The 64,380-nt window shown below is 39.8% G+C and overlaps 1 protein-coding gene and 1 non-coding gene across 2 annotated transcripts; one reads left to right on the top strand and one right to left on the bottom strand.

Moving 5' to 3' along the window:
* Positions 1 to 34,116: 34,116 nt before the first annotated feature.
* Positions 34,117 to 34,509, bottom strand: LOC130962915 (uncharacterized). The gene has a single exon (XM_057889070.1). It carries the CDS (start codon positions 34,507 to 34,509, stop codon positions 34,117 to 34,119), a length of 393 nt encoding a protein of 130 aa, XP_057745053.1.
* Positions 34,510 to 59,925: 25,416 nt separating this feature from the next.
* Positions 59,926 to 60,033, top strand: LOC130964856 (small nucleolar RNA R71). Its single transcript, XR_009080924.1, has one exon. It is a non-coding gene; the product is annotated as a small nucleolar RNA R71 (small nucleolar RNA).
* Positions 60,034 to 64,380: the final 4,347 nt, after the last annotated feature.

The raw sequence follows: 64,380 nt of genomic DNA, 5'->3' as shown, positions 1-64,380 counted from the left end.
ATTGGTCATGAGAAGAGGTGAAGTTCAATTTCTAATCCAAAGCCACACAACTTCCAGGATCTCAACCAAGGGAGGTTACATCTCACATACCAACCCAAAGTGTATTAATCAAGGAAATTATGAGAGGATAACTCTAAACTGAATTCTATAGATTCTTTCTCAAGTTCACCATACAATTCATGTAGATTCAATCCTTCTCTTGAATGTAATTGAATCTGTGAAGAACAAGAGTTTCCTCTTAGATGAACCACTTGAATTGAGAAGGAAAATATTTGTTGTCAGCCCATTCAAATAAACAGAGCTCCTCCCCCTAATGAAGGTGGGGTTTAGTGAATCATAGCTCTAAACTCAACAACAATGGCAAAGATAAACATTCAAATTAAATGGAGAAGAAATGAAGAATGAAGAAGAAGAAGTTCTTAAAACTGAAATTTGAAAGTTGCAAGAGAGACAAAATAGCTTTCGGGTATCCTCCCGAGAGTGAAGAATAATCACAATGTCAAAGTAAAAGTAAAAGTCTCTAAAAAGTAGAAGAAGCCTCCCCCAAGTACAAAATCCTACTCTATTTATACTACTCCTAAAGCTCATTTAGAAGTCCTCAATTGGGTTGGCAATGTGGGATTTTCCATTGTTAAGTTCCTAGTCCAATGAAGGAAGAAGTTGCCTTTGAAAAGGGTGTAGAAAACAAGAGCCATCTCTTCATAGATTCTGGCCCAAAATGGGCGTTGTTGCCAACAACGCCAGCTTTATGCACGTTGGCAACGTGCATGGAATTTCCTGGGCTTGGGCGTTCTCAGCCCAAATTGTTGCTAAGTGTTTTGGCCTTCTCTGAATTCAGTTTTGATGCCTAAAGTTGCCTCTTGTTTGAGCTTCAATTTCATGCTTCACTATAGACTATTATACATGGTTGGAAAGCTCTAAATGTCAGCTTTCCAATGCAACTCGAATCACCTCATTTAGATCTCTATAGCTCAAGTTATGCTCCTTTGAAGAGGGGAAGGTCAGGCTGCCTGGGCTGGGCGTTTTTGGTGAACACGCCCATGATAACGCCCAGTGTTTCTGAGGCTCTAAATGTAGCTGGCTCTTGAATCTTCAAAGGAACTCCAATCCCATGCTATGATATATGGATGGAAAGCTCTTGATGTCTATTTTCCAATGCAATTGGAAGCATCTCATTTGGAGTTCTCTAGCTCAAGATATAAGTCATTGAAGAGAGGAAGGTCAGGCTGCCTGGGCTGGGCGTTGTTGCCCAAGTTACTGGCAACAACGCCAGTGACAACGCCCACTGGAAGCTCCTGGGCGTTGGCAACATGCTCTGGGCGTTGGCAACGTGCTGGATGCTGCTCTTTTCTTCATTTTGGGCGTTGTTGCCCAAGTTATTGGCAACAACGCCAGTGACAACGCCCACTGGAAGCATTCTTGGCGTTGGCAACTTGCATGGGCGTTGGCAACGTGTTGAAGCTTCTTCTTCATTCCTCTTGGGCGTTGTTGCCCAAGTTATTGGCAACAACGCCAGTGACAACACTAACTGGAAGCATTCTAGGCGTTGGCAACTTGCATGGGCGTTGGCAACGTGTTGAGGCTTCTTCTTCATTCCTCTTGGGCGTTGTTGCCCAAGTTATTGGCAACAACGCCAGTGACAACGCCCACTGGAAGCATTCTTGGCGTTGGCAACGTGCTCTGGGCGTTGGCAACGTGCTGGATGTTGCCTCTTCATCAATCTTGGGCATTGTTACCCAAGTTATTTGCAACAACGCCAGTGACAACGCTCATTCATCTTCTCCACTTCATTTTCCTTGTTTTTGGGGCTTAGAGTTTTCTCTGATTTGAGCTTCAATTTCTTGCCACATTATGGACTATTGTATATCGTTGGAAAGCTCTGGATGTCAGCTTCTCAACACAATTGGAAGCATGTCAATTGGATCTCTGTGGTTTAAGTTATTCATCCTTGAAGAGGGGGAGGTCAAGCTGCCAACTCTGCTGAACATACACTAGCACGTTGCCAACTTGGTTTCCAAGTTGCCAACGTGCTGTTTGCTCCTTGTTCCAAGCTTTCCTTGCTCCATTGTCCTCTTGCTTCATCACCTAACATAAACCAAGAAATTCTCTTCAAAGTTTTGCCATCTAACACAAAAGTTTTCAAGGGAATCATTCATCTCAAATTGCATACAACTTCTTGAATCATTTGCATAGATTATGCCACATTTCACTTAGTTCTTGGTTCATGAATGCATGGAGAAAAACTCACAAAATTGCTTCTTTATTTCAAGGGAAATGAGTGAAATTAAGCTAAAACTTACTAAACTAACTAGTTAAAATAGTAAATATGCGAATGCATCACAACACCAAACTTAAAATGTTGCTTGTCCTCAAGCAAGAGAAAATGATTTGATAACAGAATTTAAGATGCACAAATATTTAAACAGAGAGGAAATCCTTTCAAGAAATCTATCATCCTTAGTCGTGTAGCCATTTATTCAATGCAAATGATCAAGGCTCATTTACTTCTTTATCAAAATGCTTGCTTTAATACCAGACTAGCTAGATTTATTAGACTCCTTTTTTCATACCTTAGCACCTAATCCTCAACTCGATTCTTTTCTTTCCAGTTTCCTTTGCTTCAATTGAGCTAAATATCTTGTCTTAAGGCAGCTTTTTAGCATAAGCTTTCAATCAACAATCCCAAACCAGTTGGTTTAAGTTGTTAAGTGTTGAAACACCCTTAAAGATTTACTAACTCAAGCCTCTCTCCTTAACACATTCAATCATAGGCATATAACTTTAAGATGTTACTTGGATAGTGGTGTCCAGCACCTCTTTGGGCTACTAAATATTCTGTTATGGAGCTACTCTTGAATGGGGGTTTCAATCGATAATCCCGAGTTAGTTAACTCAAGTTATCGGGTGATGAAGCACCCCTCAGATTTACTAACCCAAGTATATCTCCTAACATCAATCACCACAACACATATCCAAATTTGGTCATTGATGCCCAGCTTTTCATTTTGTGTTCTTTCTTCTTTTTTTTTTTTGTATTCTTGTTGTTAAGGATCTTTGTGCTTCAGAAATTCTTAGTTTAGACTCTTTAACCAACTAGTCTTGTATAACAAGCATCCTTTTGAACTCTTGAACCTTGATTCATTTACAAAGAAACCATGTATACTAACATTCTCTAAGAAACAACTTCATTCTTTCTAAGCCAAATTTCTCTCTGTTCTTGTTTAAATTCCATCTTTTATTCAATCATCAAACAAAAGAACTTAGGACAAACATACATTTCAAACATGATGTAGACATGAGAATGCATAACATAAACAAAAAAATGCATAAAAGAGGGATCTTAGAAGGTATATCATGTCTCAGATATACATCTTCTTTATTTATTGAAATACTAAAAGAAACTTCACCACCTTTAAGCTTTGGGTTCCTTTCCTTTGCTTGATTCTCCTTGCTTTCCTTTGCCTTTTGGATCTTGCTTTTTCTTGCTTCTTATTTCTCCTTGTTGTTTTGTTGTTGATCCTTCCTCTATCTTTCTCCACATCCCCGAGCTCACCATCATATCTTTTAGCCTTTCAATGTTGAACTTCACCCTTGCAATTTCCTGTTTTTCTAATATCTTATGTGCTTCATTGAATGTTTGGATTTTTGGGTTGAGCACTGGGAGTGTTCCACAAATGTAGTTGAGTTTTTCTTGAGTGCACATATCATAATCAATTCTATCTCTGTGTCTAGCTTCTTTAAACATTCTGTTTTCATTGAATTCTCTGTAAAGCTTATCTTCTCTATCATCCATCCTTTGAAGAAGCTCCCTTTGTTGAGCTTGCTCTTTCCTCAACTGAACCTGCTCTTGTATTACTTTATTCATGGATCTTTCATATTCAGCAGTTGAGTTGTTGATGGCTTCATACATCTTAGAATATTGCTCTTGTTGAAGTTCCATCATGTGCGTTTGATATTCCCTCTGCTGCTCCATCCATTGAGCTTGGGCTCCTCTTTGTTGATCCATCAATTGCCAAAGATCTCTTTGTTGTTGAGCTTGCTCATTTTGGCTTCTTTGAATTTGTGAATACTGCCCAGAGATTCCTTGTAAAGCGGTTTGGAGTTGGTTCATGCTCCATGCAGTTTGCTCTTCTCCATCTTCTTGATGTTCTTCTTCTCGTTGATCCTCTTCTTCTTCTTGCTTCTCCTCTTGTCTTGCTTCTTTCCCCCTCTTTCTTCTTGCTAAAGGCTGCCTCTCTAATTGGACTGTGGTGACATATTCCATTAATCTCTTGGTGATGGGTTTCCCAGTGGAAACTATGTCTGTGAGATCAAATTCTCTAAGTGGCACTCCAGCTTCTTCACATAGCCGTAAGATGGTGCTAGGATATCCTAGCCAGCTGTCTTTTTGAACACCTTCAGCTATGCTCACAATGTTTTTGGCTATGGTTTCTCCCACATCTATCTCCCCTCCTTTCATAATACAATGAATCATGATGGCTCTGTTTAGTGTTATTTATGAATTGTTTGAGGTGGAGATTAATGATCTTCTTACTATATCATGCCAACCTTTTGCTTGAGGTATGAGATCACCCCTTCTAAGTTTGAGTAGTTGATTGTGTGAATCCAATACCCAGTCCGTGCCCAATCTACATAGATCACTCAAGATGTCCACACTCCTTGGGTCATTTTTGACTCTCTCCTCAAAGCTAGGTTGCTTGAACCGTTTTCTCTTGATTTGTAGCACTCTATTAATGGTGTTTGGGCTAAAGGGCACTACAACCCCCCATACATAACTCAAGTAAGGCTCTTCCTCATCATCTTTTTTCATGACATTGGTATAGAACTCATGGATGAGGAGCATACTTACAACTTGGGGTTGGTTACAGAGAAGCTCCCATCCCCTTTTTCTGATCACTTCTTGTATGTCCGGATATTCCTCCTCTTTTAGCTTGAAAGGAACTTCCGGAACAACGTCTCTGCTCATCATCCACTTAAAAATGTGTTCATGATTTTCAGATTTGAATCTTCTTTCATCAAATTTGGGTTGCTCTTGCATGGGCTTTTGCATGAGTTGCTTATCTTTCTTCTTTTTCGTTCTTGATGATGAGGCCATGGCTGAATTCTCCAACACCAAACTTAAGGCAATGCTTGTCCTCAAGCATACAAGAAGTATATATGAGTGAGACTTAGAAAGGGTAAGCTTATAGGGTGAAAGATGAAGGCTTGAAAGTGATTGCAAAGGGGTTGTGGAGTGAAAGATGGTTCGGTCATCTATATATTGAGAATGAAGTGAAATGTGGTTATTGTTGGGTAGGATGCAACGTTGCTTTGCATGGTGGAGACATTGCCTTAATCGTTTGGTTGTGTCATGGGAAGCATGAACCTTCTTAGCTAATGCATGTTGAGTTGCTTTTCCCGAAGCACAAACTCCAAGACACATGTGACTTCCTCTTTCTTCTATGTGTATCCGTGAACCCATATTTCAAGATTCTCTATCACTTCTTTCTTTCACTTCTCTGCAAACAAAGATTCAAAAGCCTTAAGATTCTTGAAAACAAATTCTTGACTTGTGCTATCTAAATTTTTTTTTAAATCCTAATAAGGCATTAATTAAAATGACAAATTTAATTCTAAGGGTGTTTTCATATGCTGAATTAAACTAGAATATTTTTTTTTAGCATTTTATGCATGCATGGACACCAAACTTAGTTTGTGACTAAGTGTTGCAAAAAGAAATCTGCATTTCTTTAAGGTTTGTCACACCAAACTTAGTATCTTGCATACACTACATACTATACTTTTTTTTGTTTTCTTAGATATATGATGCACCCTTTCATTATTAACTACTTAAAGCATAAAAATAAAAGACTCCTGTGCATGGGTTGCCTCCCATGAAGCGCTTGTTTATTGTCCTTAGCTTGACAATGCAGCCTCCTTTTTCATGCTAGCCATAGTACAGTTTCTTCTTTGCTCCAGAGGCCACCAAGATAGAGTTTCACCCTATGCCCATTGACTGTAAAGGTTTCTTTTGAGCTCTCATCAAGTAGTTCTACATAGCCATGTGGGGATACTTTGGTGATGGTGTATGGACCAGTCCATTTAGACCTCAGCTTCCCAGGAAATATTCTCAGTCTTGAATTGAATAGCAAGACCTTCTGGCCTGGTTCGAGTGTTCTTGCAGAGATTCTCTTATCATGCCACCTTTTTGCCCTTTCCTTGTATATTCTGGCATTCTCATATGCCTCCAATCTGAATTCTTCTAATTCATTGAGTTGTAGTAGCCTCTTTTCTCCTGCCGCTTGAGCATCTAAATTCAAGAGTTGAGTGGCCCAAAAGGCCTTGTGTTCAAGCTCTACAGGTAGGTGGCATGCTTTCCCATACACTAGCTGAAATGGAGATTTCCCTATGGGTGTTTTAAATGCTGTCCTATATGCCCAGAGTGCATCATCCAGCTTCCTTACCCAATCTTTTCTTGTTGCTCCTACAGTTTTCTCCAAGATTCTTTTTAGCTCTCTATTGGCAAGTTCAGCTTGCCCATTTGTCTGGGGGTGATAGGGTGTTGCCACTTTATGAGTTACTCCATATTTATGGAGAAGAGAGTTCAATTGTTTGTTGCAAAAGTGGCTCCCCCCATCACTTACAAGTCCCTTTGGCACTCCAAATCTAGTGAAGATGTTTTTCTTTAGGAATTGCAATACCACGTTAGTGTCACATGTGGTTGTAGCTATTGCTTCAACCTATTTCGAAACATACTCCACTGCCACCAAAATGTATTTGAAAGTGTAGGAAGGAGGGAAAAGTCCCATGAAGTCTATTCCCCATAGATCAAAGAGCTCCACCTCTAGGATGAACTTTTGAGGCATCTCATTCTTCTTTGTTAGGCCACTTGCTCTTTGGCATTCATTGCAATGACTCACAAAATCTCTAGCATCCTTGAAGATGGATGGCCAGTAAAATCCACTTTGAAGCACTTTTGCTGCAGTTCTTTCAGCTCCAAAATGACCACCATAGCTAGAGTTATGACAATGCCACAATATGTCCTTCATCTCCACCTCTGGCACACATCTTCTAATCATTCCATCTGGGCATCTTTTAAACAAGAAGGGTTCATCCGAAAAGAACAACTTAGCTTCATGTTGCAGCTTCTTAACTTGTTGCTTTGTATATTCTTGTGGGATGCTCCTCCCTGCCTTGTAGTTGGCCATGTCTGCGAACCAAGGAATGTGTTGAATTTGCATGATGTGTTCATCTGGAAAGTCTTCATTTATTGATTGAAAAGTGTCTTGATTTGCTCCTTGTGGCAGCCTTGAGAGATGGTCAGCAACATGATTTTCACTACCCTTTCTGTCTTTTATCTCAATGTCAAACTCTTGTAGAAGTAATATCCATCTGATTAACCTTGGTTTGGCATCCTGTTTTGACATAAGATACTTAAGAGTAGCATGGTCAGTATAAACAAGAATTTTTGATCCAATCAAATATTGCCTAAACTTATCAAAAGCATATACCACAGCTAGTAACTCTTTCTCTGTTGTGGTGTAATTTCTTTGGGTCTCATTCAATACTTTACTTGCATAGTAGATAACATGAAGTTTCTTTTCCTTTCTCTGCCCCAACACAGCACCAATGGCAAGATCACTTGCATCACACATAAGTTTAAAAGGCATTCCCCAGCTTGGGGGTGTGATAATTGGTGCTGTGGTGAGCTTAGCTTTTAGGGTCTCAAAGGCATGTTTGCATTCATCATCAAAGAGAAAAGGGTTGCTCACCACTAGCAGATTGCTTAGTGGCTTTGCTATTTTGGAAAAATCTTTAATGAATCTTCGATAGAATCCAGCATGCCCTAAGAAGCTTCTAACAGCTTTCACATTGTTTGGTAAAGGAAGTTTTTCAATAATTTCTACTTTTGCCTATCCACCTCTATACCCTCTCTTGAAATTTTGTGACCAAGTACAATTCCTTCAGGTACCATGAAGTGGCATTTTTCCCAATTTAGAACCAAATTAGTTTCTTGGCACCTTTTCAAGACTAGGGTAAGATGATGTAAACAAGTATTGAAGGAATCACCAAAAATAGAAAAATCATCCATGAATACTTCTATGAATTTTTCTACCATATCCGAGAAGATTGATAACATGCATCTCTGAAAGGTAGCTGGAGCATTACACAGCCCAAATGGCATCCTTCGGTATGCGAAGACTCCAAAGGGACATGTGAATGATGTCTTCTCCTGGTCCATGGGGTCAACAACTATTTGGTTATATCCAGAATAACCATCAAGGAAGCAGTAATATGCATGACTGGCCAGCCTTTCAAGCATTTGGTCAATGAAAGGAAGGGGAAAGTGGTCTTTTCGTATGGCATCATTCAGCCTTCTATAATCAATACACATTCTCCAACCTGTCACAGTTCTTGTTGGGATAAGTTCATTCTTCTCATTGACAATAACAGTCGTGCCACCTTTCTTGGGTACCACTTGCACTGGGCTTACCCATGGGCTGTCAGAGATGGGGTAAATGATCCCAACTTTGTACAATTTCAGCACCTCCTTTTTAACAACCTCCTTCATGGTGGGATTTAACCTTCTCTGAGGTTGTACCACTGGTTTAGAGTTCTCTTCCAAGAGTATCTTGTGCATGCATATGGTAGGGCTTATGCCTTTCAAGTCATCAATGGTCCATCCCAATGCATCTTTGTGGGCTCTTAATACTCCAAGGAGTTCTTCTTCTTCATCTGCACTCAATGTAGAATTGATGATAACTGGGAAGCTGTCCTTTTCACCAAGGAACGTGTACTTGAGATGAGAGGGTAGTGGCTTTAGCTCTTGTTGTGGCACCTCTTCTTTCTTGGTTTCCATTGGTTCCTCTAGTGCTTGCAATTCGTTCTCCTATTGTTCTTGGGTATTCTGGACTTCATCTTGTTTCACTTGATGGTTTGCCTCAAATGCTTCTTCAACCAATGAGTCCACCATATCAATCCTCATGCAACCTTCTTTTTCAGCAGGATACTGCATTGCTTTGAAGACATTTATGGTCATTTGTTCATCATGTACTCTGAAGATCATCTCTCCCTTTTCCACATCGATGATTGTTCTTGCTGTGGCCAAAAAGGGTCTACCAAGAATGACTGAGTTGCTCCCTTCTTCATCCATATCTAGGACCACAAAATCAGCTGGGAATATGAAGTTTCCCACTTTCACCAAGAGGTTCTCAACTACTCCATTTGGTATTTTGATGGATCTGTCAGCAAGTTGGAGTGACATCCTTGTGGGTTTAAGCTCTTCAATCATCATTTTCTTCATCATGGTAAGGGGCATTAAGTTAATGCTTGCTCCCAGATCACAAAGTGATTTGTCAATGGCCATGTTCCCAATCGTGCAGGGTATGAGGAAGCTGCCAGGATCTTTGAGCTTTGGTGGTAGCCCTTTTTGAATGATGGCACTGCACTCTTGAGTGAGAATCACTGTTTCTTTTTCTTGCCAACTTCTCTTCTTGGTGATCAATTCCTTAAGAAACTTTGCATATAATGGCATTTGTTCCAGAGCTTCTGCCAATGGGATGTTGATTTCGAGTTTCTTAAAGATTTCTAAGAACCTTGGGAATTGTTGGTCCTTTGCTCCTTTATGTATCCTGGTTGGGTATGGAAGCTTGGGTACATAAGCTTTGACTCCTTCATTTTTGTTTTCTTGTTGTGGCTTCACATTCCCCTTGTTATCGTGGTGGTTTTCTTGACTGGGTGGTTTGCCTTGTGGCTTGACAGCCTCTTTGCTTCTTTGAGATGTTGAAGCTTTTTCTTCATCTTGCCCTTCCACTTGTTTCTCCACTGTGTCTTGCTCCTTGGATTTTATTGCTTCTTTATTCGGACTTTCTCCAACTACCTTGCCACTCCTCAACTGTAGAGCTTTACACTCTTCTCTCGGGTTGGGTATTGTGTCACTTGGGAGAACATTGGTTGGCTGTTCAGCTTGTCTGGCTAATTGTCCCAGTTGTCGCTCAATATTCTTTATGGTGGCCTCATGTTCCTTTTGTCCTTTGATTAAGGTTTGAGTGCTTTGAGCAAGTGCTTGCGTGGTTTGATTGAGTGCTTGCAAGGTGGCTTCAAGACTGGAGATTCTGGTCTCATGATGGTTGGTGCGCGAAATTGTGATCACTACACAACTTTGCACAACTAACCAGCAAGTGCACTGGGTCGTCCAAGTAATAAACCTTACGCGAGTAAGGGTCGATCCCACGGAGATTGTTGGTATGAAGCAAGCTATGGTCACCTTGTAAATCTCAGTCAGGCAGACTCAAATGGGTATAGTGATATACGAATAAAACATAAAGATAAGGATAGAGGTACTTATGTAATTCATTGGTAGGAACTTCAGATAAGCGTATGAAGATGCCTTCCCTTCCGTCTCTCTGCTTTCCTACTGTCTTCATCTAATCCTTCTTACTCCTTTCCATGGCAAGCTTATGTAGGGTTTCACCGTTGTCAGTGGCTACCTCCCATCCTCTCAGTGAAAATGTTCTTATGCTCTGTCACAACATATGGCTAATCAGCTGTCGGTTCTCGGTCAGGCCGGAATAGAATCCATTGATTCTTTTGCGTCTGTCACTAACGCCCCGCCTGCTAGGAGTTTGAAGCACGTCACAGTCATTCAATCATTGAATCCTACTCAGAATACCACAGACAAGGTTAGACCTTCCGGATTCTCTTGAATGCCGCCATCAGTTCTTGCCTATACCACGAAGACTCTGATCTCACGGAATGGCTGGCTCGTTTGTCAGGCGAGCACTCGGTTGTCAGGCGATCAACCATGCATCGTGTATCAGGAATCTAAGGGATATTCACTAGAGCCTTGGTTGCTTGTAGAACAAAGGTGGTTGTCAGTCACCTTGTTCATAAGTGAGAATGATGATGAGTGTCACGGATCATCACATTCATCAAGTTGAAGAACAAGTGATATCTTGGACAAAGAACAAGCGGAATTGAATAGAAGAACAATAGTAATTGCATTAATACTCGAGGTACAGCAGAGCTCCACACCTTAATCTATGGTGTGTAGAAACTCTACCATTGAAAATACATAAGAACGAGGTCTAGGCATGGCCGAATGGCCAGCCTCCCAATGATCTAAGAACTAAATGTCCAAAAGATGAAAAATACAATAGTAAATGGTTCTATATATAGAAAACTAGTAGCCTAGGGTGTACAGAGATGAGTAAATGACATAAAAATCCACTTTCGGTCCCACTTGGTGTGTGCTTGGGCTGAGCAATGAAGCAATTTCGTGTAGAGACTCTTCTTGGAGTTAAACGCCAGCTTTTATGCCAGTTTGGGCGTTTAACTCCCATTTAGGTGCCAGTTCCGGCGTTTAACGCTGGAATTTCTGAGGGTGACTTTGAACGCCGGTTTGGGCCATCAAATCTTGGGCAAAGTATGGACTATCATATATTGCTGGAAAGCCCAGGATGTCTACTTTCCAACGCCGTTGAGAGCGCGCCAATTGGGCTTCTGTAGCTCCAGAAAATCCACTTCGAGTGCAGGGAGGTCAGAATCCAACAGCATCTGCAGTCCTTTTCAGCCTCTGAATCAGATTTTTGCTCATGACCCTCAATTTCAGCCAGAAAATACCTGAAATCACAGAAAAACACACAAACTCATAGTAAAGTCCAGAAAAGTGAATTTTAACTAAAAACTAATAAAAATATAATAAAAACTAACTGAAATATACTAAAAACATACTAAAAACAATGCCAAAAAGCGTATAAATTATCCGCTCATCACAACACCAAACTTAAATTGTTGCTTGTCCCCAAGCAACTAAAAATCAAAATAGAATAAAAAGAAGAGAATATACTATAGACTCCAAAATATCAAAGAAACTTAGCTCCAATTAGATGAGCGGGACTAGTAGCTTTTTGCTTCTGAACAGTTTTGGCATCTCACTTTATCCTTTGAAGTTTAGAATGATTGCCATCCATGGGAACTCAGAACTCAAATAGTGTTATTGATTCTCCAAGTTAAGTATGATGATTCTTGAACATAGCTACTTTATGAGTCTTGGCTGTGGCCCAAAGCACTCTGTCTTCCAGTATTACCACCGGATACATACATGCCACAGACACATACTTGGGTGAACCTTTTCAGATTGTGACTCAGCTTTGCTAGAGTCCCTAATTAGAGGTGTCCAGGGTTCTTAGGCACACTCTTTTTGCTTTGGATCACAACTTTATTATTTTTTTTTGAATTTTTTATTCACTGTTTTTTCTTGCTTCAAGAATCAATTTGATGATTTTTCAGATCCTCAATAACAGTTCTCCTTTTCCATCATTCTTTCAAGAGCCAACAATTTTAACATTCTTAAAACAACAAATTCAAAAGACATATGCACTGTTCAATCATTCTTTCAGAAAACAAAAAGTATTGTCACCACATCAAACTAATTCAACTAGTTTCAAAGATGAATTCGAAATCCTGTACTTCTTGTTCTTTTGTGATTAAAGCATTTTTCATTTAAGAGAGGTGATGGATTCATAGGACATTCATAGCTTTTAAGACATGAACCTTAAATTTTATTAATCATGAATTAAGAACAAGACTCAAAAATAGATATAAGATAAGACTAATAGTAATAGAAAACAAAAATTTAAATAGGCTCCTAATGATAGAGGTTATCACAGAGTTAGGACTCAACAACCTTGATTTTGAGAAGTGGATGCTCCCTCAACTTGAGGGGAGAGCTTTTGGCGTTTCAACTCTTGAAGTTCACGCCCCTGCTTCTCTTGTTCCTTCAGCAATTTGTAGAGCATGCAGTTTTGATTCTGTTGTTCTTCCTTAAGTTGTTCCATAGTTTCTTGCAACTTGGTGATAGATGCTTCTAGGCTGGCCCAGTAGTCAATTTCAGGAAATTCAGGGAGGAACTCCTGCGCCCTCTTTTTGATAGAGTTGTCTTGCATTTGTCCTTCCATTGACTTCTTGGTGATTGGATGTTCAATTGGTATGAATTCATCTACTCCCATCTTCACCCCAGCCTCTTTACAGAGCAAGGAGATCAAGCTTGGGTAAGCCAGTTTGGCTTCAGTGGAATTCTTGTTTGCAATTGTGTAGATCTCATAAGCAATCAGATGATGAACCTCCACTTCTCTTCTAAGCATAATGCAATGAATCATCACTGCTCTCTTGATAGTGACCTCAGAACGGTTGCTAGTGTTCAATATGGCCCAATAAAGTCTAGCCAGCCTCTTGCAATTGGTTTGAGGTCTCCCCTCTTGAGTTGGTTTGGGACACCTTTTGAATTAGTTATCCACTTAGTTCCAGGGAGGCAAATGTCCTTTAGAACTTGATCCAACCCGTTATCTACTCTCACCATTCTCCTATTAAAGGATTCAGGATCATCTTGCAGTTGAGGCAATTTGAAGACCTCTCTTATTTTGTCCAGATGGAAGTAGATAACTTTCCCTCTGACCATGGTTCTGTAAGTATGGAAAGCAGTTCCAGTCATTCTCTGCTTATCTGTCAGCCACAGATTTGAGTAGAATTCCTGAACCATATTTCTTCCAACCTTTATCTCAGGATTGGTTAGAACTTCCCATCCTCTGTTTCGAATTTGCTCTTGGGTCCCCGGATATTCATCTTCTTTTAGATCGAATTTGACTTCCGGGATCACTGACCTCAGACCCATTATTTTGTGATAATGGTCTTCATGTTCTTTGGTTAAGAACTTCTCTTGATTCCAAAGACTCTTTGGATTATTCTCTTTCTTGCCTCTTAAATTGGTTTGTTTTCCCTTAGGAGCCATAATCTTGATGAATCTTGGCTTAGTGATCACGGAAAAGCACACCAAACTTAGAGGTTTGCTTGCCCTCAAGCAAAACAAAGGAAAGAGGGGAGAGAGGAGGAGAGCAAATTCGAATGGTGGGGAGAAAGGGGTGGCCGAACGTGTATTTATAAGGGAAGGGGAGAGATTTCGAAAATTTTGAAGGAGATTTGAGAAGATATGGAAAAAATTTGAGAAATATTTGAGTTTCTGAAGAAGATTTGGGAAGGATTTGAGAGAGATCTGAAGAATGATTTTAATTTTTGAAAATTTGAAGGTGAATGATGAAAGTTTGAAATGTGTTTATGTAGAAAATTATGGATCAAAACAGGAAAGTTTGAAAAAATTTTAATTAGAAAGCAAAATCTCTGTCCCCCACCTTTCTGGCGTTAAACGCCCAGAATGGTATTCATTCTGGCGTTTAACGCCCAAATGCTGGCCATTGTGGGCGTTTAACGCCCAGCCAGGTACCCTGGCTGGCGTTAAACGCCAGCATTCCCTTCATCATTGGGCGTTTTGCTAAACGCCCAGGATGCTGCACACCTGGTGTTAAACGCCCAGAATGGTGCCCATTCTGGCGTTTAACGCCCAAAATGGTACCTTTACTGGCGTTAAACGCCCAGAATGGTGCCCATTCTGGCGTTTAACGCCCAAAGTACCCTTTACTACATTTTTTCGCCAGCAAGCTCTTTTTCTCTGCTTTTTGCACTGAATCCTTCTGTAACTCTGTGAATTCCTTCAATTTTGATATTTGCCCTTTGAGAATATATATCAAACTTTGATTAAACAAAACAGATAACCTGCTAATGACTGGGTTGCCTCCCAGCAAGCGCTTCTTTATTGTCTTTCGCTGGACCTTCACTGAGGATCATTCAAGCCTCAGTTTTGAGCATTCTTGTTCAAAATTGCTTTCAAGATAATGCTTGATCCTCTGCCCATTAACAATGAACTTTTTGTCAGGATCAGTATTCTGAAGCTCAACATATCCATATGGTGACACTCTTGTAATCACATACGGACCCCTCCACCGGGATTTAAGTTTTCCTGGGAACAATCTGAGCCTAGAGTTGAAGAGCAAAACTTTTTGTCCTGGCTCAAAGACTCTGGATGACAACTTCTTGTCATGCCACTTCTTTGCCTTTTCCTTATATATCTTTGCATTTTCAAAGGCACGGAGTCTAAATTCATCTAGCTCATTTAGCTGGAGCAATCTTTTTTCACCAGCTAACTTAGCATCCAGGTTTAGGAATCCGGTTGCCCAGTAGGCTTTATGTTCCAGTTCCACAGGCAGATGACAGGCCTTGCCATACACAAGTTGGTATGGAGAGGCTCCTATTGGAGTCTTGAATGCTGTTCTGTATGCCCACAGAGCATCATCCAAGCTCTTTGCCCAATCCTTTCTACGGGCAATTACAGTCCGTTCTAGGATTCTTTTTAGCTCTCTGTTAGAGACTTCAGCTTGCCCATTTGTCTGTGGATGATACGGGGTTGCCACTTTGTGGCTAATTCCATATCGGACCATAGCAGAGTAGAGCTGTTTATTGCAGAAATGAGTACCCCCATCACTGATTAGGACTCTGGGAACACCAAATCTGCTGAAGATGTATTTCTGGAGGAATTTTAGCACGGTCTTAGTATCATTAGTGGGTGTAGCAATTGTTTCTACCCACTTAGATATAGTCCACTGCCACCAGAATGTAAGTGTTTGAGTATGATGGTGGGAACGGACCCATGAAGACAATCCCCCATACATCAAACAATTCAATCTCTAAGATCCCTTGTTGAGGCATGGCGTATCCATGAGGTAAGTTACCAGCTCTTTGGCAGCTGTCACAGTTACGCACAAACTCTCGGGCATCTCTATAGAGAGTAGGCCAGTAGAAGCCACATTGGAGGACCTTAGTGGCTGTTCGCTCACTTCCAAAATGTCCCCCATACTGTGATCCATGGCAGTGCCATAGGATCCTTTGTGCTTCCTCTCTGGGTACACATCTGCGGATCATTCCGTCTGCACATCTCTTAAAGAGATATGGCTCATCCCATAGGTAGTACTTGGCATCTAAAATTAATTTCTTTCTTTGCACCCTGCTGTACTCCTGGGGTATGAACCTCACAGCTTTGTAATTTGCAATATCTGCAAACCATGGAGCATCATGAATGGCAAAGAATTGCTCATCTGGGAAAGTCTCAGAGATCTCAGTAGAAGGAAGGGACGCCCCAACTACTGGTTCTATTCGGGACAGATGATCAGCTACTTGGTTCTCTGTCCCTTTTCTGTCTCTTATTTCTATATCAAACTCTTGCAGAAGCAACACCCATCTTATGAGCCTGGGTTTTGAATCCTGCTTTGTGAGTAAGTACTTAAGAGCAGCATGGTCAGTGTACACAATCACCTTTGATCCTACTAGATAGGATCTAAACTTGTCAATGGCATAGACCACTACAAGTAACTCTTTTTCAGTGGTTGTGTAATTCTTCTGTGCATCATTTAGAACATGGCTGGCATAATAAATGATATGCAGAAGCTTGTTATGCCTCTGTCCCAACACTGCACCAATGGCATGGTCACTGGCATCACACATTAGTTCGAATGGCAATGTCCAGTCTTGTGCAGAGATGACTGGTGCTGTGACCAGCTTAGCTTTCAGGGTCTCAAATGCCTGCAGACACTGTGTGTCAAACACAAATGGTGTGTCAGCAGCTAGCAGGTTGCTCAGAGGTTTTGCAATTTTCAAAAAATCCTTTATAAACCTTCTGTAGAATCCTGCATGCCCCAGAAAGCTTCTGATTGCCTTAACATTGGCAGGTGGTGGTAATTTTTCAATTACCTCTACCTTTGCCTTATCCACCTCTATTCCCTTGCTTGAATTTTTCTGCCCAAGGACAATTCCTTCAGTCACCATAAAGTGACATTTCTCCCAGTTTAAAACCAGGTTAGTCTCTTGGCACCTTTTCAGGACAAGTGCTAGGTGGTTAAGACAGGAGCTGAATGAGTCTCCATATACTGAGAAGTCATCCATGAAGACTTCCAGGAATTTCTCCACCATATCAGAGAAGATGGATAGCATGCATCTCTGAAAGGTTGCAGGAGCATTACACAGACCAAAAGGCATCAGAAGGGCAAGTAAATGCTGTTTTCTCTTGGTTTTGAGGATCTACTGCAATTTGGTTGTAACCTGAATAGCCATCCAAAAAGTAGTAATAATCATGACCAGCTAGTCTTTCTAGCATTTGGTCTATGAATGGTAAATGAAAATGATCCTTTCTGGTGGCTGTATTGAGCCTTCTGTAGTCAATACACATACGCCACCCTGTGACTGTTCTTGTAGGAACCAGTTCATTTTTTTCATTATGAACTACTGTCATGCCTCCCTTCTTGGGGACAACTTGGACAGGGCTCACCCAGGGGCTATCAGAAATAGGATAAATAATCCCAGCCTCTAGTAATTTAGTGACCTCTTTCTGCACCACCTCCTTCATGGCTGGATTTAGCCGCCTTTGTGGTTGGACCACTGGTTTGGCATTATCCTCCAATAGGATCTTGTGCATGCATCTTGCTGGGCTAATACCCTTAAGATCACTTATGGACCACCCAAGAGCTGTCTTGTGTGTCCTTAGCACTTGAATCAGTGCTTCCTCTTCCTGTGGATTTAAAGCAGAGCTTATGATTACAGGAAAGGTATCACCTTCTCCTAGAAATGCATATTTTAGGGATGGTGGTAATGGTTTGAGCTCGGGTTTGGGAGATTTCTCCTCTTCCTGAGGGATTTTCAGAGGTTCTATTATTCTCTCTGATTCCTCCAAATCAGGCTGAACATCTTTAAAGATGTCCTCTAGCTCTGATTCGAGACTCTCAGTCATATTGATCTCTTCCACCAAAGAGTCAATAATGTCAGTGCCCATGCAGTCATTTGATGTGTCTGGATGCTGCATAGCTTTTACAGCATTCAACTTGAACTCATCCTCATTGACTCTCAGGGTTACTTCCCCTTTTTGTACATCAATGAGAGTTCGTCCAGTTGCTAGGAAAGGTCTTCCTAGAATGAGAGTTGCACTCTTGTTCTCCTCTATTTCCAGCACTACAAAGTCAGTTGGAAAGGCGAATGGCCCAACCTTGACAATCATGTCCTCAATTATGCCTGATGGATATTTAATGGAGCCATCAGCAAGTTGGAAGCATATCCGGGTTGGTTTGACTTCTTCAGTCAACCCAAGCTTTCTAATAGTGGATACAGGTATTAGATTGATGCTTGCTCCAAGGTCACGCAGGGCTATCTTGGTGCAAGCATCTTCTAATGTGCATGGTATCATAAAGCTTCCTGGATCTTGAAGCTTTTCTGGTAAGCTTTTCAGAATGACTGCACTGCATTCTTCAGTGAGAAATACTTTTTCAGTTTCTCTCCAATCCTTCTTATGACTTAAGATCTCTTTCATGAACTTAGCATAAGAAGGTATTTGCTCAAGTGCCTTTGCAAACGGAATCTTTATTTCAAGAGTCCTTAGGTAGTCTGCAAAGTGGGCAAATTGCTTATCCTACTCCGCTTGGCGGAATTTCTGAGGATAAGGCATCTTGGCTTTATATTCTTCGACCTTAGTTGCTACAGGTTTATTCCTTATAGAAGTGGTTGGAGAAGCCTTTTTAGAGGGGTTACTATCAGCACTCTCAGGTGTCTGATTCCCCATTGGCGTTTGAACGCCAGGATTGGGTGAAAAATGGGCGTTTAACGCCAACTTTTCCCCCTTTTCTGGCGTTTGAACGCCAGAACTGGGCAGGGAATGGGCGTTTAACGCCAGCTTTCCCCCATTTCTGGCATTTGAACGCCAAGAGTATTCCTCTCTGGGCTCTTACTGCCCTCAGAGGGATTTTGGATAGTGGTTTGGCTATCCTCTGTCAATTGTTCCTTTATTGGCTTTTTGCTACTTTGAGTAGTGTTATTCAATGTCTTCCCACTCCTCAGTTGAACTGCTTGGCATTCTTCTGTTATCTGTTTAGATAGCTGCTATTTTTCCTTATTCAACTGTGATTCTATGTTCTTGTTAGCAATTTTAGTTTTTTGGAGCATCTCTTTAAATTCTGCTAACTGTTTTGTCATCAGGTGTAATTGCTGATTAAGCTCAATCATCTGTTCTTGAGGATTAGGATCAGTGGCTACTGCCATAACTTCTTCTTTTGTGGAGAACTCATTGCTAGAGTACAAATGTTGATTTCTAGCAACAGTATCTACAAGCTCTTGTGCCTCCTCAATCGTCTTCCTCATATGTATAGATCCACCTGCTGAGTGGTCTAGAGACATCTGAGCTTTTTGTGTAAGCCCATAATAGAAGATGTCTAACTGTACCCACTCTGAAAACATTTCAGAGGAGCATTTTCTTAGCATACCTCTATACCTCTCCCAGGCATTATAAAGGGATTCATTATCCTCTTGTTTAAAGCCTTAGATGTCCAGCCTTAGCTGTGTCATCCTTTTTGGAGGGTAAAATTGATTCAAGAATTTGTCTGATAATTGTTTCCATGTCTTTATGCTTGCTGATGTGTGGAAAACGATCCAACACAAAACTCACCGGCAAGTGTACCGGGTCGCATCAAGTAATAATAACTCACATGAGTGAGGTCGATCCCACAGGGATTGAAGGACTGAGCAATTTTAGTTTAGTGGTTGATTTAGTCAAGCGAATCAAGAAAATGTAAAGGGAGAGGGGAATTTGCAGTAAATTAAAGAACAGGAAGGTAAAATGGACTGAATCTTAAAGAACAAGAAACTAAATGACTGAAACTTAAAGTGCAAGAAATGTAAATTGTAGTAACTTAAATGGCAAGGAATGTAAATTGCTTGAATATAAAAGGGAATTGAGGAATGGGATTGCAGGATCTAAACAAAGAAGAAGTAAATTGCAGCAATCAATTAAGTAGAAGATGAATTTAGATAAAACAGAAATTCAAACAGAATAGGAAATTAAAGTGCAGCAAGGTTAACAGAAGAACCAAAAGCAAAATTGGGTCTCAGGTCTCAAGAGACTAGGTAGCAGAGCCTAGATCTCTATTTGCCTTCCTAGATCCAAGTTAACAAAGCAATTGACAAGAATTAGAAGAGGAAGCAGTAAAGGAAATTTAAATTGAATTGAATTATGCAGAAAAGAGTTAAAGAGAGTTTGAATGGGAATTGAGACAGAATTTCCTCAATTTCTCACACCCAAAACTCAGAAACAGAAGATTAGAAGTGCTCAAGCAAGAATGAGGAAGAAGAGAGATCAATTCTCCTCCCAAATTCTCTGAAATCTCGGTGGAGTCACCAAGAGTATTCAAAAGCTTCAAAAATAAAAGTCAAAAGTTTAAAGCTCAAAGTAAAGGTCCTAATTACATCAAACTAACTCCTATTTATACACTTTCTATTCTTGGAATTTTGGATTTGGATGGGCTTTTGAATTGGTGAAGAAATGAATTAAAATGGGGTTTTAATTTGAATTTTCGGCCCATGAAAAGTTGCTCCCAGGAGGCTGCCCTGCCCTTGTGGAGGGCAGGGCAGGATTTGGAGTTTGGTGCGTTGTTGGTGCGGCCTTGATCGAGCTTGATGCACGAAATACTGCCCTGCCCGCGCCGAGGGCAGGGCAGGAAAAATTTGGTGCGTCAGAATTGCCACGGTGCGTGCTTGGTGCTGCCAGAATCAAGAATTGGTGCGCCAGAATTTTCCTTGGTGCATAGATCAAGGATCGCTGTGGTGCGCGCTGGTGCTGCCAGGGGAGGGATTTGGTGCGCCAGAAATGTGTGTGGTGCGCCAGATTTGTGCACCAACCAAATGCTGCCCTGCCCTCGCGGAGGGCAGGGCAGTGTTTCCAAAATGCATTCCCGTGTTCGAACCTGGGCGGATGCACACGCTTCATTAATTTCCTTGGTTTCTTGGCACGGCACTCAACCTTAGTTCCTTGCTTCTTCCTTGTTCCGTGTTCGATTCTTGTGGCATGCATGGGTGACATTTTTCCTTTGAATTTCTCCCTTGGTGAGCCCGATACTGCCCTTGTGGAGGGCAGGGCAAGGTTCTCTTCCTCTTGGTTCCAAGGCACATTTTGTGCTCTGCCCTTGTAGTGGGCAGGGCAGAGTTGCCTTCTCTTCTTGGTTCTCTTATGTTGCCCTCCTAGAGGGCAGTGTGCCCTTGTGGAGGGCAATGTTGCCTCCCCCTTTGCATGCGGCACGCTTCTTCTCTCTTTTGCCACACTTTCCTTTCCTTGGGCTACACTTCTTAGGCCACGCTTTTCCTTTTCTTTTCTTTTCTTCACCTATAATAAATCAAAACAACCACTCCAAGTATCACTAAATTCAAGAGGCTTATAAATCAATTAAAATTCAATTAAAATTAGCTTAAACCTCATGATTTAACATTAATTTCAGGGTGGTTGCTTGATTTAAAGAAGTTATGCATTTTCACTCCAAATCACTTACTTAGGATACAAGAAAGTGCATAAATGCTAACAAAACAAGTGAAATTAGCTTGAAAATGGGTATATGATGACTTGTCATCACAACACCAAACTTAAATCTTGCTTGTCCCCAAGCAAGCATCAAAATTAAGAGTAAATGGAATGAATAAGAAAAGGATACTTATCCTTATTATGCAGATAGCAGAACTTGATCTATGGGGCATTTATGCAGACAATGACAACTCAGGTTATTATTCCTGTTACATAATATATATCTTTCCTCAAAAGCTTGCTAAACTTGCTGTTATAAGACTCACTTTTTACTCACTCCCTTGCTAACTTTTCTTGGCTTTCAATGCTTAACAAGCTTATTATTCTTTTAGAGGTTGGGTGTCAAATGCTGCAGCATAGCCTTTGGCTTTATTTTCTTTTCTTTTGCTCAACATCTTTCCACCACAGACACATGGCTCATTAATTCTTCCTAGGATCATTGATGCCCAGCATCTCTTTGGATAACTAAATGTTTTGTATCTAAGTTGCTCTTTATTGTGGATTTTCAATTGGCCATCCCAAATCAGTTGATCTAAGTGACCGGGTTTTAAAATACCCCTTAGAATTTACTCATCCAAGCAGATCTTAGTACAAGAACACCACAGGCATATGTCCTAAGGTCCAAGCTATTGGTGTCCAACCTTTATTCTTTGTTTTTCTTGCCATTTTGGCTTTTTCTTTCCCTTTTCTTTCTGTTTTTGTTACCAAGGGCTTTTTCATTCTTGATAAGAGTCTTTGTAACAGCAAGCTAACTCACAATTGAATGAGAATGATATTATGCAACAATTATTTCATGAGTTATGCATTTAATCAAACACATATACCACCACCAACTTCCATTCATACTTATGCAACATTGGATATTTCACTTTTCAATTCAAACCAAACTCTTTTATTTAAGCATATGGGAAACAAAACAATATTTAAATCTAAGTGATGGATAACAAGCATTGTGCAGACTTAGCATTTTTAGCAAACAATTTCACTTGCAACTAGATAAACACTTTTGCAAGACATACAATGGTTTCCAGATCCAAAACTTTTCATAGCAGCAAGGATTAAGTTTTAGATACAACCTTTGAAGTTGCAGCCCTTTGATTTTTCCTTCTGTTGTGTTCTCTTTGAGTTAAGATGCATAATGTCTTCAATTGTTGACTCATGTCCTGCATAATCCTCAAAGTTGCTTGCTTCTCAAGCGCTTAAGTATATGGTTAGTATGTATAAACTGAGTGTGGTTCCTGGATTGATTTTGGTGTGGGAACACCAAACTTAATTGTTTGCCACTGCCTCTTATGCAACAGTTTTAACCATATGTAAAACCTTGTGTTCTTGCTAAAGGTTAATGAAATTAAAGCTAGAGAGCAATTAACAGTTGAATAATGTGTTTGGTTGCTTGGAGCTAGAATCATGCAAGAGGTGAGAATGTGTTTTTAAATGATATTTTTGGTGGAACACCAAACTTAGAATCTTTCATTATCCCTTAAATTGTTTTGGTGTGCAACACCAAACTTAGCTCCTTGCAATCCATACCAATTATTCAACATTTTTATTGAAAAAGCTATGAAAAAGAAAACTACCTCAGGTTGGGTTGCCTCCCAACAAGCGCTCTTTTATTGTCACTAGCTTGACATCTTCATCTTTGCTTCAAGGGGGATTTAGGTTCTGAACCTCCTTTTCTTTGTTCCATTGCCCCCCCAGATACAGTTTTGCTCTATGACCATTTGCTGTAAACCGACTCTTTGTTGCTTCATCTAGCAATTCAATACTCCCATAAGGAAAAACCTTAGTCACCAAGTATGGACCAGTCCACTTAGACTTAAGCTTGCCAGGGAATATCTTGAGCCGTGAGTTATACAGGAGTACTTGTTGTCCAGGTTTGAATTCTTTCTTCAAAATCTTCCTGTCATGCCATCTCTTAGCTTTCTCCTTGTATATATTGGTATTTTCATAGGCTTCTAGCCTAAACTCATCTAGCTCATTCAGCTGCAACAATCTTTTCTCTCCTGCTGCTTCAGAATCCAAATTTAGAAGTTTGGTGGCCCAAAAGGCTTTGTGCTCAAGCTCTACAGGGAGATGACAAGATTTGCCATATAACAGTTGAAATGGGGACTTCCCAATAGGAGTTTTAAAAGCTGTTCTGTATGCCCAGAGTGCATCTTCCAACTTCCTAGCCCAATCCTTTCTTGTGCTGCCAACTGTTTTTTCTAGGATCTTCTTCAGTTCCCTGTTTGCTAATTCTGCCTGCCCATTAGTTTGAGGGTGATATGGCGTGGCTACCTTATGAACAACTCCATATTTGTGGAGAAGTTTCTCCATTTGTCTATTGCAAAAATGACCACCACCATCACTGATGAGACCCTTGGGTACTCCATATCTAGTAAAAATGTGCTTCTTGAGGAATTGAAGGACAATTTGTGCATCACAGGTAGTTGTGGCTATGGCTTCCACCTATTTTGAAACATACTCCACTGCTACCAAGATGTATCTAAATGAATAAGAAGGGGGAAAGGGTCCCATGAAATCAATGCCCCATAGATCAAACAATTCTACTTCCAAAATGAAGTTCTGTGGCATCTCGTTCCTCCTTGTTAGTCCTCCTGCTCTTTGGCATTCATTACATTGGTGGACAAACTCCCTGGCATCTTTGAAGATGGTTGGCCAATAGAACCCACTTTGTAGTATCTTTGCTGCTGTTCTTTCTGGACCAAAATGTCCACCAAAAGCTGAGCCATGGCAATGCCATAATATATCTCTTATTTCACTTTCAGGAATACATCTCCTGATTATTCCATCAGAGCACCTTCTGAACAGATAGGGTTCATCCCACAAGAACTTCTTTGCTTCATTGATTAGTTTCCTCACTTGCTGCTTAGTGAATTCTTGTGGTATCTTTCTCCCTACTTTGTAGTTTGCTATATCAGCAAACCATGGTGTTTGTTGGATCAGCATAAGATGTTCATCTGGGAAGCTTTCATTCACAGGTAATGAAGCCTTTTGAATTGTTTCTGGTGGCAGCCTTGACAAATGATCAGCAACTAGATTTTCAGTGCCTTTCCTGTCCCTTACCTCAATATCAAATTCTTGTAAGAGTAGAATCCACCTGATAAGTCTTGGTTTAGCATCCTGTTTTGACATCAAATACTTGAGAGCAGCATGATCAGTATAAACCACAATTTTAGATCCTATCAAGTATGATCTGAACTTATCAAATGCATAGACTACAGCTAACAATTCCTTCTCTGTTGTAGTGTAATTTTTTTGAGCTTCATTCAATACTTTACTTGCATAATATATGACATGATGCAAGTTTCCCTTCTTCTGTCCAAGTACAGCACCAATTGCAATTTCACTTGCATCACACATGAGTTCAAATGGTAAGTTCCAATCCGGGGGTGTGATAATTGGTGCTGTTGTGAGTTTATGTTTTAAAGTTTCAAAAGCATGCTGGCAATTTTTATCAAAAACAAAAGGTTGATCAATCATCAAAAGGTTACTCAAAGGTTTGGCTATTTTAGAAAAATCTTTGATAAACCTTCTATAAAAACCTGCATGCCCCAAGAAACTTCTAACAGATTTCACATTAGTTGGTGGAGGGAGTTTTTCTATTATTTCCACTTTTGCCTTGTCAACCTCTATTCCTCTTCTTGAAACTTTATGACCAAGAACAATCCCCTCAGGTACCATGAAATGGCACTTCTCCCAATTCAAAACCAAATTAGTTTCTTGGCACCGTTTCAAAACAAGAGTTAGATGGTTTAGGCAAGTATTGAAATTATCACCAAAAACAGAGAAGTCATCCATGAAAACCTCTAAAAACTTTTCAACCATATCTGAGAAAATGGAAAGCATACACCTTTGAAAAGTGGCTGGGGCATTGCATAATCCGAATGGCATTCTTCTATAGGCAAAAACTCCAACTGGGCATGTGAATGAAGTCTTTTCTTGGTCTTTTGGATCCACCACTATCTGATTATACCCATAATAGCCATCCAGGAAGCAATAATAAGCATGGCCAGCCAACCTTTCAAGCATTTGATCAATGAAGGGAAGTGGGAAGTGATCTTTGCGTGTGGCATCATTCAACCTTCTATAGTCAATACACATTCTCCACCCTGTCACAGTTCTGGAGGGAATGAGTTCACTCTTCTCATTAATAATGACTGTCATTCCACCTTTCTTTGGTACCACTTGGACTGGGCTTATCCATGAGCTATCGGAAATAGGATATATGATTCCTGCATTCCACAATTTCATTACTTCCTTCTGGACGACTTCCTTCATTGCAGGGTTGAGTCTTCTCTGAGGTTGAATTACTGCTTTGGAATTGTCCTCCAAAAGAATCTTATGCATGCATACTGTAGGGCTGATGCCTTTCAGGTCATCAATGGTCCACCCTAAAGCATCCTTGTGAGCTCTGAGAACATCAAGAAGCTCTCCTTCTTCTTTCTTTGTCAAGGACGAATTGATGATCACCGGGAGGCTTTCTGAAGTGCCAAGAAATGCATATTTGAGATGAGAAGGTAATGGCTTTAGTTCTTGCTTTTGCACCTCTTCTTGGCTTGGTTCCACCTCTTTGTTTATGAAAGCTTCAGCCACATGTTCCTCTATTGTTTCTTGATTGTCTTTTTCTTGCTCATGCTGATCAATGTCTAATATTTCTTCCACCAGGCTCTCTATCATATCCACCCTCAAATGATCTTCCTATTCGGGAGGGTGTTGCATTGACTTAAAAACATTGATGATCATTTGCTCATTGTGTACTCTAAAAATCATTTCTCCTTTTTCTACATCTATAATGGCTCTTGCAGTTGCTAGAAATGGTCTGCCCAAGATGATTGAATTGTTGCCTTCCTCATCGGTGTCTAGGATTACGAAGTCTGCAGGGAAGATAAACTCTCCAACCTTTACTAGCAAATTTTCCACAATTCCATTTGGTGTCTTGATGGATCTGTCTGCCATGACTAGTGACATCCTGGTGGGTTTGAGTTCTTCTATGGCAAGCTTCTTCATCATGGACAAGGGCATTAAGTTAATACTAGCTCCAAGATCACAGAGAGCTTTGTCCAAGGATAGTTTGCCTATAGTGCATGACACTACAAAACTCCCCGGATCTTTAAGTTTTGGGGGGATTCCTTTTTGGAGCACGGCGCTGCATTCCTCACTAAGCATCACCGTTTCCTTCTCATTCCAATCTCTTTTCTTGTTGATGAGCTCCTTTAAGAACTTGGCATATAAGGGCATTTGCTCCAATGCTTCAGCTAAGGGTATGTTAATCTCCAACTTCTTAAAAGTCTCAAGAAATTTGTGGAAATGCTGATCTTTTGTTTCCTTGTGAAATCTCTGTGGATAAGGTAATGGTGGTGTTGAGCTCTTCTCCACTTGATGTTGTTTTGGAATTTGTTCTTCCAGGATCTTCTTTCCTTTCTTCAAATTCTGTGGTTTGTTGTCTTCCTCTGTGAGTTTTTCTGGGACATTCTTGGTCATCATGTCCTTGTTGATGGCTTCATCATTCTTTGTTGGCTCAGTGTCATTATGCTTGGTTGACCCTTGGTTACCATCTGTTAACACTTTTCCGCTTCTTAGTTGCACGACCTTGCATTCTTCCTTTGGGTTGGGAATGGTGTCACTAGGTAGTGAACTTGATGGTTTTTCAACAGAAATCTTCTTGGAGATTTGTCCAATCTGCCTCTCTAGGTTCTTCATGGAGGCTTCTTGGTTCTTTGTTGTCAATTCTTGGTTCTTCATCAGTTTCTCCATGAGCAGCTCTAGATTGGTGATTCTCTGTGAGTCTTGTGAGATGGGTTGATTTTGGGGTGTTGATGGATGATGATAGGTGTTTTGGTTAGTTGGGTGGTTATTGGGTGGGTATTGGTTAGAATTGGGGTAGTTGTTTTGTGGTTTTCTGTATGTATTTTGACTAGTGTTTGGCTGGGGGTTGTTTGTGTTTTTCCAATTGTTCTGACTTGCGTTTCTTTGCCATGGTTGTTGGTTTTGATTATGGTTGTCTCCCCATCTGAGGTTGGGATGGTTCTTCCAAGATGGATTGTAAGTATCTCCATAAACTTTATTTGTTCCAGGATTTTGGTTGTGCATGTATTGGACTTGCTCTTGCTGTTGCTCTTCTTGAGTTTCTTCACTTTGCATCCAAGTGGTTGGAGATTGGCTTGTGGTGCTCACTGCTGCCACTTGCAAGCCATCAATTCTCTTAGCCATTTGCTCAAATTGTTGTTGAATCTGCTGCTACATCATCTTGTTCTGAGCTAGAATTGAATCAACTCCTTCCAACTCCATTACTCCTCTTCTCTGTGATGGTTGGCGTTGTCTTTGATGAGCAAAGAAATATTGGTTGTTGGCCACCATATCAATGAGGTTTCGAGCTTCCTCTGTGGTTTTCATGAGCTGTAAAGAGCCTCCGGCAGAGTGATCAAGAGCTTCTTGAGCTTTAAGAGTGAGTCCTTCATAGAAATTTTGTAACTTATCCCATTCAGTGAACATCTCTGGTGGACATTTCCTCAATAGAGCCTTATATCTTTCCCATGCTTCATATAAGTTTTCAGCCTCCATTTGAGTGAACGTTTGAACCTCAGTCTTCAATCTTAGGATTCTTTGAGGGGGATAAAATTTGGCAAGGAACTTGCTCACCAAGTCATCCCAAGTGTTGATGCTTTCTTTTGGAAAGGTCTCTAGCCATTGAGTGGCTTTGTCTCTGAGAGAAAATGGGAAGAGCAACAACTTGTAGCTATCAGGGGGTACACCATTTATTTTCACTGTGTCACAGATTCTCAAGAAAGTAGACAAATGTTGATTTGGATCCTCCAAAGGCCCTCCTCCAAAAGAACAATTGTTTTGAACCAGAGTGATGAGTTGTGGCTTGAGTTCAAAATTGTTTGCATTGACATTGGGAGGAAGAATGCTACTCCCACAATGCCTAGCATTTGCAAATGTGTATGAAGCCAAGACTCTTCTCTGTTGTTGATTATTGTTGGCTCCTTCTCCTGGTTGATTAGTATCTCCTTCCATTTCTTGGAATTCCTCCTCAGATTCTTCTTCTCCAACAACGTTCTTCCCTCTTTCGGCTCTTCTTATTCTCCGAAGAGTTCTTTGATCAATTTCAGAGAGGATAGGGGAAGATCTTCCTGTACCTGACATACAAACACACAACAATAAACACACAGACCCAGAAAATTAATAAAACTTCAATCTATTGCTAGAATGAGGTTTTAGTTAGTTTAAGCAAAAATTCAAACAGTTAGTGTGTTAGTAAGAATTAGAATAACAGAAAAGAAAAAAAATGCTTAATCTAGACCTCCACTTCACTTAATCATTGTCAATCTATTTCAATCCCCGGCAACGGCGCCAAAAACTTGATGTGTGGAAAACGATCCAACACAAAACTCACCGGCAAGTGTACCGGGTCGCATCAAGTAATAATAACTCACATGAGTGAGGTCGATCCCACAGGGATTGAAGGATTGAGCAATTTTAGTTTAGTGGTTGATTTAGTCAAGCGAATCAAGTATTGGTTGAGTGATTTGTGTTTAGCAGGAAGTAAATGACAATAAATGTAAAGGGAGAGGGGAATTTGCAGTAAATTAAAGAACAGGAAGGTAAAATGGACTGAATCTTAAAGAACAAGAAACTAAATGACTGAAACTTAAAGTGCAAGAAATGTAAATTGTAGTAACTTAAATGGCAAGGAATGTAAATTGCTTGAATATAAAAGGGAATTGAGGAATGGGATTGCAGGATCTAAACAAAGAAGAAGTAAATTGCAGCAATCAATTAAGTAGAAGATGAATTTAGATAAAACAGAAATTTAAACAGAATAGGAAATTAAAGTGCAGCAAGGTTAACAGAAGAACCAAAAGCAAAATTGGGTCTCAGGTCTCAAGAGACTAGGTAGCAGAGCCTAGATCCCTATTTGCCTTCCTAGATCCAAGTTAACAAAGCAATTGACAAGAATTAGAAGAGGAAGCAGTAAAGGAAATTTAAATTGAATTGAATTATGCAGAAAAGAGTTAAAGAGAGTTTGAATGGGAATTGAGACAGAATTTCCTCAATTTCTCACACCCAAAACTCAGAAACAGAAGATTAGAAGTGCTCAAGCAAGAATGAGGAAGAAGAGAGATCAATTCTCCTCTCCAATTCTCTGAAATCTCGGTGGAGTCACCAAGAGTATTCAAAAGCTTCAAAAATAAAAGTCAAAAGTTTAAAGCTCAAAGTAAAGGTCCTAATTACATCAAACTAACTCCTATTTATACACTTTCTATTCTTGGATTTTTGGATTTGGATGGGCTTTTGAATTGGTGAAGAAATGAATTAAAATGGGGTTTTAATTTGAATTTTCGGCCCATGAAAAGTTGCTCCCAGGAGGCTGCCCTGCCCTTGTGGAGGGCAGGGCAGGATTTGGAGTTTGGTGCGTTGTTGGTGCGGCCTTGATCGAGCTTGATGCGCGAAACGCTGCCCTGCCCGCGCCGAGGGCAGGGCAGGAAAAATTTGGTGCGCCAGAATTGCCACGGTGCGTGCTTGGTGCTGCCAGAATCAAGAATTGGTGCGCCAGAATTTTCCTTGGTGCATAGGATGCTGCCCTGCCCTCGCGGAGGGCAGGGCAGAAAAAATTGGTGCTGCCAGGATCGCTGTGGTGCGCGCTGGTGCTGCTAGGGGAGGGATTTGGTGCGCCAGAAATGTGTGTGGTGCGCCAGATTTGTGCACCAACCAAATGCTGCCCTGCCCTCGCGGAGGGCAGGGTAGTGTTTCCAAAATGCATTCCCGTGTTCGAACCTGGGCGGACGCACACGCTTCATTAATTTCCTTGGTTTCTTGGCACGGCACTCAACCTTAGTTCCTTGCTTCTTCCTTGTTCCGTGTTCGATTCTTGTGGCATGCATGGGTGACATTTTTCCTTTGAATTTCTCCCTTGGTGAGCCCGATACTGCCCTTGTGGAGGGCAGGGCAAGGTTCTCTTCCTCTTGGTTCCAAGGCACATTTTGTGCTCTGCCCTTGTAGTGGGCAGGGCAGAGTTGCCTTCTCTTCTTGGTTCTCTTATGTTGCCCTCCTAGAGGGCAGTGTGCCCTTGTGGAGGGCAATGTTGCCTCCCCCTTTGCATGCGGCACGCTTCTTCTCTCTTTTGCCACACTTTCCTTTCCTTGGGCTACACTTCTTAGGCCACGCTTTTCCTTTTCTTTTCTTTTCTTCACCTATAATAAATCAAAACAACCACTCCAAGTATCACTAAATTCAAGAGGCTTATAAATCAATTAAAATTCAATTAAAATTAGCTTAAACCTCATGATTTAACATTAATTTCAGGGTGGTTGCTTGATTTAAAGAAGTTATGCATTTTCACTCCAAATCACTTACTTAGGATACAAGAAAGTGCATAAATGCTAACAAAACAAGTGAAATTAGCTTGAAAAATGGGTATATGATGACTTGTCATCACATGCTGTAGGTTGGTTATTCAACCACCTCTTAGCTTGATCTTTTACAGCAAATGAAAACAGTAATAATCTGTAGACATCCTGATCTACCTCTTTATCACGTACTGTGTCAGCAAGTTGTAAGAATTGTGCCAGAAACTCAGTAGGTTCTTCTTGTGGAAGACCAGAATACTGGCAATTTTGCTGCACCATGATAATGAGTTGAGGATTTAGCTCAAAGCTGCTTGCTTTAATGGGAGGTATACAGATACTACTCCCATATGCAGCTGTAATGGGGTTAGCATATGACCCCAGAGTCCTTCTGGACTGTTCAATTCCACTTAAGTCCATGATGGAGAAAGGGAATATGATATGAATTCACAAGTAAAGTAAATTTTTTTCTTTTTTTTATTTGACCGAAAATAATAAAATAAAACAAATGAAAAAAAATCAAATTTCGAAAACTAAAAGAAAATAAGATCAAAGCAAATTGAAAACTAAATCAATTAGTTAATTAAAAAGATTTTGGAATTAGCAATTGAAAATATATGATTGAAAATTATTTTGAAAAAGATTTGATTTTGAAATGAGGAAAGAGAAAAACAACAAAATGACACCAAACTTAAAATTTTTAGAAAATCAAACACAAATTTTCGAAAATTTAAAGGAAAACACAAAGATGACACCAAACTTAGAATTTTTAAGGATCAAGAAAGGACTAAGGACATGCAAATTCGAAAAATGCAAGAAGAACATAAACATGCAATTGACACCAAACTTAAAATATGAAACTAAACTCAAATAAAAGACTCTAAACCAACAAAAATAAAACAGTCCTAATCTAAGCAACAAGATAGACCGTCAGTTGTCCAAACTCAAACAATCCCCTGCAACGGCGCCAAAAACTTGGTGCACAAAATTGCAATCACACTTCTGCAATCCTGCACAACTAACCAGCAAATGCACTGGGTCGTCCAAGTAATACCTTACGTGAGTAAGGGTCGATCCCACGGAGATTGTCGGCTTGAAGCAAGCTATAGTTATCTTGTAACTCTTAGTCAGGATATCAATAATTATCAGGGTTGATTGTAAAAAGCAAAAGAACATGAAATAAGTACTTGTTTTGCAGTAATGGGGAACAGGTTGAGGTTTTGGAGATGCTCTATCTTCTGAATTTCTGCTTTCCTACTGTTTCTTCTTCAAGCACGCAAGACTCCCTCCATGGCAAGCTGTATGTAGGGTTTCACCATTGTCAATAGCTACCTCCCATCCTCTCAGTGAAAATGTTCAACGCACTCTGTCACAGCACGACTAATCATCTGTCGGTTCTCAATCGGGTTGGAATAGAATCCAGTGATTCTTTTGCGTCTGTCACTAACGCCCAGCCCTCAGGAGTTTGAAGCTCGTCACAGTCATTCAATCCTTGAATCCTACTCAGAATACCATAGACAAGGTTTAGACCTTCCGGATTCTCTTGAATGCCGCCATCAATTCTAGCTTATACCACGAAGATTCTGATTAAGGAATCCAAGAGATATCTACTCAATCTAAGGTAGAATGGAGGTGGTTGTCAGGCACACATTCATAGTTGAGAATGATGATGAGTGTCACGGATCATCACATTCATCAGGTTTAAGAACAAGTGATATCTTAGAATGGAAGCAAGTATGATTGAATGAAAAATAGTAGTAATTGCATTAATCCATCAAGACACAGCAGAGCTCCTCACCCCCAACCATGGGGTTTAGAGACTCATGCCATAGAAGATACAATGAGAAACGTGTAAAGTGTCATGAGGTGTAGATACAATGTCAAAAGATTCTATTAATAGTGAACTAGTAACCTAGGGTATACATAAATGAGTAAATGACGTAAAAATCCACTTCCGGGGTCGACTTAGTGTGTGCTTGGGCTGAGCATTGAAGCTTTCATGTGTAGAGACTTTTTCTGGAGTTAAACGCTAGCTTTTATGCCAGTTTGGGCGTTTAACTCCAATTTTTATGCCAGTTCCGGCGTTAAACGCTGGGAATTCTGAAGCTGATTTGCAAAGCCGGTTTGGGCCATCAAATCTCGGGCAAAGTATGGAGTATTATACATTGCTGGAAAGCCCAGGATGTCTACTTTCCAACGCCATTAAGAGCGCACCAATTGGGCTTTTGTAGCTCCAGAAAATCCACTTCGAGTGCAGGGAGGTCAGAATCCAACAGCATCTGCAGTCCTTTTCAGCTTCTGAATCAAATTTTTGCTCATGACCCTCAATTTCAGCCAGAAAATACTTGAAATCACAGAAAAACACACAAACTCATAGTAAAGTCCAGAAAAGTGAATTTTAAAAAAAAAATAAAAATATAATAAAAACTAACTGAAATATACTTAAAACATACTAAAAACAATGCCAAAAAGCGTATAAATTATCCGCTCATCAATGCACCTTTGGAATGTTACAGGTGCATTGCACAATCCAAAGGGTATTCTCCTATAAGCAAAGACTCCATAGGGACAGGTAAATGAAGTTTTCTCTTGGTCCTTGGGGTCTAGAGCTATTTGGTTGTAGCCAGAGTAACCGTCCAAGAAGTAGTAATATTCATGTCTTGCGAGTCTTTCTAGAATTTGGTCCATGAAAGGTAGGGGGAAGTGATCCTTCTTGGTGGCTTCATTGACCTTCCTATAATCAATGCACATACGCCAACCAGTCACTATTCGTGTAGGTATCAATTCATTCTTCTCATTTGGTATAACAGTGATCCCCCCCTTCTTAGGAACCACTTGGACAGGGCTCACCCAAGGGCTGTCTGAGATAGGGTAAATCACCCCTGCTTGCTAAAGTTTCAACACCTCTTTTTGGATAACTTCATTCATTGTTGGGTTTAGCTTTCTCTGTTACTGTCTTGAGGGCTTTGTACCTTCCTCAAGTAGGATTTTGTGCATGCACATTAAAGGGCTGATCCCTTTTAAGTCTGCAAGTGTCCATCCAATGACATCTTTATGTTGTTTTTGCACTTGGGTTAGCTCCTCTTCTTGTTGCTCATTCAAAATTGAGTTGATGATCACTGGATATGTTTTGTTGTTACCCAAGTAAGCATATTTCAAGTTTGAAGGCAGAGTTTTCAACTCCAACTTTGGTGCCTCCACTTCCATTTTGCTTCTCTTGTCCATCATGATTGGTTCATCCATAATCTCCAGTGGTGGCTCACCACATGAGACTTGTTGATCTTGCTCTTTGATTTCTTCACATTGTTCTTCCTCTAGGACTCCTTGAACTAAGTTTTCAATTGTATCTACCATCATGCATTCACCAATGGCTTCCTTAGGGTAGTTCATGGCCTTGAAGACATTGAAGACCATCTTCTCTTCATGCAATCTTAAGACTATCTCCTCTTTTTGAACATCAATTATGACCCCATCAGTAGCTAAGAATGGTCTTCCTATAATGATTAATGTGTTGGCCTATTCTTCCATATCAAGCACAACAAAATTAGCTGGAAAGATGAACTCTCCCACTTTCACCAACAAATCCTCTACTACACCATGGGGAAATTTAAATGTTCTGTCATCCAATTGATGTGACATTCTTGTTGGCTTGGCCTCTTCTATTCTCACCCTCTTCATCATAGCCAAGGACATGAGGTTGATGCTGGCTCTTAGATCACATAGTACCTTTTTCATGTTTATATCCCCAATGATAAAGGGGATTCGGAAGCTCCCAGGATCTTTCAGTATCTGCGGAAGCTTCTTTTGTATTATGGCACTACACTCCTCAGTGAGCACTACAGTCTCATTCTCTCCCCAATTCCTCTTCCTTGTCATGAGCTCCTTTAAAAATTTGGCATAAAGTGGCATTTGCTCTAGTGCCTCAGCAAAAGGTATGTTGATCTGGAGCTTCTAGAAGATTTCTAGGAATCTAGAGAACTGGCTATTTTTTCCATCCTTCTTCAGTCTTTGTAGATAGGGTGCCTTGGGCACATAAGGCTTTAGGACTTGCTTTGGTGAGGATGGTGCAGGGGTCTTTTCTTCCTTAGTTTCAGGTTCCCTTGCACCTTCTTCTTCTTGGTCGCTTTGGCCTGGGATTACTTCTTCTACAACTCTTCCACTTCTTAGTGTGATGGCCTTACATTCCCTTCTTGTGTTGGCCATGGTATCATTGAGAAATGTATGTATAGGCATTGGTATTTGTTTAGACAAGCTCCCTACTTGTGCTTCCAATTTTGAAATTGCTGCCCCTTGATTCTTTATGTTGGATCTGAACTCTTCTTAGTTTGCATCTATCTTTCTTTTTGCTTGTAGTTGTCTCTCAAGAACAGTGGAGATAGTTCTAGTAAGTTGTGCTGACAATTGTGCTATGGCAACTTCCAATTTTGAGAAACTATTGCTGGTTTCACATGGTTTCAACTATGCCTTTGTCTCTTGCTTCCCTCCTTAATCTAAGGAAGGTCCTCTCAGGTTCACTATCGAAGGAGGATGAAGTTTCTCCCCTTCTACCTGTCATACATTCAACAGCAGCAAGCAGAAGACAAGTGAATAAAAAAAATCTTGTTAAGATTAGTGCTTAGTTTGGTTGATGTAATTAATCAAACAGTTAATGGAGCAGTAAAATAAATGGAAATATGAACAATGAATAACTAAAATGAGCAAAGTAAAAAATAAACAAAATAGAAAAGGCAAAAATTAAAGAACTAAGAAAGTAATAACAAGGTAATTAAAATGCTTAATCTAGCTTCCCATCAATTTACTCATTGTCAAATTCAAACCAATCCCCGGCAACGCCACCATAAAACTTGATCAGTCGGATTTTACTACCCACATATAATGAATGATGAATCTGTTCTTTTGGCAAGCGCAACAAAATTGTCGTCAAGTAATAACCCACAGTGGAGTGGGATCGTATCCACATAGATTGGTAAATTTGAGCAATTTTAATCAATGGGTAAATTAGTCAAGCTGAAGAATATAGAGTGTGATTACAGAATTGTAAATGGGTAGGAAAGTAAATGACTCAAAAGTAAAGAGAAGCAGTAAAGTGCAGAAAAAGAAATGGCAATAATGTAAAGTGTAAAAATATAAATGACTTAATTGTAAATGGGAATGGGGATTGACAGAATTGTAAAGAAAGCTATAAAGAATGTGGAAGATAAAAATAGGGGAAATTCATTGAGATCAGGAGATGTTATTCTCTTTGGATTAAATCCAGCTCATCTCATCTTTAATCATGCAACTCATTGACCTCTTGGCAATCATGATTGATTGAGCCCCAATTCCTTGGTGACTAAATCTCTCAAATATTGATAATCAGCCAATTCCTTGGTCTAATTGCCAATGAAGAGAGATATACTTGGTCCCTGATTATATCACACATCATCATGGGTCCAAGTAATGGGTGGATTATATGTCACCATATCCAATCACCAAAATCCATATTCTACTCAAGTGTGAGAAGGGATTTCAAGCATGGTTTCATGTTTCCTTTTCCAAGGTTCCCAAGAAACTCATTTTGCATTCAACCTCTTTCCCAAGATGATTGAACACTAGTGTGAAGAACAAAATTCCTTCTAGCAAATCAAAGAAAAGATGAAGAGAAGAAGAAATTTACTATCATTAATCCATCAAGTACAACAGAGCTCCCTCTCTCAATGAGAGGGAATTTAGCTACTCATAGCTTAAGAGAAAAGTACAAGAGATGGAAGAGATGAAAAGTAAATCTAACTATACTCCAACGAAACTACTACTCAACAACCCCTTTCTCAGTACTTTCAGGGGTTATTTATGCTACTCCTAGCTCTAGAATAAAGAAAATACAAAAGAGAAAAGAGAAATTACAATTAGAGGGAAAAGAAAACTCAATAAACATGACCGTCCATCTCGGCGTGTGATAGGCGTTTAAGTGGCGTGCCACGCCCAGCTCTGCAAGTGGCACGCCCCATGTGTTAGTGTCCCTGGCATGTTGCGCCTTCGAGTCCAAGTGGCAAGCCTAGGGTCTTGTTAAGCCTTTGTTAGCCTGGCGTGCCACGCCTTCGAGCCCAAGTGGCACACCCAGGTCTTTTTCTTCTTCCTCTTGGCTCTAGAAAATTGAAGTAGCGTGGCACGCCCAGGGTCTGGCGTGCCACGCCAAATTGTGTGCTTGGTTCCTTTGTTGGCGTGCCACACCCAGAACTCAAGTGGCACGCCCAAGTCTTCTTCTTGTTGTGGTTGATGATGCTGGCGTGCCATGCCCGAGGCTCAAGTGGCACGCCCCAGTGGGAAATGATAGCTGGCGTACCACGCCTTCGACACCAAGTGGCACGCCCATGTGTTTGGCCTTCTACCTCCGTCTCTAGAAAGTTGTACTGGCGTGGCATACCCAGGGTCTGGCGTGACACCCCCATAGTGCAATCTTCTTCACCTTTTTGGAAAATATAACTGGCGTGCCACGCCCAAGGTCTGGCGTGCCATGCCCATAGTTCCTCTTTGTTCCAGTATCTAGCGTTCCACGCCTAGCATTAAAGTGGCACGCCCAGGTAGTTCATGAGAGTTGGCATGCCACGCCTTTGGTCTCAAGTGGCACGCCCAGCTTTGCTTGGCCTTTTCTAGTATTGGTGTGCCAGGCCTTGGTCTTCAAGTGGCACGCCTAAGTGAAGTTGACAGCTTGGCGTGTGGTGCACGAAATTGTGATCACTACTTTTCACAACTCAAATAATCCCCGGTAATGAATCCAAAAACTTGGTGCTCAATACCATGGTATAAACACAACTTCGCACAACTAACCAGCAAGTGAACTGGGTCGTCCAAGTAATAAACCTTACGCGAGTAAGGGTCGATCCCACGGAGATTGTTGGTATGAAGCAAGCTATGGTCACCTTGTAAATCTCAGTCAGGCAGATTCAAATGGTTATGGATGATATATGAATAAAACATAAAGATAAAGATAAAGATACTTATATAATTCATTGGTGAGAACTTCAGATAAGCGAATGGAGATGCTTTGTCCCTTCCGTCTCTCTGCTTTCCTACTGTCTTCATCCAATCCTTCTTACTCCTTTCCATGGCAAGCTGTATGTTGGGCATCACCGTTGTCAGTGGCTACAATCCCGTCCTCTCAGTGAAAATGTTCAACGCACCCTGTCACGGCACGGCTAATCATCTGTCGGTTCTCAATCAGGTTGGAATAGAATCCATTGATTCTTTTGCGTCTGTCACTAACGCCCAGCCTTCAGGAGTTTGAAGCTCGTCACAGTCATTCAATCATTGAATCCTACTCAGAATACCACAGACAAGGTTTAGACCTTCCGGATTCTCTTGAATGCTGCTATCAATTCTAGCTTATACCACGAAGATTCTGGTTAAAGAATCCAAGAGATAAACATTCAAGCCTTGTTTGCTTGTAGAACGGGAGTGGTTGTCAGGCACGCGTTCATAAGTGAGAATGATGATGAGCATCACATAATCATCACATTCATCAAGTTCTTGAGTGCGAATGAATATCTTGGAATAAGAACAAGCTGAATTGAATAGAAGAACAATAGTAATTGCATTAATACTCGAGGTACAACAGAGCTCCACACCTTAATCTATGGTGTGTAGAAACTCCACCGTTGAAAATACATAACAACAAGGTTCAGGCATGGCCGAATGGCCAGCCTCCCAATAATCCATAAACTAAACATCCAAAGATGATCTAGAGATCTGAATTGATCAAAAGATGAAAATACAATAGCAAAAGGTCTTATTTATAAAGAACTAGTAGCCTAAGGTTTACAGAAATGAGTAAATGACAGAAAAATCCACTTCCGGGCCCACTTGGAGTGTGCTTGGGCTGAGCATTGAAGCATTTTCATGTAGAGACTCTTCTTGGAGTTAAACGCCAGCTTTTGTGCCAGTTTGGGCGTTTAACTCCCATTCTTGTGCCAGTTCCGGCGTTTAACGCCGGGCATTCTTGAGCTAATTTGGAACGCCGGTTTGGGCCATCAAATCTCGGGCAAAGTATGGACTATTATACATTGCTGGAAAGCCCAGGATGTCTACTTTCCAATGACGTTGAGAGCGCGCCAAATGGGCCTCTGTAGCTCTAGAAAATCTACTTCGAGTGCAGGGAGGTCAAAATCCAACAGCATCTGTAGTCCATTTCAGTCTCTGAATCAGATTTTTGCTTAGGTCCCTCAATTTCAGCCAGAAAATACCTAAAATCACAGAAAAACACACAAACTCATAGTAAAGTCCAGAAAAGTGAATTTTAACTAAAAACTAATAAAAATATACTAAAAACTAACTAAAACATACTAAAAACATACTAAAAACAATGCCAAAAAGCGTACAAATTATCCGCTCATCAGCGTGCCACGCCTTCGACACTAATTGGCACGCCAAAGTGCTTAGACCTTTGACCTCTTCTCTGGAAACTTGTACTGGCATGCCATGCCCTTGATGCTCAAGTGGCACGCCCACTTTAATGTAACTCCATTAGCTTGGCATGCCACTCCTGTGTCTTCAAGTGGCACGCCCAAGTGATGATGAGAGCTTGGCGCGCCACGCCTTCGACACCAAGTGGCACACCCAAGTGAATTTTCTTTTTGGTTGATGAGTTGGCGTGCCATGCCCAGCTTGGCGTGCCACGCCCATTCCTTTTTGTGGCGTTTGTTCCAGGTGACACACCCTCTTCACACACCCAACTTTTACTTGTTTTCTTCCCTTTTTATTGCTCTTTTCACCTAAAATTCAACACAAACCTATTTCAAACCAATGTACCATAATACTTATCATTTAGTTCATGAAATTGTATTGAAACAATGAATATATGCTCTTTTTATGGTCCTTTTGTGTAGTTAAAAAGGGTAAATGATGCAAGTTATCACGTACGCATGACTAGCTCGCTTTGCTGAAGTTTTATTTTTCAGTTTTAAACCATTTCTCTAGCTTTTCAAACCTCTATAACACTTTTTTAGGGTCCATTAGCAAGCTTTTATGCGTTAGAACAAGTGTTAACAGGTTAAATGAGTTAAAGAAATATTGAAGAGGATTTGCATAGTGATGGCTAAGTAATGGGATATTGATAATGTTGAGTAAGAATTAATTATTGATAATAATAATAATAATAATAATAATAATAATAATAATAATAATAATAATAATAATAATAAAATATGATTGAATTGAGAGATGATTAATGATGTTATTGACTACGAAGGTTTAGGCTTTGTCCACATGCTCCAGGTAAAAGATGAGGAAAAAGAACGATGAGAGATCAGTTTAATTATGAATTTTGAATGAATATGAAAGAATTGAAATGATATTGAGAATAAATTTTTGTGAATGAGATACCTGGGCAGTGGTTGTAGCAATTGTTCATCCCACTTGCTCCGAGTTAGTGATTGTGACGCCTCGGCAGTAACAGCAGTAGTGGTTTATTCTACTTGCTCTGGGTTGAGTTCATAAACATCCACCTGGATAGTACGCAATAGTAGTGGTTCATTTCAGTTGCTCTAGGTCAAACAGGTAGTATGCGAGGGGTTATAGCTCAGACTCGCTTGCTCTGCGAGGTGGTATTTCTATCCAAGGTTAGCTACTAGGACATGTCGGGTTTGGCTATATAACCGACAGATGATATCATCAGGCATAGGGCAGGCATATATTATATGCATTTGTATATTTTGTTTAAATGTGCATTAACTTGGTTTGTCTAATTAATTAGCCATGCTTATCTGTTGTTTGTCCTACTTGCTGTAATTGCATCCTATCTATGTTTTCTTTACATGTATTGTATGCCTTTGCAACTGAGAGATCCCTCACACTGGTGAAGGTGAGGCTGAGTGTAGTTCCATTGGTGATTAGGAAGTTTGGGTTGATAGGGGGTGAATGTAAATCCCAGAAAGTTTATAAATAATTAGCTAATAAACTTAATATTATTCAAAGAAATTAAGAAATTAAATTTTATAGTTTAGAAAAGTATAAATAATTTAAATACGAATTTTAATACTAATTTTAAAGATTTTGGCTCAAATTTGAGCCAACGAGCCAGACCGGGACCAAACCGGACCCATGGCTCAATATATAAGAAGCCAAACTCAGCCTCCTTCCCCTTCATTTCACTTAAATCATGTTGAGGAGTAGTAACAAGCCTCAAACCATAACTCTCCTTTCAACTCAAATTTTAACTTCACATAACTTCTAATTCGGAGCTCCGATTGATGAGTCATTTGTTGTCACGCGTTCTTCTCATTGAGATCTTTAATTCTATCGAAACAAAGTGATATGTACCTCTGTATTTCGTGCCTAGTTCTCTATTCCCTTCTTTTTCACGAATTTGGTTTGGGTTTTGAGTGATTTTAGTAATTTTGGTGGTTTAGGTATAATCTAACATTGGATAATTATTGGGTTTTACCCTAATCATCAATGGGTAAGGTAAGAAAACTCTAAACCCTTGTGGCTTTTCCAATTTTGTGTGCCCTAGTACTAATTTGAGTGAATGATATAAACTAGCTTGAGTTTATGTTGAATTAGAGTTGAATTGGCAAATTGGAGCTCTTGCGACAAAGCTTTGTTAGCTGGAATTTTGCTTGAGTTAATTTAGAGTCTTTGAATCTTAAAGTCGGAGTTTTGAGCTTACAGAGAAATCGGCCAAGGTATGATTTTAGTTTCCTGTAAATAATGTGTAATGTTACGCGTAAACTTTGGCTAGTTGACCATGGGATAGGATGAATTATGTGAACTTGTTAAGGTTTAGTAAATTTGGTGAAAGTATTAAGTTTATTATGAGCATGTTATGATGATATATTGATGAATGATGAATTGTGTTATTTTGATTATGGGATTGTTTGGAATGAAATTGAAAAAATTGGATATTGGTATGTTGTGGTAAGTGAATGGTGTATAATGATAGAATGAGTTGTATATATTAGAGTATGATTTGATGAATATAAAATGATGCTTGTTGTTGATGTTGATGGAGAAATGGTGATAATTATGAAAGGTGAATTATGGATTAAATTGAGTAATTAGGTGTGGAGTGATTAAGGAATTTTGGAGAGCAAATTGGCATTGATTCTAGCGACAGTTGTATAAATTTTGACTGAGGATTTTGGAAACTATAGTTTTTGGAAAATTTGGTAAAAGCTTATTTTTGACTAATATTGGTGGGTCATAACTTGGCTTCTAGACTCCCAAATATTGTGAAATTGTTTTGAATAAAAATTGGGTCTGTGAAGTTTATATCGTTCGAAGAACGGACCAAAAATGAATTTTAACGAAAAAGTTATGCTCGTTCGAAGTTGGGAGTTTCAAACTGGTTTTCTAAAACTTAGCAACTTTTGCAAATTCTAACAAGTATGCATACGCGGACATGTATGCGATGCGGGCCCTAGGCTTTTCCCAGACATCCCATGTATACAGAATGGGCCAAATGACAGGCTCGTGTATGCGAGTAATGCTACGTGACACGAGGATGTTTCCCTGCCTAAGGGCTCGCGTACACGAGATGGTGAAATTTCATAATTCCGCTTACGTGGGCATGGCATGCATATGTGGATTTCCTATTTTTTGAAAATGTTGTTTTTAAGTTTCAAACCATTCCTGTAGCTTTCCAAACCTCCGTAACTACCAATTGAGTTTCCCCAGCTAATGTTTAGTCTTTTGGGATGAGCGAGAGTGTATTGAAAAAATAAAAGAGGTAGTTTCTACTTTATATTTAGAGCCGGAGACTTAGGATTACAGAGTACTATGAAAAGATTAACTAGAGTTATTTTGTGAAGTGTATTGAGTTGATTAAAGAGAAGATATTGGAGTATTAGTGGAGATAAATTTGAAGAACTATATGTTAATTATAAATATAATACTGGGTGTGTTCGAAAGTGCAACCCCTGTGAGATGGTGGAAGTTGTAACACCCTAACTACCAAAGCTCACGCTTCCGGTTGCGCGACTCTGATACCTCGGACATTACGACGACACTTATACTATTTAATACTAAAATATGAGCCTGTTTAAAACTTTTTACCACAACATCGTTCCCAAGATACTTCATTCGATAACGTACGTCCTTAGATATCGTACAACTTACAAAAACTCATAAAGAGTACATCCATATATATACATACATATATATAAATAATATTACAAACATTAACCAATACAATTCCTATCCCTCTTATAGAATATATCAAGATAAAGGCGAGGGTACAAAAATAATAATCTAAAGCATACAGAGCATCTCAATAACAAATAAATAAACTCTTCGTGACTTCTGCGCCCATATCCTGAAAGGGAAAAAATGTAGGGGGGTGAGAACATCATCCTCGAAAGGGTTCTCAGTAGAGGATTTTTGGGAATTACTGTAATAGGATACGGGAAGATAAACCGTACCAGTGATTAATAACCGTCTTATGCCACTTTTCAAAAACAACAGTTTACAATAAAAGTAAAGTCGGAAATCTTTTCTGAAAGAGGAACCGTTCAATTCTCAAAACATCAAAAGCCTTTCAAAAAGGTTTATCCATACTGAACTAAAATAGCCTTTCATAGTTTTCCAAACCAGAAACATAAAACTGGAATCAACCATCGGTCCATCTCAATTCAACCACGGCCCTAGGCCCAAACAATCCAATCTAACAACCAGTCCCTACAAACCAACAGAGTCCTAGTTGCAAACACAGATAGGAAGTTCAAGTACAAACAAACAGTTACAGCAAGTAGAACAAGTAGCAAGTAATCACAAGCAATCACATAGGCAAACCAAGTACAATATGCACACCCAAACAATGTCACATAGATGCATGTGATGCATGCCTGTCCCTAGTGGCTGATGATATCATCTGTCGGTTATATAGCCAACCCGACACGTCCTGGTAGCTAACCATGGACAGAAACACCCATCGCAGAGCAAGTAAGTTTGAGCTACAACCCCCTTGCTACTACCCGCTCAACCCAGAGCCAGTGGAATAACCACTACTACAGCTACTACCCAGGCGGGTGTTTAAAAGCTCAACCTGGAGCGAGTGGATTCACCACTACTACCGCTACTACCCAGGTGTCACAGTCTCTGACCTGGAGCAAGTGGGACGAACCACAACCCTTGCTACTGCCTAGGTATCTCAAGCATATATTCATTCAGTCACAGCCATGGATCAACATCTATCTCAGCCATCCGGCTTAAATTCAAAATTTTATAGTCAGCCATACGGCCCATAACTCATTCGGCAATCAGCCATGAATTAATATCATACATATCCATTCCGGCTCACGGTTCAATCCAGAACCAGCCAATATTCATAATCATACATAGCCATTCCGGCCCATAACAAAACAGCACTTCCACCATTCAACATCATCAAATTCATAAAACCGGCATTTAAGCCATAAATCACTTTTCTCAAGCCATTTCACTTTGAAATCAAATTTCAATTCTTTTCAGCCTTGGCTTTAAAGATCTCATTTCTCAAATCATCTCAGGCTCATAAGCCAAATTTTCTAAAAGTGAGTTCCCTTTTTAAAACAAAGCCATTCTCGGCATTCTCTTTCCAAAACTTCCAAAACCATGGAAAGTTAAAGATTCATTTTGGGAACATTCAAAATCACCCATCCAACAATGGGATTTTATAACAAAAGTTTCTCGCCAGAGTCCCAAGTCTTTAGGGAAGGTCAACTTATATAAATTCCTTAAAATTCATTGAAACTCTTAAAATCATAGATTCTCGGTTCAAGTAAATAAAACTGAATTTATTATGAAACCGATCATACAAAATCACAAGTTCCAACCCGGTCCAAAAATCAACTCATTTGAAACGGAATCGGTTCATTGGAATCAAACCACTTTCAGGTTTCTTTTTGGAAATCCATTTTTCTAACTCTTCCAAAATGCCTCAAACTTGATTACTCAATCAAAAGTCTAAATTCCTTTAAAATCACTAAAATCTCCTTTTTATATTGAAACCAATATTAGAGCATCATTCTTTCCTTCAGTGATTCAAACTGTACAAATAGTTCATTTCTAAATAAGCCGAACTCAACACATAAAGTTCATTAAATAAATTAAGCTTGAAAACATAAATATTCTCTTAATAAACCAAATAATACAATTTCTCAAATTCAACCCCTTTTTAAATAACTTTACAAGCAAGACTAGGATTTTATAGAAATTTCGGCAGCACCTCCCCTAAAACTTGGACTTTTGCCACCCGGTTCGGGTCCCAACTAAACCGTTTTCTCAATCCTTTTCAACAGCTCAAACCAGAAATCAATTCAACAGCAAGATAAATCCAATAGTTGCCTCAGTGGCATATCTCCAGAAAACCATTTCAAAATCAACTTAATATCAACCGATTTAACTCATTTCCAAATCTTTAAAGAATCGGTTCAGTAACAAATCATTTATCAAAACCAAATCAATTAAAGCAAACTAGGCTAAATTCAAAAGTGCATTCGACTTTTCAAATCATCAAAATAATTAACTCAAATCAAATCAATCATCAACGGATTAAACTTAGATTTCGAATCTTTAAAGAATCAACTTCAACACATTACATTTCACAAAGTCGCACAACAATTCAGCCAAACAGACATCCACAATCATTTGAGACAATCAATATAACATAAGGCTTATACAATCACCAAATACACCATCTCACATCAGTATCCATATGTAATCATTCCAATATACAAAATATGGTTTTCGAAAAGCGCCCCTACCTCAAAACGCAATTCCATAACCCAAACGTCTCACAGAGTCCTTTTCGCCTCAACCCGAAATCGATAATCAAAATCCTGGCAGCCAAAGCCTCGGTTCCAAGCCACTTTCGCAACAGTCTCAACAACTCTAATCGCAACATACAACAACCGAAACTCAATCGTATAGTAATTAATGCCACAAACCTCAACGTAAGATAACAGAACAGTAACTAAAGGGCTTTCAAATTGAAACGCTTACTGAACCAAAGGAGAAACTGCTGAACCGACACCGCGGTGGTCTCCAAACCGGCTCGGTGGCAACCCGGCAGCCACCTCAAGCGGCAGCGATGACCTGAACCATATGTAGTGACAATGAGCTTCCCAGAAACTCAATGGAAAGGAGAACCAACGTAAAACCCTTACCGATAAAATTTTTCAGCGACGGCAAAAGCAGCCAGAAGCTCCGGTGGTGCTCCCGGAAGTCACAGAACCACTCCCAGCGGTCAGAATCACAGAGACGCAGTTCCCTTTTTTCGGCAGTGTTTTTCGGCGACGGTAATGGCATTTCCCGGCGGCCAGGCACGGTGGCGCTAGTTAACACGGAACCAGATAGAGCGGCGGCGCTCGTCGGCGGTAGCAGCATCCTCAGGCGGCGCGGACAATGGCAGCACAGGCTTCTGCAGCAGCCCATCCCGAGCGCTCTCCCTTCTCTCCCCCATCGATGGTGACAACGGTGGCACTGGCGGCGAGGCGCGGCGGGGCACGCAAAGGGCTGAGCACGGCGGCAAGGCCCCCTCCGCTCTGTTATTCATGTCTCAGATCTCCCTTCTGGCCGTGACGCTGACCCCATGCCTCCCTCCTTCTTCGACTTGACCTGACGGCGGACTCCTAGGCGGCGGCAAGGACCTCGGACGCGTGCTGTCTACCCTGCGATGGAAGTGAGACGCGACCGGTTAGATGACGGCGCGGCATGGTGGTGAACTGAACGGCGACGCCGAGGCACTGTAGACAGCTCCCTTCTAGCTGAACGGCGATGAGATGCGCCTCCCTCTCTCTCCCTCCCGCTGGCTCACGGTTTCTTCCTTCTCCGTGGGTATTGGGAAAACTATGAGTGATGTGTGGTGAGGGGTGAAACGGCGCTGGAGTGAGGGATGAGTGGGTTAGGGTTTTTGAGTAAAAATTAGGGTTAGGGGCATTTTAGTAATTTCACTTAAAATAGGGATAATTTAGTAATTGAAATCCAATTTAAATCCAACACTATTTGTATATAGAAAAATACTATTTACTCATCACTTTTACAAATTATTTTCAACAAAATGCCCAAATCTAAAAATCAGAAATAATATACTTAAATTCTTTATTTTCCAAAACAACAGTATTACTATTTTAAAATATTAATTATTTAATCCAAACCATATGAAAATCTGTATTATTTCACAACTGCCAACTTTATAATTTGAATATAGAAAATAATCCAATAATTTTAAAATTGGATAATAATCATAACTTATCTCGAATTCAATAAATCAAAACTCGCCTTAATTATCTTTAATAAAATAATTTCTGAAATTAAGGCTATAAATAACTATATGATTTGAGACTTGATCATAATAAGACTTTTCAAAGGTTTTGGGTCTTACATTCTACCCACCTTATAAAAATTTTCGCCTTCGAAAATTGATACAAAACGAAAGAAATTTCATATCAGTTCACCCTTGAACACATTTGAGGAAAAAGCAAAAATATCTCAAAATATAAACATATATACGGTTTTCAAATACTTGGGTGGTCGTATGCATAAAGATACAAAGGCAGGAGTGTGATTGCAAGGCAGCCGTTACAAGATAGGCACAATGCACAAGGTCACATAATCTCAAGACTTTACAAAAACTTGAGGTAACAAAATAGGGTCCAAATCAAGATAGGCGTTCACAAAGCAAAGTGGTAATTAGTGTGGTAAAAGGCTGCAAGGCGTGTTGGTATTTAAACAGCGACATAATGTTCGCTGACAAATCTCGTTCCCACTTCAAAACTTCAATTTCCCAACTCCACCAATCACAAGCCTAACAACCACAAACCCGTTTACAAGGAACAAAACACTCACAACTCATAGCGTTGTACACCTACCACTTCACCTTCCATATACACATATCATGTCTTAAGGAACTAACGCACCGCGTTACTACGTCTATAAATCGCACGTGATATCAAAACAATTCTTGAGTCTACTCAGAAGGATACTAGATTCAGAAAGGAAAGACACATGTTAAGAATAATACTCATAGGTTTAGGAGAATGTATCCAATCCCAGATAACCAAGGATACTCAAGCAATGAAGTTTGGTAGACACAATTCCATTGACAACTTCAAGGATAACCCTTGTATCAAAGAAATCCAACAGGACCAATAAGAAGAAAATTCATCGCATTATTTTGAAACAAATTCAAGCTGAGTCGAAGAAGCATGAAGTGTCCAGAAAAGACTATCCCAAATCCAAGACAAAGCTCACATAACTTAAGAGCACGATTAGAAATACTCCAAAATACATGGTTCATAAAAGAATCGAAAATTTGCGAAAAAATCACTTCGCAGTTTAGAAGAAAGTCAAGTAATAAACATTCTTCAAGAGAGTAACAAAAGCATAAATGTGGCTTTGCTGTAATACAACTTCATATTGAAACAGATCATGTAGAATATTGATGAGCGGATAATTTATACGCTTTTTGGCATTGTTTTTAGGTAGTTTTTAGTAAGTTCACGCTACTTTTAGGGATGTTTTCATTAGTTTTTATGATAAATTCACATTTCTGGACTTTACTATGAGTTTGTGTGTTTTTCTGTGATTTCAAGTAATTTCTGGCTGAAATTGAGGGACTTGAGCAAAACTCTGATAGGAGGCTGACAAAGGACTGCTGATGCTGTTGGAATCTGACCTCCCTGCACTCGAAATGGATTTTATGGAGCTACAGAACTCCAAATGGCACGCTCTCAACGGCGTTGGAAATTAGACATCCAGAGCTTTCTAGAAATATATAATAGTCTATACTTTATTTGGGAATTGGCGACGTAAACTGGCGCTCAATGCCAGTTCCATGCTGCTGTCTGGAGTAAAACGCCAGAAACACGTCACGACCTGGAGTTGAACGCCCAAAACACGTTACAACTTGGCGTTCAACTCCAAAAGAAGCCTCAGCTCATGGATAGATTAAGCTCAGCCTAAACACACACCAAGTGGGCCCCGGAAGTGGATTTATGCATCAATTACTTACTCATGTAAACCCTAGTAGCTAGTCTAGTATAAATAGGATAATTTACTATTGTATTAGACATCTTTGGTCTCAGTTTTGTTTTATTCTTCATCTTAAGAGACTACTGATCACGTTTTGGGGGGCTGGCCATTCGGCCATGCCTGAACCTTTCACTTATGTATTTTCAACGATGGAGTTTCTACACACCATAGATTAAGGGTGTGGAGCTCTGCTGTACCTCGAGTTTCAATACAATTACTACTATTTTCTATTCAATTCTCTTAATTCCTATTCTAAGATATTCGCTACACTTCAACTTGATGAATATGATGATCCGTGACACTCGTCATCATTCTCACCTATGAACGCGCGTGACTGACAACCACTTCCGTTCTACCTTAGACCGGGCGCATATCTCTTGGATTCCTTAATCAGAATCTTCGTGGTATAAGCTAGAATTGATGGCGGAATCCGGAAAGTCTAACATTGTCTGTGGTATTCCGAGTAGGATTCCGGGATTGAATGACTGTTACGAGCTTCAAACTCCTGAAGGCTGGGCGTTAGTGACAGACGCAAAAGAATCAAGGGATTCTATTCCAACCTGATTGAGAACCGACAGATGATTAGCTGTGCTGTGACAGAGCATTTGGACCATTTTCACTCAGAGGATAGGATGTAGCCATTGACAACGGTGATGCCCTACATACAGCTTGCCATGGAAAGGAGTGAGAAGGATTGAAGGAAGAAGTAGGAAAGTAGAAAAAGAAAGGCACAGTATCTCCATACGCTTATCTGAAATTCCCACTATTAATTTACATAAGTATTTCTATTTCTTTATTTTATTTATCTTTTAAATATCTAATCTAATTACATTTGACTCTACCTGACTGGGATTTACAAGATGACCATAGCTTGCTTCATACCAACAATCTCTGTGGGATCGACCCTTACTCACGTAAGGTTTATTTCTTGGACGACCGAGTACACTTGCTGGTTAGTTGAACGGAGTTGTGTCCACACATAGTAAAGAGCTATTATCTCGAATTAAACTTCATACAAGTACAAAGAGTACGAATCATAATTTTGTCCACCAAGTTTTTGGCGCCGTTGCCGGGGATTGTTCGAGTATGGACAACTAACGGTTCGTCTTGTTGCTCAGATTAGGTAATTTTCTTTTTATTTTCTTTTCAAAAAAATTTCTTTTTTTTTCAAAAATTTTCTTTTCTCTTGCGTTTTTCTAAAAATGTTTTTCGAAAAAAAATAATATAATACAAAAATTCATAAAATCATAAAAATCAAAAATATTTTGTGTTTCTTGTTTGAGTCTTGAGTCAACTTTTAAGTTTGGTGTCAATTGCATGCTTTTAAAATTTTTTCTTGCATTTTTCAAAAATTCATGTATTCAAAGTGTTCTTCATGATCTTCATGTTGTTCTTGGTAAGTCCTCTTGTTTGATCTTGATGTTTTCTTGTTTTGTGTTGTTTGTTGTTTTTCATATGCATTTTTCGTTTGTTAGAGTCCATGCATTAAAGATTTTTAAGTTTGGTATCTTACATGTTTTCTTTGCGTCAAAAATTTTTTTGAAAAATATGTTCTTGATGTTCATCATGATCTTCAAAGTGTTCTTGGTGTTCATCTTGACATTCATAGTGTTCTTGCATGCATCATGTGTTTTGATCCAAAATTTTTAAGTTTTGGGTCATAATTGTGTTCTTCTCTCTCATAATTAAAATTTCAAAAATCAAAATAATATCTTTTCCTTATTTTTCTCATAATTTTCGAAAATTTGAGTTGAATTGGTCAAAAATTTTTTGTTTCTTACAAGTCAAGTCAAATTTTCAATTTAAAAATCTTATCTTTTTAAAATATTTTTCAAAAATCATATCTTTTTCATTTTTTATTATTTTCGAAAAATTCCAAAAATCTTTTTCAAATATTTTCAAAATCTTTTCTTATCTTTATATCAAATTTTGAAATTACACTAACAATTAATATGATTGATTCAAAATTTGAAGTTTGTTACTTTCTTGTTAAGAAAGGTTCAATCTTTAAATTCTAGAATCCTATCTTTTAGTTTCTTGTTAGTTAAGTAATTAATCTTAATTTTTAAAATTAAATCTTTTTCAAAATATATTTTCTTAAAAATCTTATCCTTTATCTTATCTTTTATCTTATCCTTTTCCAAATTTTATTTTTTCAAAAATTTGATTTCAAAATATCTACCTAACTTATCTCTTATCTTTTCAAATTTGACTTTCATATCTTTTTCAACTAACTATTTGACTTTTTGTTTGTTTCTTATCTTTTTCAAAAAACTTAACTACTTCTCCATCTCTAATTTTCGAAAATCTCTCATCTCTTTTCAAAATTATGTTTAATTGTTTTAAATTTTAAATTTTAATTTTAATTATATCTTATCTTTAATTTTCAAAATTACTAACTCCTTTTCAAAAATTAATTTTCAAATTCTCCCTCTCTTCTTTTCTTCTATTTTATTATTTATTTACTAACACTACTCTTCACCTCCCTTCACCCAAAAATCCGAACCCAGTCTATCCCTTGTGTTTGGATTCTTCACTTTTCCTTCTTCTATTCTTTCCCTCTTCTACTAACATAAAGGAATCTCTATACTGTGACATAGAGGATTCCTCTTTCTTTTCTTGCTTTCTTCTCTTTCATATGAGCAGGAACAAGGAAAAAGACACTCTTGTTGAAGCTGATCCAGAACTTGAAAGGACTCTGAAGAGGAAACTAAGAGAAGCTAAATTACAACAATCCAGAAACAACCTTTTAGAAATTTTTGAACAAGAGAAGGAGATGGCAGCCGAACCCAACAACAATAATGCAAGGAGAATGCTCGGTGACTTCACAAAACCAACGTCCAAATTTGATGGAAGAAGCATCTCCATTCCTGCCATTGGAGCCAACAATTTTGAGCTCAAACCTCAACTAGTTGCTTTAATGCAACAGAACTACAGGTTTTATGGACTTCCATCTGAAGATCCTTACCAGTTTTTAACTGAGTTCTTGCAGATTTGTGAGACTGTTAAGACAAATGGAGTAGATCCTGAAGTCTACAGGCTCATGCTTTTCCCTTTTGCTGTAAGAGACAGAGCTAGAACATGGTTGGACTTACAACCCAAATATAGCCTAGACTCTTGGGATAAGCTGGTCACGGCTTTCTTAGATAAATTCTTTCCTCCTCAAAAGCTGAGCAAGCTTAGAGTGGATGTTCAGACCTTCAAGCAAAAGGAGGGTGAATCCCTCTATGAAGCTTGGGAAAGATACAAGCAGTTGACCAAAAGGTGTCCATCTGATATGTTCTCAGAATGGACCATATTAGATATATTCTATTATGGTCTATCTGAGTTTTCGAAAATGTCACTGGACCATTCTGCAGGTGGATCCATTCACCTAAAGAAAACGCCTGCAGAAGCTCAAGAACTTATTGACATGGTTGCAAATAACCAATTCATGTACACTTCTGAGAGGAATTCCGTGAATAATGGGATGCCTCAGAGGAAGGGAGTTCTTGAAATTGATGCTCTGAATGCCATATTGGCTCAGAACAAAGTGTTGACTCAGCAAGTCAACATGATCTCTCAAAGTCTGAATGGATGGCAAAATGCATCCAACAGTACTAAAGAGGCAGCTTCTGAAGAAGCTTATGATCTTGAGAACCCTGCAATGGCAGAGGTTAATTACATTGGTGAACCTTATGGAAATACCCTATAACTCATCATGGAGAAATCATCCAAATTTCTCATGGAAGGATCAACAAAAGCCTCAACAAGGCTTTAACAATGGTGGAAGAAATAGGCTCAGTAATAACAAGCCTTTTCCATCATCTTCTCAGCAACAGACAGAAAATTCTGAACAGAGCCCCTCTAATTTAGCAAACTTAGTCTCTGATCTGTCAAAAGCCACTTTCAGTTTCATGAATGAAACAAGATCCTCCATCAGAAATCTGGAGGCACAAGCGTGCCAGCTGAGTAAGAAAGTCATTGAAACTCCTCCCAGTATTCTCCCAAGCAATACAGAAGAGAATCCAAAAGGAGAGTGCAAGGCCATTGATGTGATCAATATGGCCGAATGCACAAGGAAGGAGAAGGACGAAAATCCTAGTGAGGAGGACCTCCTGGGACGTCTCTCAAGCAAGAAGGAGTTTCCTATTAAGGATCCAAAGGAATCTGAGGCTCATATAGAGACCATAGAGATTCCATTAAATATCCTTCTGCCATTCATGAGCTCTGAAGACTATTCTTCCTCTTAAAAGGATGAAGATGTGACTAGAGAGCAAGTTGCTCAATATTTAGGAGCTATCATGAAGCTGAATGCCAAGTTGTTTGGTAATGAGACTTGGGAAAATGAACCTCCTTTGCTCATTAGTGAACTAGATACCTGGATTCAGCAAATTTTACCTCAAAAGAGACAAGATCCTGGAAAATTCCTAATACCTTGTACCATAGGCACCATGACCTTTGAAAAAGCTCTGTGTGATCTGGGGTCAGGAATAAATCTTATGCCACTCTCTGTAATGGAGAAGCGGGGATCATTGAGGTACAACCTGCCTTGTTCTCTTTACAATTGGCAGACAAGTCATTAAGACAAGCTTATGGATTAGTAGAGGACGTGTTAGTAAAGGTTGAAGGCCTTTACATCCCTGCTGATTTCATATTCTTAGACACTAGGAAGGAAGAGGATGAGTGCATCATCCTTGGAAGACCTTTCCTAGCCACAGCAGGAGCTATGATAGATGTTAACAGAGGTGAATTAGTCCTTCAATTGAATGGGGACTACCTTGTGTTTAAGGCACATGGCCATCCCTCTATGACAAAGGAGAGTAAGCATGAAGAGCTTCTCTCAGTATAGAGTCAAACAGAGCCCCCACAGTCAAACTCTAAGTTTGGTGTTGGGAGGCCACAACCAAACACTAAGTTTGGTGTTAAGACCCATGTCCAAACTCTAAGATTGGTGTGGGGAGTTTACAACATTGACCTGATCACCTTTGTGGCTCCATGAGAGCCCACTGTCAAGCTATTGACATTAAAGAAGCGCTTATTGGGAGGCAACCCAATTTTTTTATCTAATTTTATTTTTTTATTTCTTTATTGGTCTTTTATGTTTTATTAGGTGCATCATCATGTGGAGTCACAAAAAAAATATAAAAATTAAAAACAGAACCAAAACCAGCAGAAGAAAAATCACACCCTAGAGGGAGGACATACTGGCGTTCAAAGCCAGTAAGGAGCATCTGGCTGGCGTTCAACGCTAGAATAGAGCATGAATCTGGCACTGAACGCCAGAAATAAGCAACATCCTGGCGTTTGAACGCCAGGAATGTGCCTTGAGGAAGGCTGGCGCTGAACGCCAGTAACAAGCATGGAACTGGCGTTCAATGCCAGAAACATGCTACATCTGGGCGTTCAAAACGCCCAGAACGTGCATCACCTCGGCGTTTAAACGCCAGAATGGTATGCAAAGGCATTTTACATGCCTAATTGGTGCAGGGATGTAAATCTTTGACACCTCAGGATCTGTGGACCCCACAGGATCCTCTCAGAATTTGTGGACCCCACAGGATCCCCACCTAACATATTCCCACCTTACCTCCTAATCCTATAACACTCCTCCCCAAAATACACTTCCCAACAACTTCAATCTCTCTTCCCAATTACCCCTTCACCACTCACATCCATCCACTCTTTCCCATAAACCCCACCCACCTTCAAAATTCAAAAAACTTTCCACCCACCCTAAATGACCGAAACTACACCCTCTCCCCTCCCTATATATACCCTTCCATTTTACTTCATTTTCACACAACACAAACCCCCTCTTCTACACCTTGGCTGAAACACCATCTCTCACTCTCCTCCATAATTTATTCTTCTTCTTCTTCTCTTCTTTCTTCTCTTGCTCGAGGGCGAGCAATATTTTAAGTTTGGTGTGTGGTGTGCGAAATTGTGATCACTACAACTTCGCACAACTAACCAGCAAGTGCACTGGGTCGTCCAAGTAATAAACCTTACGCGAGTAAGGGTCGATCCCACGGAGATTGTTGGTATGAAGCAAGCTATGGTCACCTTGTAAATCTCAGTCAGGCAGACTCAAATGGGTATAGGTAATAAACGCATAAAGCATAAAGATAAAGATAGAGATACTTATGTAATTCATTGGTAGGAACTTCAGATAAGCGTATGAAGATGCCTTCCCTTCCGTCTCTCTGCTTTCCTACTGTCTTCATCCAATCCTTCTTACTCCTTTCCATGGCAAGCTTATGTAGGGTTTCACCGTTGTCAGTGGCTACCTCCCATCCTCTCAGTGAAAATGTTCCTATGCTCTGTCACAGCATAGGCTAATCAGCTGTCGGTTCTCGGTCAGGCCGGAATAGAATCCAGTGATTCTTTTGCGTCTGTCACTAACGCCCCGCCTGCTAGGAGTTTGAAGCACGTCACAGTCATTCAATCATTGAATCCTACTCAGAATACCACAGACAAGGTTAGACCATCCGGATTCTCTTGAATGCCGCCATCAGTTCTCGCCTATACCACGAAGATTCCGGTTAAAGAATCCAAGAGATAAACACTAGAGCCTTGGTTGCTTGTAGAACAGAGTGGTTGTCAGTCACTTTGTTCATAAGTGAGAATGATGATGAGTGTCACGGATCATCACATTCATCAAGTTGAAGAACAAGTGATATCTTGGACAAAGAACAAGCGGAATTGAATAGAAGAACAATAGTAATTGCATTAATACTCGAGGTACAGCAGAGCTCCACACCTTAATCTATCGTGTGTAGAAACTCCACCGTTGAAAATACATAAGAACAAGGTCTAGGCATGGCCGAATGGCCAGCCTCCCAAAGAGGGTTCAATCATCAAAGCATGATCAAAAGCTGAAAATACAATAGTAAAAGGTCCTACTTATAGAAAACTAGTAGCCTAAGGTTTACAAAGATGAGTAAATGACATAAAAATCCACTTCCGGGCCCACTTGGTGTGTGCTTGGGCTGAGCAATGAAGTAATTTCGTGTAGAGACTCTTCCTGGAGTTAAACGCCAGCTTTTATGCCAGTTTGGGCGTTTAACTCCCATTTTGGTGCCAGTTCCGACGTTTAACGCTGGAAATTCTGAGGGTGACTTTGAACGCCGGTTTGGGCCATCAAATCTTGGGCAAAGTATGGACTATCATATATTGCTGGAAAGCCCAGGATGTCTACTTTCCAAAGCCGTTGAGAGCGCGCCAATTGGGCTTCTGTAGCTCCAGAAAATCCACTTCGAGTGCAGGGAGGTCAGAATCCAACAGCATCTACAGTCCTTTTTCAGTCTCTGGATCAGATTTTTGCTCAGGTCCCTCAATTTCAGCCAGAAAATACCTGAAATCACAGAAAAACACACAAACTCATAGTAAAGTCTAGAAAAGTGAATTTTAACTAAAAACTAATAAAAATATACTAAAAACTACTAGATCATACTAAAACATACTAAAAACAATGCCAAAAAGGGTACAAATTATCCGCTCATCACAACACCAAACTTAAATTGTTGCTTGTCCTCAAGCAACTGAAAATCAAATAAGATAAAAAGAAGAGAATATACTATAGACTCCAAATTATCAATGAAACTTAGCTCCAAATTAGATGAGCGGGACTAGTAGCTTTTTGCCTCCGAACAGTTTTGACATCTCACTTTATCCTTTGAAATTCAGAATGATTGGCTTCTTTAGGAACTCAGAATCCAGATAGTGTTATTGATTCTCCTAGTTAAGTATGATGATTCTTGAACACAGCTACTTATTGAGTCTTGGCCGTGGCCCAAAGCACTCTGTTTTCCAGTATTACCACCGGATACATACATGCCACAGACACATAATTGGGTGAACCTTTTCAGATTGTGACTCAGCTTTGCTAAAGTCCCCAATTAGAGGTGTCCAGGGTTCTTAAGCACACTCTTTTTGCCTTGGATCACAACTTTATTTCTTTCTTTTTCTTTCTTTTTCTCTTTCTTTTCTTTTTTCGTCTCTCTTTTTTTTTGTATTCACTGCTTTTTCTTGCTTCAAGAATCATTTTTATGATTTTTCAGATCCTCAGTAACATGTCTCCTTTTTCATCATCCTTTCAAGAGCCAACAATTTTAACATTCATGAACAACAAATTCAAAAGACATATGCACTGTTCAAGCATACATTCAGAAAACAAAAAGTATTGCCACCACATCAAACTAATTAAGCTAGTTTTAAAGATGAATTCGAAATCCTGTACTTCTTGTTCTTTTGTGATTAAAAACAGTTTTCATTTTAAGAAAGGTGATGGATTCATAGGACATTCATAACTTTAAGGCATAGACACTAAGACACTAATGATCATAAGACACAAACATGGACAAACATAAGCATAAAAAATTCGAAAAACAGAAGAATAAAGAACAAGGAGATTAAAGAACGGGTCCACCTTAGTGATGGCGGCTCTTTCTTCCTCTTGAAGATCTTATGGAGTGCTTGAGCTCCTCAATGTTTCTTCCTTGTCTTTGTTGCTCCTCTCTCATGATTCTTTGATCTTCTCTAATTTCATGGAGGAGGATGGAATGTTCTTGGTGCTCCACCCTTAGTTGTCCCTTGTTGGAACTCAATTCTCCTAGGGAGGTGTTAATTTGCTCCCACTAGTCTTGTGGAGGAAAGTGCATCCCTTGAGGCATCTCAGGGATCTCATGATGAGAGGGGTCTCTTGTTTGCTCCATCCTTTTCTTAGTGATGGGCTTGTGGTCATGCCTTCTCAGTTGAACCGGCTTCCCTCTTGAATCTCTCTTTCATTGAACGCCCTCTTCATAAATGTCTATGAGGACTTGGTCCAACCTTTGATCAAAGTTGACCCTTCTTCATGGCCACAACTTCATAGAAGTGGTCTTGATGCACCCTTGAGATGAATCTCTCCATCTCCCATGACTCGGAGGAGGAGGCTTTTGCCTTCCCTTTCCTCTTTCTAGAGGTTTCTCCGGCCTTGGATGCCATAAATGGTTATGGAAAAACAAAAAGCAATGCTTTTACCACACCAAACTTAAAAGGTTTGCTCGTCCTCGAGCAAAAGAAGAAAGAAGATAGTAGAAGAAGAAATGGAGGAGATGGAGGTGGCTTTGTGGTTCTGCTTTTATGGGTGGGTTTGGGTGGGAGAGTGGTTTGAATTTTGAATGGTGAGGTAGATGGGGTTTTATGAAGGATGGATGTGAGTGGTGAAGGGAAAGAAGAGAGAGTGGTAGGGTTGGTGGGGATCCTGTGGGGTCCACAGATCCTGAGGTGTCAAGGAAAAGTCATCCCTGCACCAAGTGGCAAGAAAATTTGCGTTCTGTGCCAAATCTGGCGTTAAACGCCGGGCTGGTGCCCATTTCTGGCGTTTAACGCCAGGTTCTTGCCCTTTCCTGGCGTTTAACGCCAGTCTGGTGCCCCTTTCTGGCGTTAAACGCCCAGAATGGTGCCAGACTGGGCGTTAAACGCCCAACTGCTACTCTTACTGGCGTTTAAACGCCAGTAAGTTCTTCCTCCAGGGTGTGCTTTTTTTCTTCCTGTTTTTCATTCTGTTTTTGCTTTTTCAATTGATTTTGTGACTTCTCATGATCATCAACCTACAAAATAAAATAAAATAACAAAGGAAAATATATAAAATATAACATTGGGTTGCCTCCCAACAAGCGCTTCTTTAATGTCAGTAGCTTGACAGATGGCTCTCATGGAGCCTCAGAAATGCTCAGAGCTATGTTGGAACCTCCTAACACCAAACTTAGAGTTTGGTTGTGGCCTCTCAACACCAAACTTAGAGTTTGACTGTGGGGGCTCTGTTTGACTCTGCTTTGAGAGAAGCTCTTCATGCTTCCTCTCCATGGTGACAGAGGGATATCCTTGAGCCTTAAACACAAAGGATTCTTCATTCACTTGAATGATCAGTTCGCCTCTATCAACATCAATCACAGCCTTTGCTGTGGCTAGGAAGGGTTTGCCAAGGATGATGGTTTCATCCATGCACTTCCCAGTCTCTAGGACTATGAAATCAGCAGGGATGTAATGGTTTTCAATCTTCACCAAAACATCCTCTACAAGTCCATGAGCTTGTTTTCTTGAGTTGTTTGCCATCTCTAATGAGATTCTTGCAGCTTGCACCTCAAAGATCCCTAGCTTCTCCATTACTGAGAGAGGCATGAGGTTTACACTTGACCCTAAGTCACACAGAGCCTTCTTGAAGGTCATGGTGCCTATGGTACAAGGTATTGAAAACTTCCCAGGGTCCTGCCTCTTTTGAGGTAATTTCTGCCTAGACAAGTCATCCAGTTCTTTGGTAAACAAAGGAGGTTCATTCTCCCAAGTCTCATTTCCAAATAACTTGTCATTTAGCTTCATGATTGCTCCAAGGTATTTAGCAACTTGCTCTTCAGTGACATACTCATCCTCTTCAGAGGAAGAATACTCATCAGAGCTCATGAAAGGCAGAAGTAAGTCCAATGGAATCTCTATGGTCTCATTTTGAGCCTCAGATTCCCATGGTTCCTCATTGGGGAACTCAATGGAGGTTAGTGCACGCCCATTGAGGTCTTCCTCAGTGGCGTTCACTTCCTTTCCTTCCTCTCCAAATTCGGCCATGTTGATGGCCTTGCACTCTCCTTTTGGATTTTCTTCTGTATTGCTTGGGAGAGTACTAGGAGGGAGTTCAGTAACTTTCTTGCTCAGCTGTCCCACTTGTGCCTCCAAATTCCTAATGGAGGACCTTATTTCAGTCATGAAACTTAGAGTGGTTTTGATTAGATCAGAGACCATGGTTGCTAAGTCAGAGGGGTTCTGCTTAGAATTCTCTGTCTGTTGCTGAGAAGATGATGGAAAAGGCTTGCCATTGCTAAACCTGTTTCTTCCACCACTATTGTTGTTGAAACCTTGTTGAGGTCTCTGTTGATCTTTCCATGAGAAATTTGGGTGATTTCTCCATGAAGAATTATAGGTGTTTCCATAGGGTTCTCCTAGGTAATTCACCTCTTCCATTGAAGGGTTCTCAGGATCATAGGCTTCTTCTTCAGATGAAGCATCCTTAGTACTGCTTGGTGCATTTTGCATTCCAGACAGACTTTGAGAGATCAAATTGACTTGTTGAGTTAATATTTTATTCTGAGCCAGAATGGCATTCAGAGTATTAATCTCAAGAACTCCTTTCTTCTGATTTGCCCCATTGTTCACAGGATTCCTTTCAGAAGTGTACATGAATTGGTTATTTGCAACCATTTCAATCAGCTCTTGAGCTTCTGTAGGCATCTTCTTCAAATGAAGAGATCCTCCAGCAGAGCTATCCAAAGACATCTTGGATAGTTCAGAGAGACCATCATAGAAAATACCTATGATGCTCCATTCAGAAAGCATGTCAGAAGGACATTTTCTGATCAATTGTTTGTATCTTTCCCAAGCTTCATAGAGGGATTCTCCATCCTTCTGTCTGAAGGTTTGGACTTCCACTCTAAGCTTACTCAATTTTTGAGGTGGAAAGAACTTTGCCAAGAAGGCATTGACTAGCTTTTCCCATGAGTCCAGGCTTTCTTTAGGTTGTGAATCCAACCATGTCCTAGCTCTGTCTCTTACAGCAAAAGGGAATAGCATAAGTCTGTAGACCTCAGGGTCAACCCCATTAGTCTTGATAGTGTCACAGATTTGCAAGAACTCAGCTAAGAACTGATGAGGATCTTCCAATGGAAGTCCATGGAACTTGCAATTCCGTTGCATTAGAGAAACTAATTGAGGCTTAAGCTCAAAGTTGTTTGCTCCAATGGCAGGGATAGAGATGCTTCTCCCATAGAAGTCAGGAGTAGGTGCAGTAAAGTCACCCAGCACCTTCCTTGCATTATTTGCATTGTTGTTATTTTCGGCTGCCATGTCTTCTTCTTTGAAGATTTCTGTTAGGTCCTCTGCAGAGAGTTGTGCCTTAGCTTCTCTTAGCTTTCGCTTCAAGGTCCTTTCAGGTTCAGGATCAGCTTCAACAAGAATGCCTTTGCCTTTGTTCCTGCTCATATGAAAGAGAAGAGAACAAGAAAATACGGAATCCTCTATGTCACAGTATAGAGATTCCTTGAGGTGTCAGAGGAAAAGAAAAGTAGAAGACAGAAGTAGAAAATTCGAACTTATCAAAGAAGATGGAGTTCGAATTTTACATTAAGGAATAGTGTTAGTCCATAAATAGAAGGATGTGAGAAGAAGGGAAGTAATTTTCGAAAATTAAGTAAAGGATTTTGAAAATATTTTTGAAAAACACTACTTGATTTTCGAAAATGAAAGTGGAAAAGAAATCAAGTGATTTTTGAAAAAGATTTTGAAATTAGAAATCAAAAAGATTTGATTGAAAACTATTTTGAAAAAGATGTGGTTAAGAAGATATGATTAGTTTTAAAAAGATGTGATTGAGAAGATATGATTTGAAAAACATTTTAAAAAGATTTGATTTTGAAAATTAAAACCTTGGCTAACAAGAAAAGATATGATTCAAACATTAAACCTTTCTCAACAGAAAAGGCAACATACTTGAAATGTTGAATCAAATCATTAATTGGTAGCAAGTATTTTTAAAATTAGAAAGAAATTGATTTTGAAAAAGATTTGATTGAAAATATATGATTTGAAAAAGATTTGATTTTGAAAAGATTTTGAAAACTTAAAAAAAATTGATTTGAAAACAAAATCTTCCCTCTTGTGCCATCCTGGCGTTAAACGCCCAGAATGGTGCACATTCTGGCGTTTAACGCCCAAAACTATACCCTTTTGGGCGTTAAACGCCCAACTAGGTACCCTGGCTGGCGTTTAAACGCCAGTCTGTCCTTCTTCACTGGGCATTTTGAATGCCCAGCTTTTTCTGTGTAATTCCTCTGCTGTATGTTCTGAATCTTCAATTCTCTGTATTATTGACTTGAAAAGACATAAATTAAAAATATTTTTGGATTTTTAATAATGAGGAATAATCAAAATGCAACTAAAATCAAATAACAATGCATGCAAGACACCAAACTTAGCAGTTTGTATACTACTGACACTAACAACATGAGAATGTATATGAGACACACAAAACACTCAAGTCAAGAGAATTCAAAGATCAGAGTAAGAAATAATCAAGAATTACTTGAAGATCCTTAAGACACATGAATGAATGCATGCAATTGACACCAAACTTAAGATGAGACACTAGACTTAAACAAGAAACATAAAATATTTTTGGTTTTTATGATTTTATAATTTTTTTTTTCCAAAATTAAGTGAAGAGGAAAAATAAAAATATCAAAATTCTTAATGAGAATTCCAGGAATCATGCAATGTTAGTCTAAAGCTTTAGTCTAAAGGAATTAGACATGGCTAGCCAAGCTTCAGCAGGACATTGCATTCAAGAGCTAACTTGATGAGAATCAATTAGCTTTGGTGATGATAAGAACATCACCTTGAAACACTAGAATTCTTTCTTAAGAACTCTGAAGAAAAATACCTAATCTAAGCAACAAGATGAACCGTCAGTTGTCCATACACAAAACAATCCCCGGCAACGGCGCCAAAAACATGGTAGCGCGAAATTGTGATCACTACACAATTTTGCACAACTAACCAGCAAGTGCACTGGGTCGTCCAAGTAATAAACCTTACGCTAGTAAGGGTCGATCCCACGGAGATTGTTGGTATGAAGCAAGCTATGGTCACCTTGTAAATCTCAGTCAGGCAGACTCAAATGGGTATAGTGATATACGAATAAAACATAAAGATAAGGATAGAGGTACTTATGTAATTCATTGGTAGGAACTTCAGATAAGCGTATGAAGATGCCTTCCCTTCCGTCTCTCTGCTTTCCTACTGTCTTCATCTAATCCTTCTTACTCCTTTCCATGGCAAGCTTATGTAGGGTTTCACCGTTGTCAGTGGCTACCTCCCATCCTCTCAGTGAAAATGTTCCTATGCTCTGTCACAGCATATGGCTAATCAGCTGTCGGTTCTCGGTCAGGCCGGAATAGAATCCATTGATTCTTTTGTGTCTGTCACTAACGCCCCGCCTGCTAGGAGTTTGAAGCACGTCACAGTCATTCAATCATTGAATCCTACTCAGAATACCACAGACAAGGTTAGACCTTCCAGATTCTCTTGAATGCCGCCATCAGTTCTTGCCTATACCACAAAGACTCCGATCTCACGGAATGGCTGGCTCGTTTGTCAGGCGAGCACTCGGTTGTCAGGCAATCAACCATGCATCGTGTATCAGGAATCCAAGAGATATTCACTAGAGCCTTGGTTGCTTGTAGAACAAAGGTGGTTGTCAGTCACCTTGTTCATAAGTGAGAATGATGATGAGTGTCACGGATCATCACATTCATCAAGTTGAAGAACAAGTGATATCTTGGACAAAGAACAAGCGGAATTGAATAGAAGAACAATAGTAATTGCATTAATACTCGAGGTACAGCAGAGCTCCACACCTTAATCTATGGTGTGTAGAAACTCCACCGTTGAAAATACATAAGAACGAGATCTAGGCATGGCCGAATGGCCATCCTCCCAATGATCTAAGAACTAAATGTCCAAAAGATGAAAAATACAATAGTAAATGGTTCTATATATAGAAAACTAGTAGCCTAGGGTGTACAAAGATGAGTAAATGACATAAAAATCCACTTCCGGGCCCACTTGGTGTGTGCTTGGGCTGAGCAATGAAGCAATTTCGTGTAGAGACTCTTCTTGGAGTTAAACGCCAGCTTTTATGCCAGTTTGGGCGTTTAACTCCCATTTAGGTGCCAGTTCCGGCGTTTAACGCTGGAATTTCTGAGGGTGACTTTGAACGCCGGTTTGGGCCATCAAATCTTGGGCAAAGTATGGACTATCATATATTGCTGGAAAGCCCAGGATGTCTACTTTCCAACGCCATTGAGAGCGCGCCAATTGGGCTTCTGTAACTCCAGAAAATCCACTTCGAGTGCAGGGAGGTCAGAATCCAACAGCATCTGCAGTCCTTTTTCAGTCTCTGGATCAGATTTTTGCTCAGGTCCCTCAATTTCAGCCAGAAAATACCTGAAATCTCAGAAAAACACACAAACTCATAGTAAAGTCCAGAAAAGTGAATTTTAACTAAAAACTAATAAAAATATACTAAAAACTAACTAGATCATACTAAAAACATACTAAAAACAATGCCAAAAAGGGTACAAATTATCCGCTCATCAATGGTCAATAGGGGGTATGATGGGGGCTGAATGTTGTTGCTGGAAGTTATTGGGAGGATTAGTGTGGTAATTTTGTGAGTTGGATGTTGGTGCAGGAAAGTTGTTTTGGTGAGTTTGTGAATTATTATGAGGTGGTTAATATGTATTTTGTGTTTTTCTATATTGGTTAGTGTTGGTGGCATGGTGATTTTGGTTGTTTGTATTACGGGTGTGGTTGTGGTTATTGTTCTTTTGCCAATGGTTTTCACCCCACTTTAGGTTAGGATGATTTTTCCAGGGTGGGTTGTACGTATCACCATGAAATTCATCCTGAGAATTTGAAGTATTCTGTATGTACTGAACTTGTTCTTGTGGCTGTTCAACAGTGGTCCCTTCACCTTGGCCCCATTCAAGTGATGATTGATTTGTTGTGTTCACTGATGCTAGTTGGAGGCCATCCATTCTCTTTGTTATCATTTCCATTTGTTGCTGAATCTGTTGGTGCATTAACTTATTTTGTGCCAAGATAGCGTCAACACCTTCAAGCTCCATCACGCCTTTCTTTGGGGCTGGGTTATATTGCCTCTCTGATTAGTAATAGTACTGATTGTTTGCCACAATCTCAATGAGGTCTTGAGCCTCTTCTGCAGTCTTC

This window comes from Arachis stenosperma, chromosome 2 (assembly GCF_014773155.1).
Source record: "Arachis stenosperma cultivar V10309 chromosome 2, arast.V10309.gnm1.PFL2, whole genome shotgun sequence".
Classification (NCBI taxonomy): domain Eukaryota; kingdom Viridiplantae; phylum Streptophyta; class Magnoliopsida; order Fabales; family Fabaceae; genus Arachis; species Arachis stenosperma.
This window is presented reverse-complemented; position numbering and strand designations above follow the sequence as displayed.

Coding starts and splice junctions, on each gene's coding strand:
- LOC130962915 (XM_057889070.1), bottom strand. CDS start 34,509: ATGCCACTTTATGCCAAATTTTTAAAGGAGCTCATGACAAGGAAGAGG.